At 35.0% G+C, this 72,089-nt stretch overlaps 1 long non-coding RNA gene across 1 annotated transcript; it reads left to right on the top strand.

Annotated features, from left to right (window-relative positions):
- Positions 1–23,930: 23,930 nt before the first annotated feature.
- LOC128555183 (uncharacterized) lies at positions 23,931–36,898 on the top strand. The gene is made up of 4 exons (XR_008369862.1): positions 23,931–24,089; positions 31,270–31,371; positions 32,183–32,253; positions 34,792–36,898. It is a non-coding gene; the product is annotated as an uncharacterized LOC128555183 (long non-coding RNA).
- The last annotated feature ends 35,191 nt before the right edge of the window (positions 36,899–72,089 follow it).

Raw genomic sequence — 72,089 nt, 5'->3', positions numbered from 1 at the left:
GAAAACGGCGTTAAACCCAAAACAAAATATATTAAACAATGATGATTGCTTTACTCACGAACATCAAGTCATATATATTTCAATTCATGGACTCGTACATTGCGATATATATTCGCTCTTGTGCCAGTACCAAATGTGCTACTGTCGCTTAGCGAAGATGTCTCATTCAAATGTGTTATATCAGGTCTGATGATATAACAATATTACATAAGAGGGGGGCGAATACATTTTAAAAGGTCTTTGAGATCATGTTGTTTTTCAGCATGCAACATATAAACTTTCCGCACCATTCTCACTATCTAATGATGCTGTAACAGTAATTTTCTATCTTACTTTTTCAAACCAACTTATTCCATTGTGCTACATGTATACCTATTTATCTCAGAAAATATAAATACAATGATAAGGAAAACAAGTTGTTTAAATTTCTGAAACGTGATTCATAAACATTTTACATTGGTTGAGCATACATTAACCAAAGAACAAATCGTACCTAGTATCTAATGAAAAAAACATTCTTGGTTTTCCCTCTTACTGCTCCTCAACAGATTAGCCCCGTTTACTCTGTTTGTTTCTTCGCATGAAGTGAAGTATACACGTTTATAATTTCTCTGCCTTCATTTGATACCTCTGAGGTCATTATCCATCATGGACAGACGGAATATTGCTACTAAAGGAGAAAGTATGTGGATTTTGTTGCTTAGATAAGACTAATTCATGCGTTGCATAAAAAATAACTTCATAAAATGTCTGTCTACTGCACTTTATATACGCAACCATTATTGCTGCTATTTTCGCGTTAACGTGTTATTGATAAATTCAACGTTTCGCACCTAATAAGTTGTAAAATATCACATATTTCTCAGTTTTTAGTGGTTTAATGGTTCGTGGTTTTAGAAGAGCCGTTTTTTTTCAAGTGTCTTGTTGAAAATAATAATTGACAATGTCAACTTGATTGGCAAAATAGAATGAACAATAATTTCTGAACGTTTTGTTTATTTCAAACATTTCTACCTGTGTGGACACGTAAAAAGCATATAGCTGTTCATTTTGTTAAAAGCATGTACTCATGTGTAGTTTGACAAGGAAATATATCATTACCTTTTCCTCTACATGATGCCTGCTATACAGGGGCTAAAGGCTCCGATGTTCGTGGTAATACTGGTTAAGTAACAATGGTACACAGAAACGGTGACCGCATATAAAATTCATGCAGTTCCATCTAAATCATACTTAATAATGGTCTCCTTTATTCTTTTTATATTTAAATCCAATATAGGGCAACATTCCTAACAGCCTCAAATGCTCCTAGAAACTATCTCTGGGAAAATCAAATGGATTAGTCTTAATTGTAATGACATTTTTGACACTGTTATCAAAACCAAATGACGTTGAGATGTGTTTCATGTTTTAGATAAAGTACATTTCTTGAAAATACAAAGCAATATTGACAAGCTTTGTCCCGAAGGTAGTGTTCCGAATGTGTGAAAATGAAACATTGTTAGCAAATTTATTGATAAGATAAGCATTGCAGAACTATTTCATTTTATATGAGGTATATTTGTAAAAGTATGTTAGTATACATATATTGCATTCCTGAGAGGGTAATTTAAAACATTTTCACCTCGAGATATATGAATATCGACCAAGGCGTCAGCCAATGCCGAAACCGACAGATTCGAAAACGGCGATAACTTTGTATGTGAGCACTCATTTTCTTATATCATTTTCTCACACTGGCCATAGCTTTATCAGATCAAGTGGTTCCAACGTTGTTTGAGCGGTGAATTTTACGCCGATCAGATTGAGAAATATGGCCGATACTACAAATTTCCGGAATTGTAAGTATGAGTTAAAGGAATTTCTACCCGTTAGATAACGAATCAAATGAAACCGATGGGTGCACCTGGAGCGCAAATGTGTCTATATTTTAGCACATGTGTCTATTTAGCTGAGATTTGTGCCGTTTATTTAAACACTTCTGTACAGTCCGGCGGGGGGAAGGAGATTTTTGACAGTTTTTTTTACAATATCGCCTCAAATTTAGTGTTTTTCGGGAGCAAGTACTGTTAAAACACTTTTTATGTAAAGGGCTACCTCTTAAAACAAAGCATGTGTATTTTCATAGAATTTTCAGGGTTGTTCTGAACAATCGGCTGAAAAACCTAATACAACGCCGTCTCGAGTGGGTCGCTATGCAACGCAATCAAGTGGATACCGGTCTGTGTCTTACTTGCGAAGTCTTATTCGTCTTAAAAACAGTCATTATTTTCAAAGCCTAACAATGAATAAATCAATTTGGAGAGTTTTATATCATTATAATGATCCCCGCCATTTCTAATATATTGTACTTTACAAATTTTATGCTCACTTAACATTTCACATATTTTTGCGGACATTGTCAAAAACATCAACACATTTATAAACATAAAGCAAGGATAAACATCGAACAATATCATTAAGTAAATAATAGTATTTAGTTCGTTAAAACAAGAACCAGTTCACAGATTTTTTCTCCTCCCCGAATGGCACTGAACAGCATGCCGAAATCGGGTTGACTCTTTAAATCAGTATAGTTACAGTTGGTCGCTTTTAATCCCTTAAAACCAATACATTGTGATTTCATTACTGATTTGTTGTGCATTTAAGCTGTTCATACAAAATAAATAAAGTTTGGTCCATGATAAAAGTATTGATCAGTTGTTTGTATATATTTTCATTCATATTCTGGTGAAACGTTCATTTATTTTCAGAGAGATAAATCACAGAGACCATTAAAATTGGCCAGGGGAAAAGGCAAGGTTTTATTTGTCCTCCATAAAACAGAAACGATGTATAAAACTCTATGGCCGCCGTTTAAAAGTGAAAATACAAATGAAATACAGACACCAATGAAAAAAAAAGTTTTGTTGGAGACAGTTAAATAGTACAACTGTAACACGTCTCTCTTAGTATTGCTAGTCCGTTTATTTTCTTTCATTGGTGTCTGTATTTCATTTGTACATTTATACATTGATACCACACCCATTAAATCCGTTCACTTTAGCTGTGTCTATCCCTCGCTAACATTGCCTACTCGTGTATACTAATACAAAAATGGTTGGAAGAAGGTCAGCGTATGCCGTTGAAATACGGTCCTATATTAAGAATCGTTGTACTCTTGGCATAGGGTGTAAAGACATTTTTGATGATATATGTTCTGTTTATGGGCATAATGAAATATCTTTTTCGACAGTTATCCGTTGGTTTAAGAAATTCAAATGTGGGTTAGTTTCAACAGAAGATGAACCACATGGCCGTCGGCCGTAAACAGCAACGTTTGCCAAGATGGTTGCTAGAGTGAGAGAAATAGTTGCTACTGATGCAAGATACTCCGCTAGGCAAATAGCTAGTATGATTGGCATCTCATAAGAGCAGCTCATACAATTCTGAAACGTAATTTGAAAATGAGAAAGATTCCCCATCTGTTGACAGATGAGCAGAAAAAGGCACGCGTGCAATGCGCAAACTTGTTGCTTAAATAGTTTCCAAATTACAATGCACGATCTTTCGCAAATGTCGTCACTGGTGACGAGACATGAGTTCACTTTTTCGAGCCCAAACGAAAGATTCAGAACAAAAAATATGGGCAACAAAGTCTGGCAAAAGACCATGCATTGCAAAGCGGACCATGAGTGTCAAGAATGTAGTGTATGCCATATTCTTCACAACTCTGGGTCCTGCCATTCAGGTTGCTGTTCCTAAAGGCAAATCCGTAAATTCGAAGTTTAACAAGACTAAAGTTTTTCGAAAACTGAAGAAATATTTCAAAACTCGAAGACCCGCAACTGGTTTGGCCAATGTCAGATTGCTACATGAAAATGCGTCATCGCACAAGGCGTCTATTGTACAAGACTTTTTGAAGCAGGAAAAGGTTGTTGTGCTCCCTTCATCACCCTCCTTATTCGCCTGACCTTGCCCCGTGTGGCTTTTTTTTGTTCCTTAGGCTCAAGAATACCTTTCTGGTCGAAACTTTGTGCAGCGCAAACACCTCGGTTCTGCAATATTCCAGTGTCTTCATAGTATACCTAGAAAATACTACGAGAAAGGCTTCAAGGATTGGATTAGAAGACTGAAATTTTGCAAATCTGTTGGAGGTGAATACTTCGAGGGGACCAAATAAAATTTTCATTTAAATCTATCAAGGATACATTTTTATGTGCTCAGATGCATTCATATTTGAACAATCCTCATAAAGAGTCAACCCGCTTTTGGCATGCTGTTCAGTATACCATTCGTGAAGGAGATAAATGTCCTTGAACTGGTTCTTGTTTTTACAAACTATTACTATCATTTACTTAATGATATTGTTCGATGTTCATCCTTGCTTTATGTTTTTGTGTTGATGTTTTTGACAATGTCCGCAAAAATATGTTAAATGTTAAGCGAGCATAAAATTGTATTATATATATTTAGTACAAGATATTAGAAATGGCGGGATCATTATAATGATATAAAACTCACTAAATTTATTCATTGTTAGGCTTTAATGACTGTTTTTAAGACGGATAAGACTTCACAAGTAAGACACAGACCGGTATCCACTTGATTGCGTTGCATAGCGACCCACTCGAGACGGCGTTTGCATTAGGTTTTCGGCCAATTGTTCAGAAACAACCCTGAAAAATTCTATGAAAATACACACGCTTTGTTTAAGAGGTAGCCCTTTACATAAAAAGTGTTTTAACAGTTACTTGCTCCGATAAACACTATATTTGAGGCGATATTGTCAAAAACTGTCAAAAATCTCCTTCCCCGCCGGACTGTACAGAAGTGTTTAAATAAACGGCACAAATCTCAGCTAAATAGACACATGTGCTAAAATATAGACACATTTGCGCTCCAGGTGCACCCATCGGTTTCATTTGATTCGTTATTTAACGTGAAGAAATTCGTTTAAATCATACTTACAATGCCGGAAATTTGTAGTATCGGCCATATTTCTCCATCTGATCGGCGTAAAATTCACCGCTCAAACAACGTTGGAACCACTTGATCTGATAAAGCTATGGCCAGTGTGTTTCTATCCGATAATCATAGCTTAGATTCAAAATTGGATAAAAAAATGTTTTCGAAATGTTTGGCTCGGAGAAGAAAAGAAACATCGGCAAGGGTTTACCGTGAATGAACATTAAAAAAAATAATTTAATCCTACAATACATGTATATAAGTGACTCGTCAAAATTGATCGTTGCAGTCTTTTAAGAAATGCGAAAGTATCATATGAGCCGTGCCATGGGAAAACCAACATAGTGGGTATGCGACCAGCATGGATCCAGACCAGCCTGCGCATCCGCGCAGTCTGGTCAGGCTCCATGCTGTTCGCTTTTAAAGCCTATTGGAATTGGAGAAACTGTTAGCGAACAGCATGGATCCTGACCAGACTGCGCGGATGCGCAGGCTGGTCTGGATCCATGCTGGTCGCATACCCACTATGTTGGTTTTCTCATGGCACGGCTCATATAACCTAACAGGAGATATGAAAAAAATAATATCACATGCACAGAAAACCGAAATGGAGCTCTTGTCCATGTGATATTAAATTACGGATAATATCACATGCGCAGAAAAAGAAAATAAAGATTTTGAAACTGCGCACGAGATATTAAATCGTTGGGCAATGTGATGTGTTATGGAATTTAAACTCATGGGAAAATTGCATTGAGCATTTATGTGAGGTGTAACAATATCCTGTTTGCCCCGAAATCTATGCAACGTTACAATCGGCAATGTGTCCAGTGTATGTCCAGGTTTCATCAAAGCTTTCTCACTTCTCTTTTATATATTTAGACATTATTTTTTGAAATTTTAATTAGTATATTTGCGTCATCTAACAACTATGGAAGCCCTGGAGGGACAATTGATTTCCGTACTTCCCACTTCTGACTTCTAACTTTTGCACTTCTCACTTCCAACTTCTTGACTTCCCACTTCCTACTTCTAACTTCCGCACTTCTGACTTCTAACTTCCACACTTCTGACTTCCAACTTCCTGACTTTCGACTTCTGATTTCCAACCATCACACTTCTTACTTCCGACTTCTTGACTTCTTACTTCCTTCTTTTAACTTCCGCAATTCTGACTTCTAACTTCCGCACTTCTGACTTCTAACTTCCGCACTTCTAACTTCCAACTTCCTGACTTACTTCCGATTTCCAGCTTCCACACTTCTTACTTCCGACTTCTTGACTTCTTACTTCCCTCTTCTAACTTCCGCACTTCTGACTTCTAACTTCCTGACTTTCGACTTCTGATTTCCAACTTCCACACTACTTACTTCCGACTTCTTACTTCCCTCTTCTAACTTCCGCACTTCTGACTGCTAGCTTCCACACTTCTCACTTCCAACTTCTTGACTTCCAACTTCCTACTTGTAACTTCCGCACTTCTGACTTCTAACTTCCACACTTCTGACTTCCAACTTTTGATTTCCAACTTCCACACTTCTTACTTCCGACTCCTTGACTTCTTACTTTTAACTTCCGCACTTCTGACTTCTAACTTCCGCACTTCTAACTTCCTGACTTTCGACTTCTGATTTCCAACTATCATACTTCTTACTTCCGACTTTTTGACTTCTTACTTCCCTCTTCTAACTTCTGCACTTCTGAGTTCTAACTTCCTGACTTTCGTCTTCTGATTTCCAGCTTCCACACTTCTTACTTCCGACTTCTTGACTTCTTACTTCCCTCTTCTAACTTCCGCACTTCTGACTTCTAACTTCCGACTTCCAACTTCCTGGATTTCGACTTCCAACTTCCGCACTTCTGACTTCCAACTTTCCCTCTTTGGAAGTCGGAAGTAAGAAGTGTGGAAGTTGGAAGTCGGAAGTAAGAAGTTGGAAGTCAGAAGTGCGGAAGTTAGAAGTCAGAAGTGCAGAAGTAAGAAGAAGAAAGTAAGAAGTCAAGAAGTCGGAAGTAAGAAGTGTGGAAGTTGGAGATCAGAAGTCGAAAGTCAGGAAGTTGGAAGTCAGAAGTGCGGAAGTAAGAAGTGCAGAAGTTAGAAGTAGGAAGTAGGAAGTCAAGAAGTTGGAAGTGAGAAGTGCAAAAGTTAGAAGTCAGAAGTGGGAAGTACGGAAATCAATTGTCCCTCCAGGGCTTCCATAAACAACCTTTTTCTCTCTCGGCTTGAAACACCTTTGAATTGTGTTAATTGTGTTCTAATGTAGTTTTTCACTATGTTGTTTAAAATTTCAAAATATTTATGTACAATTGAGACACTACCAATCCTTTATCTTTATAGCTATAGGAACATATTTATTTATTTATTTAGATCTCATCGGCATGACATAGATATGCACATTATAATAAAACACAATAAAATACATGTATATGCATGGCCGCCACTCTAGCAGAGATATAAGAGATCATTAATTGTTTATACATAATGCTACATAAAATCACTTATCTAAAATAATAATGTACAAATCTCTAGAACGAAAATTTGTCATACTGTTCTTTAGAATAACCAACGTTCTCAAATGTATTAAAGTACGAAGAGATGATATCCAAATAATCGTTAAACTTGTCAAGACAAACTCAATTAACCAGACAGGTAATGTGGATTTCCCCCTTTGTATTTCCATTGTAAAAATAGCTTACTTTCATGTTTTATCTATTAATCTTGTAAAATGCCCATCGGGGTTGATTATCAATTCTATGTATAAGAGATGATCAATATATAACGGAAAAATGCTTATAAATTTGTTTGTACTTATTATGTTCCACAAATATTTTATATAGGGGTAAATATATATTAGAAAAAATCACACGAAATAGTGTGCAAATATATTGAAAAATAAACAACTGACAACATTTTTGCCAACCTTGAAACCCATAGGCGGGGCAACGTCATTTACGCGCTTATCGACGTACAACTGAGTGCAACGTTTTTAACTTTACTGTAGTAAAAATCACACATTTTATAAAACTTTTACTCTCCTTTTACATTAATACATTTTTGCCAACGGGTTACCCAGGATAGAAGTGAATTACGATAGTCATCTTTGGGAATTTCGTTCAGCACTTTCAACACTTTCTTACGAAGTTCTGAAAATGAATTCATCTTTACTCCCCGCAATTCACGTGTCAGTGTCGGAAACAGGTAAAAGTCATTTGGCGACAAGTCCGGTAAATAAGGAGGATGATCTAGCAGATTAATTCCTAGATGTTCTATGTGACTTGTGGTGTTCGAGGTGTGTGGTGTCGCATTGTCATGATGCAGGATGAAATGGTCCAACTTTTCCGGGCATTTCCGACGCATGGCTCTGGGGAAGCGTCGACTAAGAACCTGAAAACGGAGAAGGCACTTTTAATATGTATCTGATTCTATGGAATTACATTTTAATCAATAAATAATATATATTTGATAAGATTAAACGTTCAAACTACTAACCTTTTAATAATAGGTTGAATTAATCGTCTGTCCAATGGGTACTGCGTGTGTCAGAACAACGCCTTCCACGTCGTAAAAGACGATAAATATTTGTTTCTTCTGCGACCGACAGACCTTGGCATTCTGTGGGGATGGAGAGGTTGGTGTCTTTCAAATGCATGAATCCTGTTTTGTTTCAGGGCTGTACAGCGGAATCCGTGTTTCATCTACTGTCACTATACTGTTGATAAAAAAGCTTCACATAGTGTGTGGTATTTGTGCAGAAAGTTCCTAGCAGCTTCAATGCGCATTTGCGTTTTGGAATCCAACGTGCTGCAACTTTTGCTCATATTTAACTTTTTCTTCAAGATTGTATGGACAGTTCCATATGTCAAGTTCAGTTTATTACACATTTCTCTGACAGTTAACCGCCTATCACTGTTTATGAGATCTTTCACCCTAGTAACGTTCTTACCGTGCGTCGACGTCACTTTCCGGCCACTCCGTGGTAAATCATACGCATTTTCCCAACCGTTGTTTAATTTGTCATACCATACATAAATTCGTATAAACTCATTATTAGTAATTTCATTCAACTTCTTTTCGCAGTGATGTATTTTTTCTTTTTTCTTCTTTTTTTTGTTGGATGTAGAGTCACTTCGACACAATTTTGATTCATATGGTGGCCTTTTATTTATGCACTGTTTCAAGTAATCTGCGGGCACCAAATACAAATACAAATACAAATACATTGCATTTATATAGCGCAAAAATGATAAAATATTCTATTGCGCTTTACAATTTCAGAACACACATTTAAAATATATACATTCAAAATTCACCTTGGTGGGACCACTGAAATTCTGTTAGCCATCTGGAATGGCATACTAACATGAAGTCTTCTACACCCCTACACCTCCACATCGGTGAGAGGGCAAGTGATTCGAAGCTAGCGGGTTCAACCACTCGGCCACAGTGTCCACTTAAGTGCTTTATGGGTTTTTTAATCAATATACTTCAACTAAATTGTTTTACCGGTTTATTCCGACCAGTCTCGGCGCAGATTCTTTTTTCTTGCTTTCTTTGCAGTAAGTTTTTTGTTTGTTTGTTTATACTGGGTTTAACACCGTTTTTCAACAGTATTTCAGTTACGTAAAGGCGTAACCGACAAGCTTAAAAGCAACCAGCCTGTCGCAGTAAGCCCTAAGATACCATTTCGAACTGAAAGCTGTTTGAAAACGATGCTGCGGCATATGTACTAGACTATATGTTTCGACATGGGTTATGATTATAAGTCATTATAAGTTAAAATTAGATTTGTCAGGGCAGGTCTGAGAGAAATATAGGAAAGATGCATCTTGAAGAAAATTATTAGAATAAAAACCAAGACTTTTGGCACGAAGGGGTATGATTATTGTGTAAATTAATTTGGCAATCTATATGTTCCGTGTCTTTGAAGTGAATACAGATACTTTCATAATGTTCTAGCGCCAGGGATCTTTCAGTCTCCGTTATGTTGAATATAAGCATATTTTGCACTTACTGATTGTGCTGCCAGTCAATAGTCAAAACTATGGCTCGAGGTCCGAGCTGTGATAGTTTTGAATATTAACAGGTCATTTAATAAGTGATTTATAACAGGACATCAGAAAATGAATTTCAGATAGAATTCTGTAGAATATGTCCTTATTGCTTGTCCATGTATTTCTACTATGGAAGCATTTATTAAATATAACCACATAGGCGGATCAAGAGCGTCTAATTTTGTTGTTTTCCTTCGTACCAAAATTATGTGTTTCTTTCAAAAAATTCCAGAAAAAAAGCTGTTTTGTGTATAATTTGTTTATCTTGAACAAGAATTGTCTACAAGCATGTCTGGACGGATGCCTTTATTGATATAAATGCATAATTGGCGACTTTTGTATTTGACGAATTTGAATAGATCTCAAGAAGCCGAGCTACGACTCCAGAAAGTATAGTTTAAATATTTGTTCTGGACAGCAAACCACAGTATATGTCGTTAGACAACCATTGAGTGTATCTGCAGTTCCTATTTTATGGTGCGATGATTACTCAAATGTGAGAATCCGTGTTGCTTTTTCTTTGAAATCCTGCAAGAACGGACGTAGGGAGTAGATGCGTAACTTGCAACTTGCCTAGACGTGTCCTTAAAATTTATACTGTTGGTGATGTGACTGCAGAAAAGTTATTGAGTACAGGTGTACTGTTATCTTGGATTGACCCTTTTCTGTTTTCCTCTTTTGTTATTCACTGTCTTGTCAAACTAGTTTGAGATAGGGTAAGTGATGAGAATAGCATGTTACAAATGCGTTTAAACACACAGTTTCCTTTGCGTAGATTACTGGTCGTTTAAAATCAGCGCATATATTTTCAACCTGTTTTTTTGTGGTTTTCGTTTTATATTTGTATGATGGTAATGTTACTTCCTTTCAGCACCACTCTCTTTTATGCCCTCTCCCTGTCCATTACCCCTTTCTACAGCAGTATATATATATTTATTAAGAGAGAGAGAGAGAGAGAGAGAGAGAGAGAGAGAGAGAGAGAGATTCTATATGAACCAAGCACCACCGCAAGATACCAGACCAATTACGGCAAAGTGCCTTCCAGTACACTAGCCAAAATGTAAACCTTTAGTACAGTCATGTATAAATTTATTGTGTGTAAGGTTTCATGTCAAATTCAACGTAAGTTTAAAACATCTGCATGTCAGATTAAGGTTTGGAAAACGACTGTTTGTTGTTTTTTATATTTTGTCAAACACTTTACAACAACAATGTTTGGTTTTTACCAGTATTTAAAATAATCACAAATAAAGAAAACTAATTCATATTTATCTATATGTCAGTTATCAAAGTATATCTGTAATAAATAATAATGTATTTTCAAATTTCATTCCATCGACCTGATGGAAGACAAATTCTGATTAGAATTATCAACTTAAGATTTTAAGAAAATATTCAAAGAACAGAAGTTCTTAGGATAAATATATTTGTTTGTTTTTCGTGACTTTTGAATATATCTCATAGAGAAGTTAGACTACTTTACAGATATATTTCATATTCACGAAAAAACAAACTTTTGTTTTTACTTCACGCTCATTAACGTTAAAACATGAATTTCGCAAAAAAGTCTCAGCGATGCAACAGGCACACGTAAAGGAAAATAATGGCAGTCGTCTGGCGACATGACAAAGCCGCTGGCGACATAAATTTCATCTGCTGCGTAACATTCTGAAAATAAACGTTCTTGTTAAATAACTTTATTTAAGTCGAAAAATATTCTACATAGAACAAAGCGCGACTAAATTTTCATCTCGTTTCACAAGAAAAAATAGAATTTAACATTCTCCTGAAATCACTGATAACTTAGTTGCTATACAGTATATACAGTATATAAGAAACAAACTTTAGAAAAATTCGCAGAGATAATTTAAAATGATATATCTGTCTTATGTATGATTTTGCCTTTTTCAAAATATTCCTAGTCAAACGATATGTTTGTAATCGATAGCACGTGTTTATATGTTATTTTCAATATGTAAATCTAGGTCAGGTGGCATTTCGATTTGTAAGTCTTTTTCATTGGCTGACGCCGGAAACCCTATGCAGTGACGTAGTCAAGTTGGAGGTCATGAGATTAACATGTTAAATTTTTGATTGGTTAAAATTGACTTTACATAGTTTTTGATACAATCGTAAGCGGCCATGTCCATTGACATTATATACATAAGCGGCCTAAAAACAGGAAGTGAAACTTGTAAACATTTTTTAAGCCACATTTTTTAAAATAGAAAGCTAAGCTACTATGAGATATACTTGATCGCAGGTAAATTTCTATTGTGTATCACTGTATTGATGGAATATGTAATAATTTTATATAGAAACAGTGACAGTGACAGTGATCACTATGAATTGTTGTTTAAAAATGTTTACTTTAAATTATCAAAGTTGATGACTAACAGTTGCTACATGCACCTATAAATGTTTCGTCTCTGTACAGTTAGGTTGATAAACTTTTGCCGCTGTTAACTTAGACTCCTCGAACAGAAACATGAAACATCTGTGGTATACCACTATATTGTTTGATATAAAATAGATTTACATAGAAACAGTGACAGTGATCACTAAGAATTGTGTTTTTGAAAGTGTTTTATTATATCAAAGTTTATGACTAACAGTCGCTGCATGTAACGACGAATTCCGTACTGTGTTATTCTGGCAAGTGTCTATTTTGGGCATCTATAAATATTACGAATCTGATTGTACAGTTAGGTTGATAAACTTCTGCCGCGGTTAACTTAGATTCCTCGGACAGAAACGTGAGACATTTGTTGTATATCACTATATTGTCTGAATATATAATAGATTTACATAGTAACAGTGACAGTGATCACTAAGAATTGTGTTTTTGAAAGTGTTTACTTTATCAAAGTTTATGACTAACAGTCGTTACATGTAACGACGTTCTATGTTTTTCTGGCAAGTATCAATCTTAGGCACCTATAAATGTTTCGTCACAGTTTGTACAGTTAGGTTGATAAACTTTTGCTGCTGTCAATTTAGATTCCTCAGATAGAAACGTGAGATATTTGTTGTATATTACTTTAGTGTCTGAATATAAAATAGACATACATAGAAATAGTGACAGTGATCACTAAGAATTGTGCTTTTGGAAGTGTTCACTTCATCAAAGTTTATGACTAACAGTCGCTACAGGTTACGAAAGAGGAATTCTGTACTATGTTTTTCGGCAAGTGTCAATTTTAGGCACCTATAAATGTTTCTCATCTGTTGGAAACAAATGATGCGGTTATAAGAAATAAATTTTTGCTTATTCTATAAATTGCCATTTCACGATAACATGTCACTTTAGAGGTTAAAATGCGTATTTTTACGACATAAAATGAGCTTGTGAATAGACACTTATTTGCGGTTTAATTATAGTTTTTTTTATATGAAGTGTTCTGAATATAAAAGGATTTATATATTATGTGACAGTATATGTGCGTGTTAAGTTTTTACCCTGACTGTTCAAGGAGGTTAATATATACTTTTGCTGCTGTAGCAGGATATATTATACTTTATGCAGAAAAAAAATATTGATTACGTACTTTACATATAATCATAGGTCACAGGTTCTTTGTGTTTTTTTTTTTGTTTTTTTTTTATGGGACATGTCTGTTTTGTATCTGTTTTTGTAACTTCATATTTAAATACAAGTCTTATTAAGATTAAAATATATTTAATAAATTCGAAGGTACAGATCTTTAACGGTAGATACTATATATATAATGCACATGTAAAACGATAAACTTGTTATCAAGTTCTAGGTTAGTTAAGATAATTGAGATTCAGCTTCTAAATTTAGTGATGGACCTGGACTGGTATTTTTCTTTTTATCTTTTTTTAACGAGAATAATGTTCTCAATACTAAGAGAGTATTAACAGCTTTCAGTTTTGACAAAACATTGATGCTTATACTTCGTCTTTTTTTTCTGGAACGATTGTGCAGTCTCTATGGAGTTTCGAATCCTTGTCCTACACTGTTTGACTCACAGTACTTTGTGTGGGTGGTTTTAGTTACCTATTTTAATTACTCAGGCGACAATGACTGAGTGTTTGACTTTTGTTTCTATGAATGTACAAGGTCTAGGAGATGGTAGGAAAAGAAAAGATGTGTTAAATTATCTGAAAGGGAAGAAATTCAATATGTACTTTTTACAAGATACTCACTTTACTGATAAAGAGATTAATTATATTCGTAGCCAGTGGGGTTTTGAGTGTTACCTTAGCAACTTCAGTAGCCAGTCAAGAGGGGTAGCAATTTTTATTAATAACAATTTTGAATTTAAATTCAAAAGTTTAGAAAAAGATGAAAATGGTAATTTACTTATTTTAGACGCTCTTATTGAAAATGTTGTTTTTACAGTTATATGCCTATATGGTCCAAACAGAGATGAACCTGCCTTTTTTACTTCATTACGAGATAAATTATCAAAAATTGAAAATAACTGTTTAATAGTAGGAGACTATAACTTGGTTCTTGATCCTGACATGGATTGTTACAATTATTTGAATATTAATAATCCTAAGTCACGTGATGTTGTTTTACAAATGTTACATGAATTCGACTTGATTGACTGTTGGAGAGAACAGAATATGGAAAAAAAACAATACACTTGGTTTAAGAAAAATCCAATAAAAAAAGCAAGACTTGATTTTTTCCTGATTTCAAGTAACTTATATACAGATCTAAAAGAAGCCGCAATCCAACCTGGGAACAGAACGGACCATTCTTTAATATATTTAAGTATTGAATTAGGTAAATTTGAAAAAGGCCGATCATATTGGAAATTTAATAACTCTCTTCTAACAGATAAACAATATGTAGAGCAAATAAAAAATGTTATCAAACAGGTAAAAACTCAATATGCTGTAAATGTAAATCTGATAGAAAACGGAAGTAATGAAAATCTAGAATTTAGTATAAATGATAAATTATTTTTTGAAACTTTATTAATGGAAATCAGAGGTAAAACCATTTCTTATTCCTCATATAAAAAGAAACAAGAAGACAAAAGACAATTAAACTTAGAAAAAGATATTAAGTCTCTTGAAGGACAAGAACCTATTGACTATAATCTGTTAGAAAGGAAGAAAAATGAATTAGGGGAACTAAGAGACAAAAAAATGCAAGGAGTTTTTATAAGATCAAGGGCCAAATGGGTATCTGAAGGGGAAAAACCAACAATTACTTCTGTAACTTGGAAAATAGGAATTATACTTCAAAAATAATGAACTCACTCTATTCAAAATCTGGAACTCTGCTAAGGAATCAAAAAGAAATCATAAGTGAAGTAGAAAACCATTATAAAAAGTTATATTCTTATAAACAGACAGAAATATAGAATTAGAGAATATTCTAAATGTTGAAGGCATACCTAAACTTAATGAAGAAGAAAAAAATTCATTAGAAGGGCATTTGAGTTATGGTGAGATGTTGGCAAGTCTTAAAAAAATGTCCAATAACTCATCACCTGGTAGCAGTGGTTTTACAACAGAATTCTTTAAGTTTTTCTGGATAGATATTGGTCATTTTCTTGTTAGGTCAGTTAACCATGCTTTTGGTACAGGTGAACTATCAGTCACTTTAAAACAAGGGGTCATCACTTGTATTCCAAAAGGAAATAGAGACAAACAATATATAAAAAATTGGCGTCCAATATCACTATTAAATGTATTGTCCAACGTTTAAAACTAGTGTTACATAAATTGATTAGCGAAGACCAGACAGGCTTTTTACCAGGCAGGTATATAGGAGACAACATAAGGTTAATCTATGACATAATGTACTTTACAGAAAAAAATAATATACCTGGCATGCTTTTACTACTGGATTTTGCTACCGCTTTTGACTCTCTGTCATTGTCATACATGTATAAAACTTTAAAATTATTTAATTTTGGTGAAAATTTCATCATTTGAAAAACTATCTGATCATGTGTACGGTCTTTTCACTGTTAATATATTACCAGTTTATCTTTTTAGAATGGTTTCCATATGAATACAAGATGATATTACTTGAAGATAATGAACAATGTTTATTTGCTTAGACATGTACACTTACACACTTTCAAATAATACTGGTTTATATAGGTAAATTTACTTCTTTTTTGAATAGACATGTACACTTTCAAAAAATCTTGTTTATGTAGGTAGAATTATTTTTCCAGCTACGCGTGATATTCTATGTAAATATCTTTTTTGGCGCATAAAATTAATGTTTGTGATGAATGTATGATACTTTGGATGTGGAAATGGAAATAAAATTTAAAAAAAACATTCTCCTGAAATATTTTCTAATGTGCACTTGGAACAGGTTTGCTCTGACTCCTCGAAATAAAATAAAAAAATATACAAACTTCTGAAGATTTTGTTTACCTCTAAAGTGTTGCATATTTTTGCAGCTCCTTTTCGTAAAGCTTTTCTAAATTATCGTGTAAGCGTTTAAGTTTAAAATTGCGCCATCTTATTTTCAAACAACAAACACTTTCGAGAAATAAATGTGCCTTTCAAAAAGCTTTCAATTAATTACGCAACAAATGTTGTTTGCATTACGTTTATGTAATTAAACTGGTTTATGCTAGAATTATTTAACATTCTAATTTTGGAACCTAACACTTTGCTATGCACTTAAAGTCTTTAAATTATTTAAAAAGATATATAAGTGAAGGTTTTAAAAAGAAGTAGAAAAGCCTTGTGAATAATTTAGTTGAACCAATGAATATAACACCCTTATCCAATCTTGTGGAAATTCTAGTTTCCCATAACTTTCCTAAACTGAATTAACCTTAAAATAGACCGTTCTTGAGTTTTGAGAAAGTTTACTTCCAACGCCACCAAAACACAAAAAAAAGTAAAGCGAACATGTGTCTTTGCGCCATATTGTTAGGCTGCACTTTTTGAGCTCTGATTTGATTTAATTTTGTTGTCGTTAATAGTGGGAGTAGAGACTGAGTTTGGAGTGTAGTTTTGTGAATGCGTGCTTGATGTGTTTGTGTCATTATATTTTGGATTGCTGTATGTGTTGATCCAGAATCAGCATCAGAAACAAGCACATATATAAACTTGAAATATTTATTGTTGATAAACACTTTGTGAATTTTCGTTCACCATTGTAGTTTTCAATCATGGATTTTATTATGTATGACAGCAATTTCTTACACAAAATTGGACAATCAACAAGGTGTAGACTTAATCCTATTGTGTTATCAAGGTTAAAAGATTTGAGAATATTGAAACAGTACAGAGGAAAAAGAGCTGGTCGCCTGAAGGCACAATCCTTGAACAATAGCAAAAGTGGTTACGGTAAACCAGTGGTTTTCAGAGGTGTAAACTTGAGCAACCCTATATACCCTAAAGAAAATGGAAATAAACTGAATAGACAAAATGAACAGCTTACATGTTTGACGCTAAATTGTCGCTCGGCAGTAAACAAGGCTGTTCTTATTGGTCAATTATTACGCGAGGAAAAGATAGATTTTGCTCTTTTTACAGAGGCTTGGTTTTCGGACGATAAACAACACAAATATGAAACATCTGATCTCAATCAAAATGGCTACAAACTGAGTGTTACGAACAGGCAAAAAAGGGTGGGTGGTGGTGTTGCACTGACATGTAGATCTGCTGTAAACATGCGCAAACTTTCGGCAGGAAATGCTCACAGTTTTGAATATGGTGTTTGGCAGTTGATTTTCAAGAATATTACTATGCATGTAGTTGGGATTTACAGACCTCCATCTTTATCCACTTATTCCCAGTTCGTCATAGACTTCTTTCAATATATGGAGGGAGTACTATCACAGTACTCAAATGTAATGGTCATGGGTGACTTTAATCTTCACATCTACGATGACACAAATGCAGTAACAGAATTCAATAATTCTTTGTACGCCATGGGTTTGTCACAGCATGTACAATTTAGTACACACACTGGTGGTAACATTTTTGATTTGGTCCTTACGGTAGTCGTGAATGGTGTTGAAGTAGTTTCTGTGAACAGGGTCCATATATTTCTGATCACTGTCCAGTCAAAATTGTGACAAATGTTAGAAAGGAAAATATAACCAGTGAGGTGGTGCTCTTTAGAAATTTCAAAGACATGGATACGAACACATTTTCAAGTGATCTGAGAAAAATTACCATCGAAAGTGATAATGTCGACCTTTTTGTTGGAGAATTTCAGACAGCAGTAGAAAAGATTATGAACTCACACGCACCATTTATAGAAAAAACAATCATCCGTCGCGCTCAAAAACCCTGGTTCACAGAAAAACTTTTTCACCTTAAAAGAGTGGCTCGCAAATCTGACTTTTGTGGAAGAAACATAGACAATCACATCTGCATGAAGCCTACAAAACAGCATGTAAAAACTACGAAAAAGAACTCAAACATGAGAAAAAAATCATCTCTGAGTGAAAAAGTTCTAAATGCAAAAGGTGACTCGAAGAAGCTTTATAGATACGTATCTGAGACAACAGGCACTAGGTCTGAGAACCCTATGCCAACTGGACATGATAGCACACTGGCTGAGAAATTTGCAGATCATTTCATGAATAAAATCGAAAAAAAATCGAGAATCGTTGAAACATTTCGATAATTTTCAACCATGCGAAAAAAATATTCCTTGTTTTGACAGTTTTAAAAATCTGAGCGAGGAAGAAGTTAGAAAACTTATAAACCAACTACAGACGAAATCATGTGAACTTGATATTCTACCAACAAAAGTACTAAAATCGTACTTAGATGAGCTGTTGCCTGTTATTACCAAATTGGTTAATTTGTCGTTGCGCGACGGCATCTTTCCAACAAAATGGAAATAGGCAATTGTAAGACCTTTGTTGAAGAAAATGGGACTGGAACTTGAATTTGCAAACTACAGGCATGTTAGTAACCTATCGTCTCTGTCAAATTTAATTGAAAAAACAGCTCTGTTCAGGCTCAGTGATCATGTAAACAAACACAATCTTCTACCAAAAAACCAATCTGCTTACAGGAAAAACAATTCTTGCGAATCAGCATTGTTACGTCTTGTAAATGATTTACTGGATGCTATGGAGAGAAAGAAGTAACGGCGCTAATTGCCATCGATCTCAGTGCCGCCTTCGTTACTGTAGATCATGACATTCTTGTTGATGTGTTAAACAAGCAGTATGGTGTTCGTGGAACAGCACTGAGCTGGGTTGATTCCTATCTGCGCCCCAGAAGTTGCCGTGTAAATGTCAATTCAGCCATGTCATTTCCACGCCAATTAAATTGTAGCGTTCCACAAGGGAGCTGCTTAGGACCTTGGCTATATTTGACATATGCGGGGACATTGTTTGATGTTATTCCGCCGTCGATTTCAGTTTACGGCTTTGCGGATGACCACATTGCTAATAAACGCTTTAAACCATCATCTCCAACAGTAGAATCCCAGGCAATACAAGAACTTGAACAATGTGCTAAAACAACCAACAACTGGATGAAAGAAAATAAGCTCAAAATGAACACTTCCAGAACCGAGTTAATCATGTTTGGTAGTAGGCAACAGCTCTCTAAGTGTTCAACTGACAAAATATGCATTGTAGGTGATGAAGTGAAATCAGTGAACCTTATTCGATATCTAGGTGTATTCCTGGATGAAAACTTGAATCTAAAAGAGCATGTAAAACGAATGTGTAGAACAGCAGTGCTCAACTACTTCAGAGTAAAATGTATCCGGATGTATCTTACCAAAGAGGCTACCGAAACCCTTGTCCTGTCATTGGTGATATCCCATTTAGATTATTGTAATGTCATTCTGTATGGTATTGCTCAAAGCGAAGAAAACAAAATGTAACGAATTCAGAACATGTGTGCAAAACTTGTCCTGAAAATATGACAGTTCCAAGCAAGCCCTGTATGATCTTCAGTGGCTACCAATCAAGGCCAAAATCACATTCAAAATGCTCACCTACATGTATAATTGTTCAGTTGGAAACTCCCAAGAATATCTTTCTGAACTTCTCATAAAACAAACACAGATAAGGAACTTGCGTTCTTCAAATTCCTTTACTGGTTGTTTCGTTGTTCCTTTCAACAAGCGCACAACGTTCAGCGACAGAAGTTTTGGTACTGATGGACCTAAACTCTGGAATGAATTGCCTCTCGAAATAAGGAACTCAGACACAATGGATGTTTTCAAAATGAAGTTGAAAACTCATTATTTTGGAAATTACTTTGCACTCTTTTAGAGACTGTGATTGTAATTTTTAAGAGATTGAAGTAACGTGAACTGGATGATTTTATTGTGTAAATACATTCGAATATGAATTATTTTATAACAAATACAAAATACAGTTGTTTGTAATAACTTCTAGACATGCCGCAATAACCCACTTATTCTTACTTAATAACAAACAGTACTGTATCTTAATGTTCTAATGTTTTATTAATCTTATCTAATGCCTCATCTTTTGTTTAATGCTTACTAAATAGTTTATTCACAATGATATTTATGCTTATTTATGTCATATGCCATTTAACATATCTTAACTTTTGTCGTATTTTTTATGTATTTGTAAAACGCCGTTGAATATGTTTTGCGTAAAAATAGGCGTTTAATCAAATAAAACAGTTTCAGTTTCAGTTTTCAGTTTTTCATGGAATTACACACTAGTGTAGCATTGAAGGTTCCATGTGCACCGCCGTATGAACACATCTGCGGATGTCTCTAAATTGTTTTTTTTGTACTTTTAGCATGTGTAAATGTTGAGTTCTGCTCAACCCGGGGCTAGAGGGCGTGGACGGCAGCATGCATTTCCACTACCGTTCTTGAACAGGCTCAATCAAACCGAGCCTGCAACATTTTCGTTTTTGTTGTGTTTAGCGACCTGTGGAGTTTCCAATTTTTCTATTGTTTATGCGATTTATGAGCAAGTTTACTTCCAAAGTAAGTGTAGTGAATATGTGTCTTTTATCTCTATGCAGTTCTTTATGTATCTTCCTACATTGCGTTGGAGGTTTATTCTGACTAGTACAAAATTGAAAGATACGATAAACTCGCTAGCAGCACTGGGCACAGCAAACACAGCAAGAGTCACACATTACAAAGTAGGCAGCTACAGTGAAAATTTCTAACAGGCCGGTTGATTTAAATATATTTTCTGAAGGATAAAACATATCACAAAATGCAAGCACATTGCTTACATACGTGCGTGCGTGTGCGTGTGTCTTATTCGAATAGACTATTCAGTATCATATCTTCAAAGGTGTCGAAGATATGTTTTGAGGTAGAAATAAGTAAATGGATAAAAGTATATAAAAATGAGATTGCAATAAATTTTCAAAAAGTACGACATGGTAAAACAATAATAGTAATTTACGTGCACTTGAAGTATTGGACGCCATAAGTTATCCTCTAAACAATGGAGCAGAATGGTTTTCTTGCATGAAAGTCTTACTGCAGGGCAGTACAAGTCATTCTGAGGTTTTTAAATACAGTTTTATGAAACTATTCTAATATTAGTATCCATATTTAATCTGTATGCACCACTCACATTTCGGTATAATGATGGTATATTGTGTTCTGTCTGATTCGGGCAATATAGGAATATTGCATCAGGTCAGTAGATAATTGCGGGGATCAGTAGGTCAAATATCAAGATAGAAGCGGACTAAAAACGGTTTTCGCTCAATACGTGAAGACCGCTTTTGACCTACAGTTGTCAAACTTTATAGGATGATTTTCTGTGTTCAGTAGATGGCCCTTATTGTTTACTGCTGACACCGAGACTGGAATCGAGCAAAGAATGTTTTGGCCTGCAGTTGTCAAATTGCATGTCAGTAAATGGCCCTATGGCCTCGGAGGTCAGAGGTCAAGTCCACTGACCTCAAGCAGAAACTGGTTTCCGCCCAGTAACTGAAGACAGTTTCTGCCTTCAATTGTTTTGGTATAAGAAGGTCAAAGGATAAGGTCATAGTGATTTAGGGACTGAAAGTGTCAGTTCAGTAACTAGACTGCTTTAGCCTACTTTCCACAAACATCATATGATGATTGCTTCTTCCCTTTTATTTTGAGAAAAGTTGGTTTAACGTCAGGGTCATGGTAAGTCTCGGGATGATAATGGACATGCTCTCTTGGGAACATTATGTGTTTTACCAAAAGCTCATATGTAGTATTCATTTTACGCATGTTATAGAACCTGCCTACTCTCAAGGAAGTTGAAGGAAAACATAAATTGCATTTGAGAAAACAAACATGTTATAAACCATGTCAGGAATTTAACGTAAGGATTATTTAAAAATGCAATAACCATTAACCCAGAAAACGTAGACCGTATATGTAAATATCTGTAAATGTAAGTCGGATAAAGGCTTCATGTAATAACATCTAAAGATTTTCGTCTTAGATTGTACTTGTCCCACAATTTTGTTGTCATTATTTTGGCTTACATACGGTATAGTTTACTTGTGCTAAAAGGTATGATGCTCAGTAATGTGATGGTTCTTGGCAAACGTAGTTGGTAGCATTCAAATGGTCTATCGATTCGATCCACAATTTATCTTAGAGCCTCCAGTCACGGATGACAATGCAAAGTTTAAAATAAGTTCTGCTGACTTAAGATATCAATCATGTCAATTTTATACGCCTAGATGTAAATCAATGTAAAATGGAAGATAGATGACTTTTCAGAAATTGCGCATATTTAAATGTTACCCATTTTCTTGGCGTGGAAGCGTTTGATGAATTTCTTAAATTTAGTCAAAGACTTTGAAATTTTATATTTCCAAATGCTCTATCTTTGTTATATGACATTTTTCATCCTCAAAACATCGATTAAAATTAATTCCTACCAGTACAGCAAGGTCTGCATATTTCGGAAATACTGATGTATTAAACAAAAGTAAAAACCGATATTAAGCAGCACTTCTGAAACTTTCATCCATAAAAAACTATTAATTCATTTTTATGTAAATAACACCAATCAGTCACAGTTAAGAACTTGAGAGAATATGCAAGTTTTTAACAACATTATTCTTTCCTAGTTAAGATTAGCGTCACATATCGAGACAAATTTGCAGCTATGCATTTATGGAACAATCCGTTTTGACACATTGCCAAGATGCGTACTTTTATTTATGTTATGTATTAGATACCCACGCAGTGTCTCAGTATCTGATATACCGCGTGGTCGAGCACAGTGCAGATTCATGTGTAAAAAAGACGAAGGCTATGGGTATGCCAGATATGTTTGATACAGAATGGCCAACGGCGTTTGTTGCATGCAGGAGTGAAACATGTTTGAATGTCATAGTTTGATTACGAACAACATTACTATGATGTGCAGGCTCGTTAATTTTTACAAACTTTATGAACGCAGTGCAACTTCAGTCGCTTAAACAACAGTCCAACCGGTTTGTGTTCTCCTTGATTGCTTGTATTTGACAGAAGACTGTTGTATATAATTGTTCTTAAAAGGTGAACTTTTGCTTCAAATAATCAGCCTGTGGCCATCTTCGAAACATGGATTAGTTAAATTGATTGGATAAAATAGAAAAAGTGGAAACTACACAAGTCGCTCAACACAAAAAAAAAAATGAAATTCTTGCAGGCTTGGTTTGATTGAGCCTGATCATAGACGGTAGTAAAATAATGCTACCGCCCACGCCCTCTAGCCACGGTTTGAGCAGGTATTACAAGTACCAAACACAATTTAGATACATCCGCAGATGTGTTCATACGGCGGTGCACATAAAAACTTCAATGATGCACTAGTGTTTAATTCCATGAAAAGCGGCAAATGTTCCCTAGCTAAAAAATGGCTTGCTCGAAACGAGAAAACAATCGGCAGAACTAAACATACTGGAATTAAGAAATGGTATCTTAGCTTACGGAGCCTTAAAGCAGCATTACTCAAAAGTTTTATACTAAATGATTATTAATTTTTTTTTCTTAGATAGATGTTCCCTTATATAAGCTTTTGTGAAAAGAATGAATGTTCAATGGTACAGCATGTGGTGATCGGTGGTCTGATGGTTAAGGTGTCGGCCGCTCAATCCGGAGTTCGAGGACTCGAGCCCAACTAGGGTCACGACAAGGCCTTTTCAAATAACACCTGTACTGATTGTTCCAGGTAAAACCATAAGATACAAAAAATCTACCCTTTGTTGTAGGTCCAGATGGGAATTTCCGGCTGTCGGGTAACTGCAGAGCCTCGTTACCGACCGAACCAGATATTCCTAGAATAGAAACAGTTCCATAATGTAGATTTTAATGAAACTTTCCCTTAGCTAGTTATAAATGCACCTATTTTCAATCATATGGCCAAATAAATTACATAGGTTTTTGTGATTCATTTTTTCGCAATTCAACAAAAGTCAGTCGGATTCCTTATGTAGCTATTTATTTTATATTATTTGTTTTAATAATTTTACGATAAAATCTATCTATTGTCAAAACTAAGTAGCGCTGACTGTTTAACATTTAATACACGGTACATAACAAATTCCTAGCAACAAATTAAGCTACCCGTATAACGGTTGCCAGGCATTATTTCATGTTTTCCGGATAAATGACGTAAGACCATCACTTCCGGTAAATATAAGGTTTAGATACTCCATTTAGAACCTCCTGTTTGATATTCTTCTGTTGACTCCGTAGCACAGAGCGTTCATGTTTGGACTGAATGTTATTCAGTTTGAACCCCACATGAGTATTGTTTTCCTCTCTAATTTTTTTCACCCTTTAAATAAACATTTTTGCAATGCTTGTTTTAAACAGCAAATTTATGAAAAAGGCAGCTTATTTTTAAACTTGTAAGGACATTGAACAGGGATGAAAAATATACGACTAATTTTAATCTTATTCTTTCCAAATTTAGACGGTAAACGTTTTTTTTTCTTTGATGAATTGCATAGAGCCTAATATGTTTTCTGATATAATGTTTTACTTTTAGTGAAATACTGAAATATACCATTGAAATGAAATTGCTACTTTCACTACTTTTTTTATTTTTTTTTCAGTGGTACTGAATTTGTCTACATTTGAATAAAATAATATAAATTATAGATAACTTTAACTAAGATTTTCATGCTTTATGTTGAAGAGACATGCCAATATAAAAACATATTAATTATTAAAGTAAAGCTTTGATAGTTCTACAATATGTATAGAATTAAGGTTTACATGATAATATGGTGGGCGTATTTTATCTTCTGGGTGGTTAATTAAGATGTGCAGTTATGTCTTTATAGAAGTGCACTTTCGAACCTCCACGTTTAAGTGTGTTTCCGTGGATGCAAGTAATATTTCACGTATAAAGTTTGAAACAGGTCAATCTTCAAATCAAACTAGTCGTCATATTTAAATAATCCGTTAAAGAGCCTAAATCAAATAGTATATTTTACAACGATGGAGAGACGCCGCACCATCGACGTATAACTGTTTCCTAATCAGTACTTGCTTAGGGAAAATAAATAGGCCAAACTGCAGGCGTCATTTTCTATTTTAGATATCAAATCCCTTTGTATTAAAGTTTAAGACAACACGTTCACATCAAATGTCTGAAGACAGGGAATAAATCATGTGGAAAAGCTGTAATTCCGTTCATAAAAGTAAATATCTATTCTAGATATCAAAACCCTTTGTCTACACATACACATCAAAAGTCTGAAGACAACAATGATAAATCATTTTAGAAAGCTATAATTCCGTTAATAAAAGTATATAATATTTGATATTTATGAATTAGTATATGGAGCTAAAACATTACCAATACAGCCACAGCCATACCGAACATAAAATGCCACTTTCATACAAATTTTACCCTCGGAACAGCCAGTCAGATAAATTGAATTCGTAGACTCTGCTAAATTAACATTCGCTCTTGAACGAGTCCCAAATGACAATGTGGCATGTGTTAGTGTTGCACCGCGTGCCCTAGTTGTCCGTAATCTCCTGCATGAAAATTTTATTGTACCAATGTCTGACTATTATTTTAATCAGATTTGATGATTTAACGAAAACATATAAAAGGAGAAAATATGTTTTCGTATTAATTGAGGTCTTTAAGTTTAATTATTTTAACGATGTACTGTAAATCAGCATTCGTTATCATGATATCATTCATCAGTTCAGGCAGTTGCAAGAGAAATCATATCTTTGTACAAACATATTCATCTGGAAATAATAAATCATATAAAAACAAGTCAGGACTTGTATGAGCGTATAGTACTCGTATGTTGATGTACACTGTTTGTCATTAACACGTTTACATTTGTTACAACCTTTAGGCAAATCTGAATCTGTATCTAGGTTTGTAGCATGCGTAAATGTTGAGTTCAGATCAACCCGGGGTAGAGGGCGTGGTCGGTAGCATGCAGTTTCACTACCGTCCATGAACAGGCTCAATAAAACCGAGCCTGCAACAGTTTCCTTTTTTTTGTTGAGTTGCGCGACCTGTAGAGTTTTCACTTTATCTATTTTATTATCACAGCAGCGTTGTTTGTGCCGTGTGGCGGCTGTAAATGGTCTCCCCGTACACTCCCCTGTTAAATTTCGGTCTTCTCAGATCGTTCAGCACGACTTTTGTGTCGTGTTATTAGTACTGTTAAGTTGTTTCAGCTTGAACATTTCGGCCTGGGTGGTTCCAATACTCTCGTTTTCATGGCTTTGGGTATTGTATAATCACCCCTTGGATATGGTGCCTGCTTTTTACTTCAAGTTCCTGCCACGTTTAGCCATTAACTTTCGGATAATATCACATGCGCAAAAAAGAATACATGATTTTGCGCATGAGATATTAAATCGTTGGGGATGTGATGTATTATTCAATTTAAACTAATGGGAAATTTGCATTGAGCATTTATGTGAGGTTTAACAATATCTTCTAATATTCTATTTGCCCCGAAGTATTTACAACGCCACAATTGGCAACGTGTCCAGTGAATACCGGCATGTTCTAATCTCTTGCCTGGCCTGGCCTGGCCTGGCCTGGCCCGATGAGCCCAATTTTCGACTGGGCCAGGCCAGGCCAGGCCAGGCCAGGCCAGATTTTATTGTACATAGAGAAATGAATGCCATAAAATCTAAATATACAATTACAGTAGCAGGCAGTATTAACCTGTATTGTTTACTTGCTGCAGGTCAAACAAAATGAGAAACCAATCCTCTGGAGAATACAGATTTGCACTGAAGAAAATGGTGTAACTAAATGATAACTACCCATTTCTTCTGTGATTAAATTATTTAAAGTCAACTTTAACACTTGGTTTTAAATCTAATGGCTAATTTCATTGATAAGTTTACCTGCTGCAATATAACTGAATATTTGCATGCAGTGAATGCATCTCTTTGGGAATTGTAATTACAGGTTGTGTCCCTACTATCATTAGCTGACCTCTTAACTGTTCAGTTGAACTTTTAATGTGTGTTTGGTTTAATTAAGCTGATGTTCAATTTATGGAAGAGTATTGAATATAATATTCATTGTGGGACCTCTAACTCATTGCCAGAGTGTTGGCATTTTAGATTGTTGATATTTTTCTTGCACAAAAAATAATGGTGCATTGTGTTTATGTTATTTTTAAGTGGTATATTTAACGCTAAAAGATGCTCTTGAGCCTGTTTTACAAAAGTGTAGGATTTTTTTTCACATACTTAGATCAATATAAAAACAGTCTTACAAAAATATTCAGTATTTGTATAACCTAAACTCCAAAATTTATTTATCGCTTCCTTGCATCATACTATCCCAGATCCTAGAACGGAGACAGCATTATTTTATAAATTGAAAGTTGTTGTCCGTTAGTATTGACAGGTGCCACTCATTAATCTTCGCCAATATTTTCGGGCGTTTTCTTTATTTTACACCATATTTGTAACCTGAAAATATCTAAATTGACCAAAATAACATGCATAGTTTACCAATGGCACAGTGGCGTAGTGATAAGTTCTCCGACTTTCACGCATGTTACCGTGGGTTCGATTTCAATACAGATTGTTTTCATTAAATCAATATAATGTCATTTTATTGATACTGTTTTTATTCTTACAACATTTTATGGTAATAACTTGTATGTAGAAGAATGTCAAATACTTGTGTATTTCTTTCAATAAATGAACAATAAATCACGACAAGTGACAGTTTTCCTGCATGCTAAGTTTACAGATGAAATTAAAAAAAAAATGATAATGAAAATGGTCCAACAGGTGTCTCGAACTCACAGTCCCGAGATTGGTAACCGAACGTTTTGTCAGCACAACTATATCTGCATGTACGACCTGGCGGTAAAGAAATGTTTATATTTTATTTGGTTTTCAATATTTGTATTTTTATTTATGTTTGGGCACCGAAAATTTATTTACGGAAGCATACGGAATATTCTTCAGTGGTAGTTCAATAATTTCGGACAATACTGAATAATCCTCAATACTATTATAGACAAAATAATAATAATTAGTTAGGTTATTCAATTGGGGGAAAACCAAGCCACCAGTCAAGAGTCAATTGAGGTGGAGATCCCCTGATAATAGTCATAACAATTAACCAGGCATCGCCTTTAAATTAGAGTTATGTTAGCTACAGGCTTATTCCCAGGTGTATAATTTTACAGAGTGGGAATTCAAAATGTATTAATATAATGTCTGAAATATCCAAACTTATTCCTCAATTAATAAGTTCCAAAAGTCAGATTTTAAAGATGCTATAGAAATCCTTTTCACCTTTTACAAAATTGAAATCTATGGCCTGGCCTGGCCTGGCCCGGCCCAGTCGAAAAATGGGCTCATCGGACCAGGCCAGGCCGGGCCAGGCCAGGCCAGAGATTAGAACATGCCGTGAATACCTAGGTTTTCTCAAAGCTTTTTTGAAACAAACTTTAACCAACAACATTTGCGATTAACGTTGTCATCAAACAACCACTTTTCTTTCGGCTTGACACACCTTCAAATTTAGTTCTGATAAAGTATTTCACTATGATGTGGCATATTTCAAGATATTTATGTACGATTGGGACACCCGATTTTTTATATTTATAGCTATAAGAACATATTTACCAGAAAGGTAATGTGTATTCCTCCTTGGTTGTTTCATCTATTTATCTTGTAAAATAATTGCCTTAACGCACACTGGGGCTGATCAGCATTTTTATGTATATAAATTCATTATTAGTAACTTCATTCAGCTTGCCCCCATCGTGCCAATTTCTAAGTGCTGTATGTTGTTTTATTGTTGGTGTTGTTGTTGGGTTTAGAGGCACAGCGATATAATGTTGGGACATATATTGGCCTTTTATTGTTGAAGGAAGTCCCCAAGCGTTCCTTCATATATTGTTTCAGGTAATCTGAGGGCACCTAGGTAGGACCTCTGACCTTCTGTTAGCCAGCTGGATGGCATACTAACATGAAGTATTCTACACTCCGCTAAGACGTTATTATATGCTTACGTGACTATTGACCTAGTACTTTTACTTTTAGGCACGCATAATTTCTACACTCTGAAAAGAAAGCTATGTAAAGATCAAGTCAATTATAGCAGACGCAACTTGACACCGATGGTTGACCTTTGTATCATAATACATAATGTGGCACAACCTATTATTGAAAAGGAGTGTACGAAAACCGCTTCATCTCTCTGCATTCATAAATTTAAAATTGACGTAGATTTATCGTGATATATATTTACTGCAGTGGTGTAAGCGCTTGAATTCAAATACTTGTTTTGGTTAAGTTATACTGTAAGTTATACTTTGGTCAAAATGGCAATTTCGTGGGGATATGAATTCGTGGATTACAACTTTTGAACATAAAGTAAATGGGAATTTTACTTGTTCGTTGGGATTAAATTTCGTGGATTGACTCAACATCGAAATCCACGAAAATTAGTCCCCCACGAATATTAATGATTACACAGTATACAGAGTATAAGGTTCGATCCCTGTGATGGATTTTTTAAAATTATTTTATCTCTTTCAGCTTATTTCGGTTTTTAGTCGTTTGCTATTTCTTTTTTATTATATTTTGTGTTTTTTATTTTTTTTTATTTTATTTAGTTTTCATACTTTTTTATTGAAAGACGTTGGTTTAATCATACCTTTTAGTAAAAGCTGGATTTGAAGTATCTTTTTCAAAATATTTAGTAACATTTGAAATGATTTTTCGGGCATCTAAGGAAAAAGCCATTTTCAAATGACAGTAATGTATGGTAACGCTACTAATTCCATATAAATATACACGGCTACCCTAAGCACCCCTTATTTCTACAATGAGATATGAATAATCGGCCTAAGATCAACCATCGCGGTCAAGTTGCGACTACTATACTGCCATTCCATTATGACATTTTTTGTGTATGAATAAACAGACGAATTTTTTTTTAAAAGTTAAGACCCACAGGATTTCACAAAGTAAAAATGTTGAAAAAGTTATTGCTGGAAAGAACAGTCTCTGTTACCATATACAGTCATCCAATCAGTTCCGGTATTCAATCAGTTCCGACACACTTTTCTGAAATAAAGCTTGGTGCAGTGTGAGTATGTTCTGAAACTCTATTTTTTTCTATTGGGTCATGTAAAGTAAACATTTCCTCGCTAAACGAACGCATTTTACAATACTTGTGTGAAATCTGGGCCAATAAGAACTTGCAGTTTCAAAACGAGGTTTTGGATGCTGCGTTTTTTGGATGGCGGTTTCGAGGAGCTTGAAAGTTGGAGAGAGATTTGTTTTATTCTAAGAATATAAATAGCAAAAGGGGTTGGTATTTTTTGTGTATTTATGTTCATTATGACTTGGCATTTCATTTAAGCGAGTAAAACAGCATCATTTAAAGGCCGCTCGCTAATCATTTCTGTTACACATGCTATATAAGTTGGGGCCGTATAGACATTATCTTAACTTGTCACACACTAGATTTAATGCTATTTTGCAGCATGCTCTGTTGTTCAATGGATACCTTTGGTATTTAAACTTGGTCCACATGCAAAGTATTCATTATAACTTGATATATCATCATGAAAATTCTGTTTTAATTGTAAAGAAGTACTGTATTGTAGTCTTGTAATTTACTGTTGAGTACACATGCTGTCTCATGAATAGAACAGAACAGAATGGAATTTATTTCTAATCATTGGACATATATCTTGATCTTCTATGTTGTGTAGCATGGTTTTAATGACAACAATTAGCATATTACACACAGTATAAATGCACAGTAGACTAACATTATGCATAAAAAACTGAAAAAGGAAACAAAATACAATGCATCTCCCTAGTCGGACATATTCCATAAACTCTTGGTATTTTATTTATATTTGCAGATACAATAGCCAACCAGATGCACCATGGGTAAAACACGGAAAAACCCAGTGAAATCTGCACAGTGCAGTCCTGCAGTCAAGACTGCAAAGTCTTTGAAGGGGGTAATTAATGCAATTCATTTTTTTATAATAATATAAATAAGTGTATACTAATTTGTTTCAGGTACATTGTAAATCAAGTTTTACAGCTTATGTTAATAATGTTCAACACATAATTCTTGATATTCCATTACCACTACTGTACATTATGAGAAAAATGTAAAATGAAGCCAGTTTCGCATTGAATACAGAGCACAAGGCTAGGGAAATACTCACGGTTTCATCTGTGGCCATGGATTTGAACCCTAACTAATGCAATATAAACAGAGTAGGATATCATGGCTATTACTAGGAAATCATACTTCTATTTTAATGTAATGTATAAATAAATAAACATAAAATATAATGCAACTCCATATAGTATGTAATCAGCAACATCTAGATATAGCCTTTATAGCTCACCTGATCACCCTATGCCCGTCATCCATCATTCAAATGAACCTTTCATTCAAATGACATTATCTATTTTATATGAATGGTGCTTAACCGTCCCTCAGTAACAAAATCATATCTGCTAAGTATCTTTTGAACCCCTTGACAGATTTCAATGAAGCTTACACAAAATGTGTAACTCACTGAAATGACATGCTGAACTCACATTGCAACCATTCTGACGCAAGGTCACAGTTCCAGGTTAGAGCCTTTGATTTCGTGTCAAATGTCAAGATTAAGTTATCTCTGTACCAAGGAAATATAGCTGTCTTCTGACTGACTTTCCATTAATATTGTGTAATCAGGTGAGCACTCCTGGGCCCAAGTGCTATCTTGTCTAGCCATTTAGATTCTGGCATGTATTGTTTTCTCAACATTTCAGAAATATGATACAGGAAGCCTGTCTCCAGGAAAATGGGCAAGAAAACCTCGATCAGACAAGCAGCTGTTTCTGTAAGTTATTTAAGAAGACGCCTGTCTGGTGAAGTAGCTTTGGACAGCAGAAATAGCCGACAACCTGTCTTCGGTAAGCATGAGGAAGAGGCTACGGCAAAATGGCTCAAAGAAATGGCCCAGAAGGGAATGGGGCTAAAGCCAGGCGAAATTTTTGACTTTATTCAAAGTGTTGTAAAGAGGTAGAAAAGAAATACTCCATTTGTAAATGACAAGCCATTATATACTTGGTATCAGAAATTCATGGACAGGAATGGACACATAGTTGTAATTAGGAATAAAACTCCCTTAGAGTCAAGCCGGGCCAAACTTACAAGAGAAGCAATGGATGTGAGGGTACAGCAAATTCAGGGACTTCTTGATTGGAAATGGGTTGCTGCATAAGTCCAAGTGTATTTATTATGCAGCTGAAACTAATTTCATCATGGCTACTAAAGCTGGAAAGGTCTTCGGTCCTGCTAGAAATAAAAATACACCAGTACCACATGTTTCAGGGGCAAGCAAGCAAAGATTAACAGTAATGTTTCGTGGTTGTGCAGATGGAACCATGATACCACCATTCATGGTTTATCCGGAGGAGCCCAAGCCCCGTGGCTACAATGTATTGACTTGGGGCATAGTTGGTAGTGATGTGGCATTCACAAAAACGGGTTGGATGGATAGTTTAACCTATGAGGTGTTTTTAAATCACTTTAGCAAACATGCGTCAAAAGACAGACCAGTGGTATTGTTAATTGACAGTGTGAGCAGCCACATAAGTATGACTGCTTTTGAAAGTGCCAAAAGAGATGGAATCCTCCTATACTGAATAATACAGAATGTTACGCACCGAATGCACCCCTTGGATAATGGTATCTTTGGGCTCTTGAAACAGAAATGGCATGCTGTTGCTAGAGCTCATTCCAGAGAATATCCTGGTGTTCCAATAGGCAAGGACTCATTTGCTGAAAAGTTGAAGGAAGCCTATCTATTATTTTACAAACCTTTAATACTTATCAACAGCTTCAGATCATCTGGGATATATCCAGATAATAGCACAGTTATTCAGGATTCGGACCTTAAACCTGGGTTAACCTACTCACACAGTGATGAAGAAACGGAAGACAGCCAAAAAGCAAAAGTGAAAATGTGTTCTAAGGAGCAGCTAGAAGCACAAGGTGCTCTGGGTGCATTATAAACAGTACTTACAACACCTACAAGCCAGAAATACCAAAAACGTATCGATGAAGGGTACAATGTTGTTGGACAATCTCCATGTTTTGATGCGCAAAAAAGCTTAGAACAGCTAGTGAGGGTCTGGCTATGCCATTAGCACCAGAAATAGAAGTTACTGAAGCAAGCAGTTGTCAAACTGAAGTCCACCCTTCATCTGGATTGGACATGTTAGCCAGTGTTGCCATACAACAAGATGACAAACAACACCATCGGCCGTATTCATAAAGCATCTTAAGTATAAGTTTTGACTTAAGTTTAAGATTTTACTTAAGTTTTTGGTGATTTTAACTTAAGTCTAAGTAAAAACTTAAGTTCTAGTCATAAAACAGCTAAAACTTAAGATACATAAGAAATGATTTAAGTCAGAAAATACAATAGCGTGGTGAGTACGATTAAAGTGTTGTTTTCAGATAAAAATACTTTAAACATAATTGTGCATGTTGTATCTGTCTGAAATTAAGGTTGTTTTTTAATGTTTTCGTCCACAATATATAAAAAACAAGAATTACTTATTAAGTCGTTTTATGAATAACAAATATACTTAAGTAAAAAAAAAATTCTACCCAATATATAGTAAGTAATACTTAAGTAAATAATCATTTTTTTATACTTATACTTATACTTAAGATGCTTTATGAATACGGCCCCAGATAGTGTCTGATGATATTCAAGCAGACTCATCTTCGGTATCAGTCAACGGAGTTGTCTAAATCTGATAAACCCAAACAATTCAACCGAAGCGTCTCGTACATACCCTTCCACGTCATCTTACCTCCGCTGAAAGTATTAGAACAATGGTTTTACGTGAACTCTCAAAAATAAAAAACCCTTGCCGAGAAGGAAAAGAAAGCAAAACATAAATTTATGACTGCCACTCAAGAAAAATCATCAAAAGGTCAGAGGAAAAAGAAAAATCAAATTGTAAAGCAGAGTAGGTCTGATAGAACACTGTGTACTGAACCTAATGAAGAGGATGGTGAAGAAAATGTTACATGCCTAGGTTGTGGAGAGTCAAGGAAAGAGGACCAAGAGTTGGGACTTGGAAAAGCATGGGTGAATTGTGACTACTGCCAGAAGTGGCTGCACACTGACTGTTGTTCACAGGAAATAATTATTGAAAGTGAAGAGCCTTTCTGCTGTCCAGAATGTACATATTTACATATTCTATATAAATTTTTTCTATTGATATTTTCTCTGTCCTTGCTGTAGTTTCATTAAGATTTCTTAATCTAAAAATCACAATCTCTAATATTAGTTTACCTACTGAAAAATAGAGATTTGTTTACTGTAATTATGTACAAAATTCTCATTCAAACATTCCAGGCCTTGCATGGACAGTCGCCGCCGGTGTATATGAGAGACCTACTAGAGGTGTACGTGCCAACTAGAAATCTAAGGTCAGCAAGTTCAGCAACAACCACAAAAAAGTCGACTGGTTACCTACGGGGATAGAAGTTTCAGAGTTGCTGCCGCAAAACTATGGAACTCTCTCCCTGACAATCTCAGAAAAGATTCATCACTTTATTCATTCAAAAGAGCTCTCAAAACACACCTTTTCAAAATTTTCTACAATACATAGATACCAACTGTGACTGTTCTACCCATAATAAATATGCCATCGTTATTTTTGTGATACAGAACTACGGCAAGTCATTCGTCACTGACGAAGGTCTCTTAACTGTACAATTCATCATGTAATTAACTAAATTGACAATTCATCTTTTATTTCATCATGTCACATTTTAAGTGTTATGACGTTCTATGTGTGTGTTTTTTGCAAGACTTGAGTTTCACTTGAAGTGTGTGGTATTTCTATCTAATACAGTATATGATTGCACCATTAACCGGGGGATTGAACCTCTATATGCAGCCCGTCTGGGCGTACCAGGTGCTTAAAACACTGTTATTGGCAATAGGGGTAAATCGCCTTCAAGGGCAGGGATGCGGTTATGGCTGTTTGTTACAGTAAGGCTGTAAATATTATCATTGTTCATTGATGATATTGTTGTAATGACTATTATTTTTATTATGTACATCGCCTTATGAAAAAGGCGTTTAATCAAATTGTTCAGTTTCAGTTTTATGATTGCATATGTCATGTTTTGTTATTTTCCTACATATCTGCGATATGTCACATGTTTAGTTGTAAAGCGCCTTTGAACGTATATTCCATATGAAAAGGGCGCTCAACAAATCTGGTATAATAATAATAATAATAATAATAATAATAATAATGTCATTTACATACATGTAGATTATTTCACTTAAGATTAATAAAAATATAACTATATTTTATTTCAACTTTTCTTCAAGTAAAAATGTTGTACACATTAGAAATATATAAAGTCTTCTTTACTCTTTACAAAATAATGTTGTTGTTTTTTCATGTAACAACTGAACAAGAACCAACCATCTATAACAGAGCAGAAAGTGTTTGTAAATCATGCAGTAATTAAAGGCTACCATGTCTTCAAAATAAAACATCCACAAGTAAATGAGCCTTTACTTACTGTTGATAGAGAATATGGAAACATTCATGATCAGTTAGTTTGATTAGTTTGGCTTCCAAATTTAGATTGTTATCCACAAGAACTTCATGAAATGCAGACTGATGAAGCACGTCACCTGAAGTTAAGTAATGTAGCAGGGCTTCCCATAGGACATGTACCAAGAGGTTTGGGTGGATGTTTTTGTAAAATTCTTGATCAAAATGACCACCTCTTTGCGAAAATAACAGCAGAACCAACACAAAGTTTCCCTTCTTGACCGGCATCCAGTAGAAAGGTGGCGATGCAGTAATACCTTGTACATATGTGATCAAAACAAAACGTGTTGATGAAACTGTTTCAGTTCTGAAAACTGCTATACAGAACATGAAAGAACGTTCAGTTCTGACTGTAACAGTTGGTTACTGAACAAGTCATTTACAGTGCCCTCGACATCATATTTTCAAAAGGTGATATTATATAGTAATTATTGAAATGCTATATAGAATACATGTATGTGCCATTGTTTTGATATTATTCTTTCCCTTGATAGTCAGTATTCACATTTTTATCAAGTTTCAGTTATTGAATTATATTAAAAAGTTACTGGGGGAAATGTTCATTTTTTTTAATTGTCCCCAGAACTTTTGGAGAGCACTGTATCTATTTCTGTCAGTATTTAGAGATTGTTCACTTTAGTATCTTTCAAATAATGTGTTTATAATTCCAGTATGGTTGAACAAATCAGGATTAGTATGTCATGTGCTGATATTTTTATTTTTATACATTTTATTCATATGCTGATCGAGGTACTGCTGTTTTTGTACATAAAGTTTTACATTTTATCTCATATTATGATCTCTTTTTCATAATGCCATAATATGCCATAATATATTTTTCTTCTTAATATATGTGATTAATATTTAATAAACAAGATATATGTCTTTGTTGTACTGTTTTTCTTGTTTTTTTTTTTTTGTGTGTTTATTTTAAGTCAACATGCAGTTGATACGTTAAATATAAAAGTTATAAAATTATTAGTTTTACCATGTTGTTTAGTTTCACCCCAGACCTTTTGAAATTATGTTATGAATCGCATAGGACTGATTAAACAGGAAGTGGCTACTCACTGTTACATTTGAAGTAGTCCAAAATGTAGTTCCATGCTGTTGATGAAATCTGGTATAATTAATGAGTCATATGAGGATGTGACAGTTATATTTTTGCTTAGATTTATTGCTTATTGTATTGAGAAAAGATCTAGACCATTTTCATTGTGAAGTTCCTGAATAAGTTTTATTCCTTAAGAAAATGTCTACATACGCGTAACTGCTAAACGCCTATTTTCATGAGGCATTTTTAAAGGATGATGTTTCTCAGAACAGATTATTTTTCTTATATGTAACATAACATGAAAATATTTTTCTATTTTGATAAGAAAACATGTCACACTGAATGACCATACCTATATGCGTCAAAGTACGGGAAAAATATCTAGAAATATGAGAAAATCATAGATGCATGAATGTGTTATCCTGCTTAACATTTAACATAGTTTACTTTCCCATTGCATTGATAACATAGACAAACGGTGTTCACTCAACAATTACTCTGTAAACAGATTGTTTCCCTTGTATAAAGAGGGCTTAGGGTAAGTCTCTACTATATGTTCCGTGTCAGATACTTTCAAAATGTTATAGCCAGAGATCTTTCAGTCTCCGCAATGTTGAATATAAGCATAATAAACACAGACTGAATGTGCTGCCAGTCAATAGTCAAAACTATTGCTCGAGGTACAAAGAACCGAGCTGTAATAGTTTTGACTATTGACTGACAAGTCATTCAGTACGTGATTTATTACATGACATCAGAAAATGAATTTCATCATAATTCAGTAGAATATGACCTTACTGATAGTCTGACACTATGTATTTCTAAGCATTTAGTAAATAAAACCACACAGGCGGGCCAATAGCGTCTAATTTTGTTGTTTTCCTTCGTACCAAAATTATGTGTTTTACAAATTCCAGAAAAAATTATGTTTTGTGTATAATTTGTTTATCTTGAACAAGAATTGTCTACACGCATGTCTGGACTGATGCCTTTATTGATATAAATGCATAATTGGCGGCTTTTGTATTTAACGAATTTGAATAGATCTCAAGAAGTCGAGCTACGACTCCAGAAAGTATAGTTTAAATATTTGTTCTGGAAAGCAAATCAGATTCTAACACGATCCGCAGCAGTTGCTATATAAACATATAGCGAAATCGCCTATACATGAATCTACGATAAAATATAGCTCTTCCATTCCACCCTACGATTGTAACACGACTGTGAGATTCTACTCTGCTTCTGTTATATACCGACTAAATTCTCGACTTTTTCAGTGATATGTAGTAGTAATAAAAAATACATCAAATTTTCTGAAACAAACAATTTCTAACTGATGAATTTATTTGTTTATAATTTTACCGTAAGAAAATGTTTCAGCCCGGTAAGTTTCAACTTCAACACCAGTGCATCTATGTCTGGTTGTGTGTGTAGTTTACAATTTCTGCGCTGTAGGCACCACAAATGTCAACTAGATTCTACTTTGACAGTAAATAAATTATAATTCATGTTCCAATCTTCCAGACTCAAGTGTTTACGTGTTTATATGCCGCCGCAATGTTCTGGCGTGTATGTTTCAGTGTCATCATGTAGGTGACGTGCACTATTTTTAGAAACTGCATATATAAACTTTGAACGAAGTATTTACTTCTGATTTCTATATCCGACCATAGATGTTATTAAAAATAACATTTTTACAGCAGTAACTACTTAATACTTTAATTACAATTTGTTGAATATCGGAAAATTCCGTTTTATGCAACGCTTTCCATTCGTGGGGAGGTTTTTATAATAGCATATGGCCAGCCGAATGACATATCGAGCTAAAATGTAGTGCTGTAAAATGCGAAGAATTTTGCGTGGTTAGAATCGAAATAATAAATATGTTCCAATAATTTTATCAGTTAATAAAATATGGGCAGTCATTCGGATGCGAATATTAAATCACTCGTGCTACGCACTCGTGATTTAATTATTACGCATCCGAACTCCTGCCCATATTTTATTAACTGATAAAATATAGGCACATATTTATTATTTCTTAAGTATATGTTGATAGACAGCCAATCATTGTACTGCAAAACATAAACTGAGTGTATCTTCAGTTAGTCGCTACACTTTCCTATTTTATGGCGATAGTATCCGTGGTGCTTTTACAAGAACGGACGTAGGGAGTAGATGCTTGTCTTGTAACTTATCTAGTCGTGTCCTTAAATTCATACTTTTGTTGCTGTGACTTCAGATAAGTTAATGAGTACAGGTGTACTGTTATCTCAGATTGACCTTTTTTCTTCTTTTTTTTATACACTGTCTTGTCTGACTAGACTAAGTGATGAGAATGGCCTGTTACAAACGCGTTTAAACACACAATTTCCTTTGCGTAGATTACTGACCGTTTAAAATCAGCTAACATATTTTCAACCTGCTTTTTGTGGTTTTCGTTTCATATTTGTATGATTGTAATATTACTTCCTTTCAGCCCCGCTTCCATTTATGCCCTCTCCCTGTCAATTACCCCTCTTTTACTCCCCCTTTCTCCAGTATATATACTCGGTAAAAAAAGTTCTGCACACACGGATGTTTTGGGTGACTATATTTTTATTATATGACACATAACAAACATGAATATACCAGATTAAACTAATATCAAAGCTTAACACAGAACGGAAAACGAAAATAAAATCCAAGTATCCGTTCTTGAGTAATCCATAAAAGAAGTCCCCAAGGGTCCTCTGTCAAAAATGGTTAAATCACTGTTTTACTACCAAACACTAATAATGCGTATATCCTCCACGCTGAATGTTTCTGCTTGAAACCGCTGATAAAGACGAACAACAGTACTCCAGTGAATTCCAAATATCGCTGCTACATCCTGGGGTCGCATACCAGCTTGTATATGTCCCAGGGCACGAGTCCGATCTTCATTAGTTAGTCGTCTTAACGGACTGTACATTAGCCATTACTGTGACAGTGGCCAAACTTTGAACACGGGTCGCAAGTTTATTTTCTTTTAAAAAATTTATTTTACAAACAAAGTAATTAAGTAATTACTTACTAGGTGTTTGATTGATCAACAAAAGAATAAATTACTCATATTCAAGACTTTGTCTGTGTGTATGGTCAGTGTGTGAGGAAAGAATGCAAGCAAGACTATTCTGAGCACTTTTCAAATTTACTGCTAATTTTGCCATTTTTGAAGGCTTACCCCCAGTGCATATAAGCTGTTATAACTTGATCATTTATGCATCGATTTTCATTCTGTTTCGACCAGTGTCCTTGTAACAGATATCTGTTGTCTATGGTAAATCCAAAAATGCATGCAATTTTTTAACTTGCGCTATAATGAAGAAAACATCCAGTTGTGCAGGACTTTTTTTACCGAGTATATATATAGGTAGAGAGATGCGAACCAATTACCAACGCAAGATACCAGACCAATTACGACAAAGTGCCTACCAGTACAAACGAGCGTGTATTTTACACAGCAAGTCCACTTACCCAAATAAAACTAGCCACAATGTAAACATGTGCAAGGTTTCATATCAAATTCAACTTAAGTTTAAACATCTGCATGTCAAAATGTTTCTTATATTTTGACAAACACTTTGCAACTACAATGTTTGGTTTTACCAGTGTTTAAAATGATCACAAATAAAGAAAACTAATTCATTTTTATTTATATGCCAGTTATCAATGTATATCTGTAATAAATGATAATGCGTTTTCATATTTCTTTCTATCGACATCATTGATAAAATGAAAGAATGACTGACGAAAAAGCGCTTGGAACAGATTTGCTCTGATTCCTCAGAATATAATAAAAAAGATACAAACTTCTGAAGATTTTGTTCATCTCTCAAGTGCTGTAACTTTTTGCAGTTCCTTTTCGTAAAGCTTTCCTGAATTATCGAGTATGCGTTTAAGTTTAAAATTGCGCCATTTAATTTTAAACAACAAACACTTTCGAGAAATAAATGTGCCTTTCAAAAAGCTTTCAATTAATTAGGCAACAAATGTTGTTTGCATTGCGTTCATGTAATTAAACTGGTTTATGCTCGAATTATTTAACATTCTAATTTTGGAATCTTACACTTTGCTATGCACTTAAAGTCTTTAAATTATTTAAAAAGATATATAAGTGAAGGTTTCATTTGAAGAAAAAGTAGAAAAGCCTTGTGAATAATTTCGTTGAACCAATGAATATAACATCGTAATCCAATCTTGTGGAAATTCTAGTTTCCCATAACTTTCCTAAACTGAATTAACCTTTAAATAGACTGTTCTTGAGTTTTGAGAAAGTTTACTTCCAACGCCACCAAAACACAAAAATAAGTAAAGCGAACATGTGTCTTTTAAATGGGCCGTTTATGCGATTTATGAGCAAGTTTACTTCCAAAGTTAGTGTAGTGAATATGTGTCTTTCATCTCCATGCAGTTCTTTGTGTATTTCTACATTGCCTTGGAGGTTATATATCGACTATACTACTCAGTACGATATCTTCAAAGATATCGGAGATATGTTTTGTGATAGAAGTAAGTGAACGGATAAAAGTAAATGATTCAACGATGCAGCCACAAAGGAAGCAAACTATGTCTGAGATAATCGGTTTGACTGAGTCTGTTCATGAGAGGTAACGAAATTTGCTTCCTTCCAGCACCGGCTATACCCTTCATTCCATAAACATCATAGGATGATTGCTTGTTGCATAAATTGTCAGTAGATGATCCCTGTTATTTTGAGGAAAGTAGGTTTTAATTAAGGTCACGGTCATGATAAGTTTCGGGACTGATAATGGACATGCCATCTTGGGGGACATTATGTGTTTTACCAAAACCTCATATAAATATCTATTTTACGCATGATATAGAACCTGCCGACTTTCAAGTTGCAGGTAAACTTACGATGCATTTGAAAAAAAAAACATGTTATAAAAGATAAAAGGTAAGGGTAGATGTCAGGGATTTAAAGTAAGGATTTTTCCAAAATACAAAATAAACATTTATCCAGAAAAAGGACATATTCATGTATATTTTATAAATGTAAGTCGGATAAAGGCTACATGTAGTAACATGTAATGTTTTCCGTCTTAGACTGTACTTGCCACACATTTTTGTTGTCATTTTTTGGCTTACATACGGTTTAGTTTACTTGTGCTAAAAGGTATGATACTCAGTATTGTGATGGTTCTTGGCAAACGTAGTTGGTTGCATTCAAATGGTGTATCGATTTGGCCCACAGTTTAACTTACAGCCTTCAGTTACGGATGACAATGCAAAATGTAATAAAAGTTCTGCTGATTTAAGTTGCTTGAGATCAATCGCGTCCTCTTTATACGTAAAGTTAAGAACTGTTGATGTACGACAATTAAAAAATGGAAGATAGATAACTATTCACAAACTGCACATATTTAAATGTTATCCATTATGTTGGCGTGGAAGCGTTTGTTGAATTTCTTAAAGTTAGACAAAGACTGAAATTCTATATTTCCGAATGCTCTATCTTGGTTATATGACATTTTTTATTCTCAAAACATCGATCAAAATTAATTCCTACCAGTACAGCAAGATCTGCATATTTCGTAAATACTGATGTATCAAAAATAAGGGAACAGCAATGCTAAATTATAGATAATTAAAGTCTGAATCTAATATAAATTCATACTAACAGCGTTAATGAATACAGGACCTGTGATGACAACAAAAACAATAACCGAAATTAAGCAGCACTTCTGAAACTTTCATCCATAAAAACTATTAATTCATTTTTATGTAAATAACACCAATCAGTCAGAGTTAAGAACTTGAGAGAATATGCAAATTTTTAACAGCATTATCCTTTCCTAGTTAAGATTAGCGTCACATACCGAGACAATTTTGCAGCTATACATTTATGGAACAATTCGTTTTGACTCGCTGCCAAGAAGCCTGTAAATAGTGATGCGTATTTTATTGTGTTATGTAATAGATACCAACATAGAGGCACGGTATATGATTTACTGCATGGTCGAATACCTTACAGATTCATGTGTAAAAGGGTATGCCAGAAAGGCCGACGGCGTTTGTTATGCAGGAGTAAAACAGGTTTGAATATCATCATTTACAATTATCAGCTTGATAACGAACAACATTTCTATTGATGTACATGCTAGTTAAAGCTCATTTTTAATTTTTTCTTGTAAAGTTCGTTTCCATTTCAAACTTTATGAAGCAATTCAACCTCAATCGCTAAACAACCGTCCACCGATTTTCCAAGTAAATTGACCACAATGCTTTGAATACAGATATGCGAGTTCGGTATGGGGCGAGGCTTGTGTTCTCCTTGATTTCTTGTATTTGGCTGAAAACAATTGTATATAATTGTTCTTAAAAAGAGACTATTTGCTTCAAATAATCAGCCTGTTACTATCTTGGAAACGTACATGTAGATTAGCTTTGTCGATTGGACTATATGTTGCAGAGCTCGGTTTGATTGAGCCTGTTCATGGACGGTAGTGGAAATGCATATGCTATCGCCTACGTCCTCTAGCCCCGGGTTGAGCAGATGTTGCCGGGCGCTCAATCCGGAGGTCAAGAATTCGAGCCCAACTAGGGTCAGACAAGGCCCTCTCATATGACACCTGTACCGATTTTCCTAGGAAGCAAACATGAGAGTGATTCAAATAAACTTTTGGCTTTCGTCACAATCCAGCTAAAACCAATAAACATAAACTCAGTACATAGAGTAAAAGACTGAAAAAATGAAGGTCGTGTGCTCGATGCCCGTGCGCATTGAGTACTTTTTTTTTGCAAAATAAAGCGAGTTCAAATATGTACTTTCTAAAGTATACTCGAGAAAACGGAACATTAATTAAAGGCAGAGACCTCCAGATTTGGCTAAACAATCTTTCTTTCAAATTGAAGTTTGGTCATATTATGAACATTAGAATATGAGTTTTTGTTTCTACATTAGAATATGAGTTTTTGTTTCTAAAATATTTTAAAAATTCCAAATAAATAAAAAGATGACCGCGTCGAGAATCGAACCCCGGACCGCCGCGGCAATAAAGACATTTGTCGTAACCTATAGCGGTATAGCGGAATTAGTGATTTATGTCTTCAAAATATAGATATTTATAATCGAGACAGTTTACCTAGAGTAAAGCGTTACAAGTGCTTTTCGATTTTCATCGTTAAAAGTAGTAAAAACAGCAAATTGTTTCCGTAACATATAGATTGTCAGTAATAAAGTTTTAAAATAGAAAAAGTGGAAACTCCACAGGTCGCTCAACACAACAAAAACGAAAATGTTGCAGGCCCGGTTTGATTGAGCCTGTTCATGGACGGTAGTTAAAATGTATGCTACTGTCCACGCCCTCTAGGCCCGGGTTGAGCAGAACTCAACATTTACACATGCTAAAAGTACAAAAAAACAATTTAGAGACATCCGCAGATGTGTTCATACGGCATAAAGCCCTCTTAAGATTATAGTATTTATTTCCAAATATCTCAAAAACTAATTTTTTTTTGTCGAACGCTCTGGAGGCCAGCCCTTTAAATTTACATAAAATGTTTGTTAGATTGTTTGGCTACATTTTAAGTACAACGGTTGTCAGTTAACCTATCTGTTGTTTGCAGATTCTGCATCAGTACTGACTTGCTCTCCGCAAGTATTTAAGTATGGAACTTCTGTTGCCGAATGATTAAGGTAGCATATTTCGAATCAGTTGGCCCTTCCCTCGGTGAGTTCCGAACCTCGCAAGAATTCTTTCATTTGAGGAAGCCATCCATCTTCGCCATTAAAGTCGCAATACCGGTATGACCTATAAATATGTTGGCGTAACGTTAAACACAACAAAAAAGAATTTGTTCGAAAGTTTTACAAATGATCATTTACTCTTAACTGTGTTCATTGAATGCTTGATACATGTAAGAATTTCACAGAAGTTATTCTTAAACTGTATTTTTCGTATCCTGAGTGCCCAACCAAGATAGAATAGATAAAGCGAAAAACAACACGTCGCCCAACACGAAATAAATGAAAATGTTGCAGGCTCGATTTGATTGATGCAAGCTACCGTTCACGCCCTCTCTAGCCCCTGGTTGAGCAGAAGTCAACATTTACACATATTACAAGTACCGAAGTAAAATTAAGATAAGATAACCGCAGGTGTATTTATTTTGTTTTGTTTTTATCATATTTTATTGTATATATAAATACATATTCTATACACACACATACAACAAGCATACATAAATACATCAATGTAAATTTACAAAAGGGTTGGGCCAGAAGTTATAACAACATTATCGGGGCCCCTCCCCTGATAAAGCAGACTATATATGTTATTTAAAAATACTGATGTTACGTGATATATGTGAACAATCGCTTAAAAATAGATACACTTGCCGCTGATCTGTTACAGACGCCAACTCCGTTGTCCGATGTATTGGTGTATTTATACGGCGGAGCATATAGAACCTTACATGATGAATTAATTGGTCCCCAACTAAAAAGTGGTTTTGCCAATAATGGATCTAGTACCTTAAAAGTGCATATCTCTGGAAGGAAATTGTTAAAGGTCGTGAAATTTGAACGTTTTAAAGAATTAAAACAAGAGGGCTATGATGGCCCTATATCACTCACCTGAGTACCATTGCTCTTAATGATCAGAACAAGTATTTAAATAGATCAAATAGGCATACACATTAAATATCATCAGGATAAATATTTTCTTGTAACAGTCCCTTTTGACCTATGGGTCACATACTAGTCAGGGCCAATCTCCATACCAAGTTTGAGGATCCTAGGCTCAAATGCTGCATTCTTGTTCTAGCATGACTATTCCTTACCCTGGAAGACTTAAATAACATTTAAAACAAATCTCATTAGGAGCTGCTAACGTATATTCATTTACATAAAAAAGGGAGGTAATTTGTCATAAAATCAGTCAATATGTATCTAAACTGATTGTCCAAGTCCATGTGATGGCATAAATGAAATTTCAGATCAGTATCTTCATTAGTTACGGAGATATACCCATTTTAATTTGAAACAAAGGGAGGTAATTTGACATAAAATCAGGCCATAGTCGTCTACCCTGATTGTCTCAGTCAAACTAATGACAATAATCAAATTTCAAACGAGTCCTTAGATACTTACCGAGATAAATCCATTTTGATTAAAATCAGGAGAGGTAATCATGCATAGGTATATGCATGTAGAAGGTACAGAGTACACGCCTTTACAACAATATATTAAAAAAGTAAGAAAAAGTAGATATTTCTTACCATGGAAGACATAAATAACGTTTCAAACCAATCTCATTAGAAGCCGCTAGGTAAATTCATTTACATAAAAAAATAAAGGGAGGTAATTTGTCATAAATTCAGTCAATATGTATCTAAACTGATTGTCCAAGTCCATCTGATGGTATAAATAAAATTTCAGATCAGTATCTTCATTAGTTACTGAGATATACCCATAATAATTTAAAATAAAGGGAGGTAATTTGACATATAATCGGTCCTTAGTTATCTACCCTGATTGTCTCAGTCCAACTAATGACAATAATGAAATTTCAAATGAGTCCTATAAGTACTTACTGATATAAATCCATTTTGATTAAAATCAGGGGAGGTAATCAGATATAAAATAACTCCAGAACTTATGATTGAATCTGACAGATTCATCATGGAATCCAAATGTTTTATTGTTGTTGAAGATATTTTGCAAGTTTGTATCAAATTAAACCATAAATGAAGTCTCTATATGGCGGCAAATGCCAAAAATAGCAAATTTTGAAGTTTTAAGGGGCCATAACTCTTGAACCCATGATGGGATCTGGCCAGTTTTCGAAAAGAACCGAGATATTATGCCAATACAAGTTGTGTGCAAGTTTGCTTAAAGGTGATTGCAAGATGTTGTCTCTATCGTGTTAACAAGCAAAAAATAGCAAATTTTGGCCCTTTAAGGAGCCATAACTCTTGAACCCATGATGGGATCTGGCCAGTTTTCGAAAAGAACCAGATATTATGCCAGTACAAGTTGTGTGCAAGTTTGATTAAAGGTGATTGCAAGATGTTGTCTCTATCGTGTTCACAAGCATAAAATAGTAAAGTTTGGCCCTTTAAGGGGCCATAACTCTGGAACCCAAGATGGGATCTGGCCAGTTTTCGAAAGGATCCAAGATATTATGCCAATACAAGTTTTGTACAAATTTGATTAAAGTTGATTGCAAAATATTGTATCTATCGTGTTCACAAGCCAAAAATAGCAAATTTTGGCCATTTAAGGGGCCATAACTCTGGAACCCATTAAGAGATCTGGCCAGTTTTTGAAAGGAACCAAGATATTATGCCATTTTAAGTTGTGTGCAAGTTTGATCAAATGTGATTACAAAATGTGGTCTCTATCATGTTCACAAGCCAAAAATGGCAAATTTTGACCTTTAAAGGGGCCATAACTCTAGAACCCATGATGAGATCTGGCAAGTTTTCGAAAGGAACCGAGATATTTTACCAATACAACTTGTGTGCAAGTTTGATTAAGGTTGATTGCAAAATGTAGTCTCTAACGTGTTCACAAGCCAAAAATAGTTAATTTTGACCCTTTAAGCACAATACAAGTTGTGTGCAAGTTTGATTAAAATTGATTGCAAACTGTGACCTCTATCGTGTTCACAAACGAACCATCTCTTTACACACGCCGAGAAAAACTTTCACTGCAATATGCTTTAAGAGTGGCTGCCAACAAATCCAATCCTGCTCATGAAATTATTTTTAAACCAAAGTACTCGGATTCAAATGAGGAAAAACCAAAACAAATCAAACCGTTTGGATTTCGCATACAATCTTCTATGAATGAAACTGACTTTGAATTCGATGGTATTAAAGAAAATTCAATTCCAGATACACCACCATGGACCCTTCATACCCCTACAGTTCTTTTCGATTTGAAAACTGCCTTTAGAAAGTCTGAAACAAACCCTAAAATATTCAAGTCCAAATATCATGAAATCAAACCAACTTACAAGGACTATTTTGCAATTTACACAGACGGTTCAAAAGATGAATCGAAGGTTGGCTGTTCTGCTGTCAGCCTCCTTCATCAATCAAAATTACGTTTGCCAAATAATGCAACAATATTTTCAGCCGAGGCCAAACCTATTGATTTAGCCCTAAATTTTATATCAAGAAATAGTGCAGACAAATTTATTATCTTTTCCGACTCGCTTTCTGATTTACAGTCTATTCATAACCGGAATATGGAAAATCCATTCATTCAAAATATTCTTCTCAGGTATTATGACTATCTTTAAAAAAGTTTATCATATTTTGTTGGATTCCTAGTCATGTTGGTATTCATGGAAACGAGGATGCTGATATTGCAGCAAAGAAATCCCTTTTATTATCACAATCTAATTTGAAATTACCACATACCGATTTTAGGCCCAATATAAACAAATACATTTTATCTAAATGGCAATCGTCATGGAACCGTGCTTCATTCAATAAACTTCATGTTTTCAAACCTACTCTAGGGGAATGGCACCAAGGGAACAGATCTGTTTGCAGAGAGGAAGTTGTTTTTTCTCGCTGTCGAATAGGTCATACCCGTTTGACTCACTCTTACCTTTTGAATAAAGAAGATCAACCCGAATGTGTACCATGTCAAACACCGCTAACTATTAAACACATTTTAATCGACTCTATGGACTTTGCTACACAACGCAGTACATATTATGACGTTCAATCTTTGAGAGAATTATTTGACAACGTTTCAGTCGGAAATATTTTATCGTTTTTTTAAAGCAGATAGGAATATATCAAAAGATCTAACACTTCTAATTTTTTTTATTTACATCTTGCAATATTATTATGTTTGCAGCTGATATTTGAACACACACGTACATACAATTTTACATTAATGTTTTTAGATATGCTTTACATTTTTACATGGATGCTTTTAGATATGTTTTACATTATTCATAGTGTTCTTTACATTTTTACATGGATGTTTTTAGGTATACTTTACATTTTTACATCAGTGTTTAGGCTTTACAGTTGGCGTTTGCAATATGACTTCTTCTCGGCGATATATGACCATTTTGTGTCGATTCGCCGTAAAACCCAACTCACTCACTCACTCACAACAAATTGTGAACGGACGACGGACGGACGACGGACGAAGGACGATCACAAAAGCTTACCTTTTCGCTACGTGACAGGTGAACTAAGAAAAACCGATGTGAATACGCGTGGGATCGGAACATCTTGTTCCATGCAGAAAATAGAGATTGTATAGCAAACAAAAGATATTTCAGAATGTGAACATCAGCTGCAACACGAGTGGAGAGTTCACTTCAAATAAATTTTAGTGACGAAAGTCCGATTGTTGCTGTTTTAACACACAGAATGGAGATGCCTGTACCTGTTTTAATACAACAACAATAACAACATTTACGTTTATTACTGTCAGGCTCATATACTAAGGAACAACATGACAGAAAAAGTTCAAGTAAATACAATCATCTGGTAATGTACATGGGAGACAGTGTATACTTCCATATAGATGCGAAATCTTATAAATGTTCAGAAAATCGATATATCAAAAATGGTAAAAGTTATAAATTTGTGCAATAAAATCAACAAACTTTTAAACGTATGAGTTAACTTTATCAGGTTATCAGGTCACACAATAAAGAGTCTTAACACAGGAACGATTAAGATAAATTCGACTATGATTTTCATGCTTTATGTTGAAGAGACATGTCAATATAAAAAGCACATTGCTTATTAATGCTTTGATAGTTCTACGATATGTATAGACTTCTCTTTTACATGATAATACGGTGGACGTATTATATTTTCTGGGTGGGTAATTTAGCTGTACAGTTATGTCCTAATAGAAATGCACTTTCGAATTTCAGTGTTTAAGTGTAGTTCCATGAATGCAAGTGGTATTTCGCGTATTAAGTTTGAAAGAGTTCCAAATCTCCAAATCAAATTCATCGTACTGTTTACATAATCAATTAAAGAATCGTTATGCGTGCCGGGTGAATCCAAGATACTCATCTTTAATGTATTTGTTTAAATAATATCAATTTTCCATATAGGGTTTTGTAGTCATTATAATTGCTTTATCAGAATTCGCGATTGAATCCTGCTAAACCATTAAAGGTAAACGGTGTATTTTACGTTCAGAATCAAACCCAGATGCAGTTATCCAGATGTCTTTTTTTACTGAAACTTCTGACTCTGTTTACGATTTTGAATCAGAAACTGTAGAACATCTTCATTTGATCATGATTTAATTCATTTTAACAGAAGTGCAGCCAATTCAGTATATTAACTGTTTTGAAATTGCTAACTGATTGGGCCTCAGAAACAAATCGCAAACATTTTTTCTCTTACCATCTTGTACTGAAAAACTAAACTTTTACACTCCTTTTAAAAGTTGTGTTGATAATGAAAAAACTTCATTATTTAGATAATATTAATGAAGATAGGTATACAACTTATATTATTCACTCTCAGCACCTTTTTTTCTGAAGGAATCCATCACCGCGTGAGAAGAGAAACCGGTTTCCCTTTTTAGTTTAAATGATATTTATTTTGAAACAACATACATATAACATGTGCAACAAATGTTTAAAGTTCAAATACATGGATTGAAAAACAAGCAAGTAGCTTATGTTTCCCTTTTTAATGCTGAATGCCAAGAAAGGGAGTTTCTGGTACCATTTTTCACGTCTTTGGTATGACGACGCGGTGATGGATCGAAGCCACGACCTCCTGCACTCAAAGCTCTTCCACAAGGCTATGACTTCGTTAAAACCTAGATACAGATTCAGATTTGCCCAAAGTTTGTAGGAAATGTAAATATGTTAATGACTAACACTATCAGTGGATGTCACCATACTATGCGCTCATACCAGACCTGACCTGTTTTATATGATTGATTTTTCGATGTGAATATGTTTGCACAAAGATATGATATGTCTTGTAACTGCCTGAGTTGAGGAATGGGCAGAATTACACCAAACTTCACAGGAAAGATCCTTGAGTGACCCCTTTCAAAATTGTTTGAAAATTGAATGGTTTCTATGGTTTCCATGGTAACCGAAAGGAAAAACTTTAAAAACCTTCTTGTCCAAAACCGCAATGTGTAGAGCCTTGATATTTGGCACGTGACATCATCTACTGGTCCTCTATGAAGATTGTTTAAATTGTACCCCATGGGTGAAAAGAGGCCCCGCCCCGGGGATCACAAGTTTTACATAGACTTAAATAGGAAAAAACTTTAAAAATGTTCTTGTCTAAACCTACAACACCTAGGCCTTTGATATTTTGTATGTAGCATTGCCTTGTGGTCCTCTACCAAAATTGTTCAAATTATAACCCTGGGGTGAAAAGAGGCCGTGCCCCAGGGGGGTCTCAAGTTTTACATAGACTTATATAGGAAAAAAAACTTTAAAAATCTTCTTGCCTGAAAATGCAAGTCCTAGGCTTTTAATATTTGGTATGTTGAATTGCCTTGTAGTCCTCTACCAAAATTATTCAAATTATACCCCTGGGGTGAAAAGATGTCCTTACCTGGGGGTCCCAAATTTAACATAGACTTATATAGGGGAAAAAAACTTCTTGTTTGAAAGTTCAAGGCCTAGTCCTTTGATATTTGGTATGTAGCATTGCCTAGTGGATCTCTAACAATATTCTTCAAATCATGCCCCTGGGGTGAAAAGAGTTCCCGCCCAGGGAGTCACTTCTAATATGATTTATATAGGAATAAATACTTCAAAAATATCAGATCATATTTCCTAGACTGTTTAATTATAATTACCTGTTGACCCCAAGCGATTAGGGGTCACTTCACTGTGACATTGACCTACTGACTTACTTTCTTGTTTTTTAAGATACAGCCTTGAAATTAGAATGACAGGTACAGTTTTGCACACCGATCTTAAAACAAACTTTCAGTGACCATGAATGTGACCTACTGACCTACATTCTAATATTTTAGCATCAGCTTGCTATTTTAAACATGTGGCTCATATTACCCATGTGAGCGATTCAGGGTCATCATGACCCTCTTGTTATAAGGTAGTGATTTCTTTTCATACATCCTGCAGATCTCAACAACCCTTTCTATGGCTAAATATACATGTATCCAAATACCATTATCGACATTAGTTCTCTTAACTTTGCAACTTAAACGTTTTAAATTTTCAGAAAAGCCAAGAACTATTGTCAGTTCCGGAGCAATATCGCTAGCTTAGCTGCCTTGGAATTGACTGGATCATGTGAAACAGAAGCTTGTAAAGTACTTGCCGTATAAGCGTGCAATGCCCACATAGATAAAGTCAAATCAATTTTGGAAGTTTTGTTTGATGCTAGTCTTTTTCTTTTATTTTGTAAAATCTACTAATGAAAATAATAAAATTGAATTGTCATTTTGTGCCTCATTGAAGAATGTGGTGATGGTAAAAGGCTTGTTTCTAGACCAATTGTACAGTATCCGTTGTTTGATCATATCTTCTTTCCCAAATGTTCAGATAAAAAATCCCTAATGTGCCTTTCAAAAACAAAAATGACATTACTGAAAAAATCTCATGGCTTCTGAAAATGATGATTTTAAGCTATACAGGCATATCAAATTTAAACAAAACATTAACACAATGATCTTTTAAGGCAAGGGCTTGAATCATCCGAAAGAATTCAGTTTTGGTTAGTGTAAAAACGACAGTTTAGGCCAATAGCATGAACCAATAATGCTATTTTATAAACAACAACCAAATACACTTTTTGTGTTGAATTTGAATACCTCGCTACATCTTCGCTAGACCCTACAAAGTAGATATGAAGAGATATCATACTCTCTCCTGCGATGGCGTCCGCGTCCAGATTCCTTGATAAAAGTAATGTTGCTGTGACGGGTGTATATTGTGACAATTCGCCGCTCTTGTGAGTGTCTGTTCTTTGATAGGTCATTGTCTATTTATAAACTACGTTTTGCGTTATCAATTCAAATACATAGTGACTAATATATTCTGTACCTTGGTGATAATTCAAAATGAAATAACACAGCATTTGGGATATACACTATTTATTTACATATATTGAAAACCTTTTTATTATGAACTATTTTCACAACAAGGTTAACACAAATTGCAAACAATATTAGCATTTTTTTCAAGTTCTGTAACAAGTTAAGAATAATAATCACAAGCGTTTAGTAATTCAAAACATCAAATATGTTATGAAATAAGTAAAGCCTCTGAAATTCACCAATCTACGCATGATTTAACAAGGGTTGATACTGATTTTCACTTTTATTTGTCAATGTCCGACAAACATTTTATAAGGAGGGTATGTCTTGCAAAACAATTTATTATCTTACAAATCAATTTTTGGATCATAAATACAAATAAATTATGAGCTCCTTTAAAGTAGTCTCTTTGCTTTTACTTGAAAGATATTCTATTTCCTTGTTTATTATTATTATTCCTTATTTCAATAGCCTACTTAATTATAAGTATAAATGTTGCATTGTTCTATTAACATTTACTTTCAGCCCATTATAAGTATCTAAGTGCACTTAGATGTAATTGTACTATACTTGTAAACTTAACGCTGATTCCGGCTACTAATTATTAGAATCGAGCATCTTCAAAGTGGCCTATGTGTTAAATATCTAACAGTATGTAGATCGTACATGTACCAACACACAACATCTTTTTCATTTCAGTAAACTCTCCCTTTCTATTCATCACAGTTTCATGTATCTGATTTTACACGAAATGTCTGTTAGCAAATGCATAAAGTAACTTGGGTATAAGACAATTTGCGGCGTTGTTTCTTGCACGGATATTCAGAGATGATATGTAGCAACGCAGAGCATCATTATGTCGGTTCTCCTGTTCCATGCATTGACCCAGTAAATTTAGAGCCGTTTCCCTATGGTAAAGGTTAGGCTCCGTTTCAATGGTAGTCACTAGATTTGTGAGTGCCTGCTGCTGGTCGGCTGCTCTCTGAAGGTGGCCATACGTTTTGTACTGTAGGAAGTAGAGGTAAGGCATAGAATCTACTACTGCCAAGTCCATCCAACAGTCCATGACGTCATGCCTTTCAATCATTTCTTCTTGACGTGTAGATCTAAAAAATTCATATTTTAGTTCTTGTGGTACACAGTTTATTTCATACCTTGTGAATCTAACACAAAATGCTGTGATTTGTCTTATGAGTTCTTCATTGCCAGTGGTCGATTTATCTCTGAACCCATGTCTGGGGAGAGATCCTCTTAGCGTATAACAATTACATACAGGTTCCACGATGTTCAGATCATACAGATCTTCAGTATTTCTCAGAACACACTCGGTTCTGATCATATCTCCTAGAGAATACATAGCTGAGGCAAGCTTCAGTCTGCCAGACGATACGTCGGAATTCAAACCAATAGAAAAACATAGAAATGCTTTTCGAGATATCACGTTGTGAGCGTAAATTTCACTAGATGCCTGCACAGACCCTAGGGAAGAATATAATAGAGGTATTAAAAGCTTTATTGCAGATTTTTTAAAACGGTTACAACCTATTTCTCTGTATGTGTTAACTAATTCAAATGATAAGTCTGAAAATCTCTCCTGTATATCATCATTTTCATCATGTATTCTTTCTTTAATTAAGAACAGGTGATTCGCACTTACAGTATGGCTTATATCAAGAAGAAGACGTTCTGAAATTGCGGCATAGATTTTGTCTGAGGTGTTGTAGTACTGAAAAGCTCCATACATGTTCATTTTTACCTGCAGTCTTGTGCCAAGGTTGTCAATGGGAATCTCCAGTAGTGCACGACCTTCACTTCGTATAATATTTTGTAAGATTTCTAGAATTTTATGTTTGTTACGAGGAGAAATTCTCCCGGCCATCAGATTGTTTTCAGGTATTATAAAATGTGGACAATTTATTTGTCTAACAAAGTTCTCCAGTAATATTATGCAGCAAGTTAAACACGCAAGTAAATTGGGAGGCCGCCATTTATTTGGATGTGTATTCTGCATACAATGGAATAAGACAGTCTTGCACATAAAACTTGACAGGACATTACACTGAGGATTTATGAATGCTTTAATAATCATCTTCATAAGGATGTAACATCTCATTTGTGTGATGTTTAAACTGAACATTAGACATCTTTCAGCCATGGAAGTAGATATTCTCCATTCGAGTTCCTCATATTGGCCATTCTTACTGCTCACTGGCACAACAAAACATCCAGTATTCTCACAATATCTTTTCATTTCTTCTGTTGGCCACATTCCTATCCCTTGTCTTATTAACCAGGGATGGGCTTCTACAGGCCATGATTTACAAAAGACAGCAAAAACTTTATCTTGATCACAAAACCCTGGCTGTCTTTGCATTGATATTGCTGGGCCATTTATTAAATCGCCTGGTTGAGATAAAATATTGATAAATGTATTCTTCATCAATACTCTACCTTCCCTATCTGTAAAATACATTCTACCTTTAAAAAACCTATCTGACACATGTTCAGGTAAATTATAGAGAGGAAGAGGCTCATCTGTCCTTAGTACTTGTAAGAGGCAGTAGCCAGGCGAAGTGGTCTCATTCTGGATTATTAGTCGATTCAACATATCATGTTTCCACTCACGCCAGTCCGTTATCACATTACAAACATTGATGCAGTCGAGTGTATCAGTGTCTGAATGGAGTCCTATTGTTGTTGATCCTTCAGATTGGCTACCGAACATATAGGTAGATGAAGGAAAGCCGAGCAGTCTGTTCTCAGTGCTACACATAGCTTCCATCAACAAGATCATTCTCCTCCTCTTCAATACTGTTCTCTCATTTACTCCAATATCACCGAGTACCTCAGACAGTTTCAATGATATTGTCCGGATATAATCAGGATCTCGAGACATTCTAGAATTATAAAACAAAACAAAAAAAGTCTATAAAAACGGCAAAGTACTCAGACATATAAATGATGTATATGTTAACGAGGGGTGTTCGAAAAGAATTGCTTAATTTGATCTTGACGGTTCAAAATGTAAGTAATCACATATTTCTTTATTTCATGCCCTCAAAGTACTCCCCATAACTAGAAATGCATCATTTCAGTCGATGAATCCACACGGTGCGCTGATTTAGATATACTAGTATGTAAGGTACTGGTATACGGCAGATCCAAGCGCCTGTCTGGTACGATATTTCCGTCCAGCGAGGAAGGTTTTCAATTTCGGAAAAGGGAAAAAGTCGCAAGGGGCAAGGTCTGGGAAATATGGAGGGTGTGATGTTACATTCTCTTTTTTGAAAAAAACAATTATGTAACAGTGGTAGACGTATGGGCTAGGTCATTATCATATAGAAGTCGGACATGTTTGAAACCTGTGACTGCATGGGCGCCGTTTCTGATAGTATTTTTTCAATATCTTCAATACAACATCTTTGTAGTATTTTCCAGTAACGCTATTGCCCCTTTTCACTGGCATTTGTATTGCAACGCCTTTACCAGAGAATATTGCATACGCATACAAAACCTTCTTTGCACTTAACGTGCGTTTAGCAATTACTGGTCTTTAGCTGTTTTGGGTGGCCCTGGAATTTTTGCTAACCTTCCTAACAGGACCAAAATAATTTTCCTTTAATTTTATTTAACACTTAAATACAATACAGTAGAATGGATTAAAGGTTAATGAATGTCCATTACTTTTTCCAAGTTAAACATTTAACCATTAAAGATTTACATTAAAAATCCACTCACCTTGTAAATATCTTCAATAAAATACGATTGTATTGATCTCTATTACGTTTTAAAAACAATAACTTAAAATCGAAAGAAAACCTAACACTGCATTGAAACCTACTTTTTTCTAGTGTTATCTGGAAATTCATTCAGTCATATATTTCCTCTTTCGAATTGCTTAACCAATAGGGATAATACTTTCATATGGTAAGAAAAGAACAACAGTTTTTTTCTTCCCTTTGCAGTAATTAAGCAGTAGTACAGTATTCATTTTTGAAATCGATGAATACAACAGGTTTAACCATTTTAAAAGAGATTTTTTTGTCCAAAAGAAATAATTCAAAACATTAATGAAAATTCGCCGGGAAACAATTGAGTTTGAACACGGGGCCTCTGGATACGTTTCCTATAAATGTAAACAAATTTTAAACAAATACATCAGGCTGATCACCTTAAAAGCTAGGACTTGACTTTGTTTTGGATATTTAACTAAATTGAATTCTTGCCTCGTATTAGCTTTATGAATTATGATTTTTTCTAATTTCTCCTATAAATATCTAATCCCTGTATCAATAAATGTTTCAGTTTGCTTACAGAAGGTTCAAAGTGACACTTTCTCGGTACGAAATTTATGAAATAGGATATCCTCATGCAAGTATTCATTGAAAGTTTGAATTTTTCTTCAAACATGTTGAAATGGTAAATTTCTCATAAATGAATTTACAACAAACATTCTAACAATTCTTTATTTAAATCGGGCAAAACATTAACTATTTGACCTTGTGATCTAAATTTTGACTCCGGTTGATCAAATTTTGAAATTCACCCAGATTTAACAAAGACGTACATACTGAAAACATTTCAGGAAGATCAGAGGTAAAATTTGACATAGAGTATCTAAACAAGATGTATTAATTAATTGACCCAGTGGCCTAAGGTTTGACCTCAGGTATCCAAGATTGAAATCTGACAAATATATTTATAGTCACACACTTTCTAGCACACTGTTATCAGGATCAAGTAAAATATTTCCATAACAAGTATTTACCTCTGGTAAAGTCAGATTCAAACTTCACCTAGTTTTCTTTAAGACAAATAGCCTAATTTTATGACCTCGATATACCCTATTTCGATCCTGACCTAGATATCATACACTCTGACAAAGCTTAATGAAAGTCCGGCGGAAAATAATGCCTCTACAGTGTTAGCATTATACATTTATTATTTCACCTAGTGACCTAGTTTTCGACCCAAGATTATCCAGTTTCGAACTAGGAATATATTTCATTAAGACAGACATAAAAGTTTAATGAAAATCAAGCAGAAAATTAGGCTTCAAGTGTTAATAAGGTTATACTACGATTCAACCTAGTGACCTACTTTCGCTTTTAAAGTAACTCAGTTTTAGTAAGCATCTGGCACAGGCAGAAAACAAACGTGACATCTAGTGTTGGAAACGTTTTTATAAACATTTTGGTGAGGGACCATGTAGAAAATATGTCCGCCAGATTGTTGACAAAGTTTTTCAATCATTCGGCCTAATTATTTAACCCAGATAACCAATTTCCTTAGTTATCCAAGATTTTATCGAGTAAAACATTCTGATCAGTCGTTCAAGTTTCATTTAGATTGAACCAAACGTTTTTATCTCTAGAGTGTTAACAGTAAAAATGTTAACGATGATGGTGGACATAAGGCAAAAATAATAGCTCATCAATCATAATAGCTCATTATGAACACTTTCTGCTCAGACGAGCTAAACATACTGCAAAATTTTAGTTTTATGCACATGTGTAATTGGGACGAATTTAATAACTCTGGACACCACAGCAGAATAGTGTTCTTATTTATTCCATTGGCCAGTCAGTACAGTTCTTTCAAGACTATTCTAAAATCCTAGAACAATTTTCTAGGATGGAAATTTAGATAAGAAGATCTGGAAGCAAGAATGCAACCAGGCAAAGTAAAATACAGCAGACTCGGCTTTGACCGAGTCTATTTGTGAGAAGTAACGAAAAGTACCCCTAGCACCAGTCTAGGTATTCTATTAAAGAAATATTGAATGGACTTCACGATTCAAAAGGACCAGAGAATATAACAAGATGCCCACAGGAAACTTGTTAAGCCCGCCAACTGTCAAAAGGACTGGGAGTTCAAAAAAAGTTCCAAGTCCACATAAAAATCCTTACCAGTAAAGATAGGTTATAAATACACCTTAAAATTGGATGTAACATGCATGTTGTACTACAGAAAATTGGTCTTGATTTTTCCATACGACTAGTAATAAAAATTTACAGTTTAAGCTATTTATAATTACAACAAAGGGAAGTAATTCTACGTTCTTGTGCACGAAACTCCGTCTCATGATGGTGAACAATTGTCCCAAAATCCCTGTATGCATGAAAAAGAAATGATGCGGACAAAGTCATTCTTTTATCTGACATTTGACCTCTAAGTATGACCTTGACCTCAGACATAGGGACCTGGTTCTTGCGCATGATACTCCGTCTTATAATGGTAAACATTCATGTCGAGTTACATCAAAATCCCATCATGCATTAAGAAGAAATGCTCCGGACAAACTCATTCTTCAATTTGTCCTTTGACCTCCAACTGTGACCTTGACCTTTGAGGTAGGAACATGGGTTTAGCGCATGACACACCTTCATAGGAAGGTTAACATTAACAAAATTGCTCCATGCATGTCAAAGTTAAAATCAGACGCACGCACGGACGTACGCACGGACATACACCAAACCGCCGAAAGTGGCGGCAAAGTCGAGCTCACCGAAAGCGGGGTCGATAATATAATGATTTCCAAGTATATATAAGGTAAGACTTTTTTACAACCGCCAATGTAGGGATAATACACGTTTTTTGTGTATTAACATCTGCAGAAGCCCGCGGGATTGTTCGGTCGAGGTCACAAACATATCCCAAGTGCTTCTGCAGACGTTAATACACAAAACAAACGTGTATTGTCGCTATTCTTGCATAAAACATTTCACGACGACTAAATGTATTGTTTTTATACGTGATGACTTTACGATTCCGGTACATTTTCTAATTACCATTCTGGTTGTTCTTGGAAATGGTAAACATGTTTTAAATATCCGTATCCAGGGCCCAGAAATAAACAACACCATCAGAAGTACATCCGGAAGGTTTTTAAACGATTTTTTAATCTCTAGTAATTACAAACATGAAATTACCAATAATTGTACATGTAAATTAACAGTTTCGTGAACAGGAGCACAATTTCAAGAAGAATAACTTTACATTCGAGTTAAATTGTGTACGGACACATTTAGAGTACGTACGAGTACGAACGTAGTGTCAAGGTTTCAAACTGTTTATATAAATTCTTCGAGAAATTAGATAAAACATACCGATTGATACTTACCAAAACCATATTTTTGGTTCCTAAAAACAGACAATCGTTCTAGTCACACGCGATTCTTAAACATTCATGGTTATCTACAAAAACTGAAACGACGTTGAGTTCTAAAGTGGAAGTAAACAAGGGAAGAAGCGAGTACGAACATTGTTGGGGGCAGCGCAGTTGGCGTTGGTAACTGATACGGCAAAACATTCTATGGTTTAGATTGCATCTTTTATGGTACAAGAAGAGTTTTTGTGAAAGGAACAAGACGCAGATACCAGATGTCAATCTGCGCAGAAATACATTTACGACCCTGGGAAAGCATTTCAAAAATAAAAATCGGGTATTAACAGCACGTGAATTGCCTTGTTTGCACACGATTTTTCTCCCGTTAATACATGGGCGGATCCAGTGAAAAAAGTGTTTTTTATGCAAGAAACAACGTTTTGAAACTGCTGTTGTTATACTTTATAAAATTTATAAGAAAATCCTTAGCATTCGATAGTATCACTTTGTGTCTATTTAACACAACATGCCCGTGAAATTACCCCTAAATTTCAAAACAGATGACAAATGTAACTAGAGCTGCCTTTGAGAAAAGCGCATGGCTCCCACAACTGCCTAATAATCTGAATAGTTGTATATGAGTTAACCAGGCATCAAGACCTCAACTGCCTATCATCTGACATGATCTCAGCCGAGGATTAATTGGCAAACACATTTGATTCAAGTTTGGTTAAGATCGGATGAGAAATGTTCGAGTGTAAACCCTACTCCCTATATGTTATTAATTCCCAATCCGACTTTAAATGCTTTGATTATAAAAAAACAACCCAGTCAGACTTTCAGTGCTTTGATACAACTCAATTACACTTTCAATGCTTTGATTATCAAAACAATGTTTCAAGGGTCATAATTCCGAAGTGCCTACGCTGATTTTGCTTGTTATCGGCCTTGGCCGAGGACTTATTGGCAAACACATTTGTTCAAGTTTGGTAAAGATCGGATGATAAATGTTCAACTTAGAGTTCGGGCAAAATTTGTGACAGACGGACGGACGGACACACTGACGGAAGGGTTAAATCAATATGTCTCCTACCACACAGTGGTGCGGGAGACATAATAAATTACAATTTAAACTTGAAACTCATTTACATTCCATCCTGTAAAACCAAAGTCCGAACCAGTCTCAGATCTCGAGCATCTCATTGGCTGTTGTTACTAGGCACTATCTTGAAATTAACCAATGACAAACTTGTGTTAAAGAACTGGTCTAAAAATCTCTGGTCTTATGAAAGTATATTCTATGAATAACTTCACCCTAGTTCTTATGGTAGGTTCATTTCAAAATCACAAATAAGTACTGTTCTATAAAATGTATCCCCCAGAAAGTTGTACATTCTGTACATAGTGTTAAATAACTTAAAAATACTAATAACCACGAGCAGTTCTAGTCTTTAGTCTGTAAGAAAAATACAGATTGATACATTTTTTCCCTAACAAAGACTAATCGGCTGCCATACTGAAAATGCTGTTTTCTTTCCTGACGGCCGTATCAAGGTACTTGCAGCAGCTGACCATACGGACTTTATCGTTTGCAAGCAATGTGATAATTAATATGTCATATTTTGGTTATTTATATTTTTGATATATCCCGACAGGCAAATATCAGAGACATTCGACGACTGAGAGGTGTTGACAATAATAAATGATCTTAGATCGCGCGAGTTTTTGAATGAAGGCAACCTTAAGGATCGCATAACTAATGACAATTTCTTTCATTATAGCTGAAAAAAGTAGAAAAATTACTTTACAGAAATAAGTAAACAAAGTTCAAATGTGTATTTAAACATTTATAAAAGTTGTGTAGAAATGCTTAGATACTGTTAAAATGGTAAGTATGAACGTTATCATCATGAAATAACCGTCTTCTGAGAAACTTTGGAAAATCCGATTGAAATTATGTCCAGTTTTGTTGTTGTTGTTGTTTTTTTTTGCTTGGAAAACGGGCACCCGGAAAATTTTCCGATCGGACTTTTTTCCAGTCAGACATTTTTCCAGTAATTAAAACTGGAAAAAATCCGATTGGAAATTTTATTCCTGTTTTCTTATTTGTAAATAAACATGACTGTTATCGAAAATATTTTGTACGCTTTAAGTGAGTATGCAATATATCTCACAGGGAAGTGAGATAATTTAAAATCTTTCACTTGCACACATAGTGCGAGTGACAATGAGACAATTGCCTTCTTTTGAGTTGAGATGTATTTCATATTCATACAAGAAAGACAATTAATTTATTTTAGTTAAGGCTTATCTTCCCTGAAAATCTCATTTTTTTACACACTTTGATCTAAGCGCGGGGACTAGAAGAGCGTATATGAAAATGAAATCAGATGCCTTTTAACATAACAAAGACACAAGCGTCATTTGATTCTGCTGTTAGCAGCATCCCGCTTTATATTTACCGTTTGAATCTAGCATAAATTACATTAAATGTACTAACAGGTTTTACAATTTTACATAGACTTTAATTTCTTATTTTAATTTTTAACCTTATAGATTGTTCAATATAGCCTAAAATATATAGTAGAAAACTGTCACATTTTGCAAACATAAACTACCGTTTTCAGAGATCCAGGAATCTTGGGTCTTATGTCTTTGTCATCTGTGCTTTATTAATAATATGAGCCGTACAATGGGAAAACCAACATAGTGGGTTTGCGACCAGCATGGATCCAGACCAGCCTGCGCATCCGCGCAGTCTGGTCAGGATCCATGCTGTTCGCTAAGTTTCTCCTATTCCAATAAGCTTTAAAAGCGAACAACATGGATCCTGACCAGACTGCGCGGATGCGCAGGCTGGTCTGGATCCATGCAGGTCGCAAACCCACTATGTTGGTTTTCTCATGGCACGGCTCAATTATGCTTTTCGGCTAGTCAACGTTAATTTGGCGCGTTATAGTTTATTTTACGCTATGGTAACGTAACGTCATTTCCGTAGTACTGTTATTGTTATTGAGAAAGCAATGAACATGGTCGAAATGTGATGTGATCATCTCAGAACATTTATACTTGATAAAGGCGAATAAAGCCGAAACGTTGTATAAAACAGAGTTGTTTATTATTAATTGATATCATCAATCCCTTTGGATTTTGCACTTACTGATTTACTATTGTTATCACGGAACATAAGTAACTTCCAAGCTTTTATCTACATGAAAACAAAATGAAAACTTCAGCAGTTTTCGCCAAATAATCGTTACAGTTTGAGTACAGCTGTACAAATGCAGCAATGGAAATCGTTTATTACATTTTTCTTAATATCTGCGATGTTTTTAGCTTAGGTTTTTACATATACATTCAATTTTTATCCAAAGAAACAGTAAAAGCAAAGAAACCATTTTAAAAATCAATTTCTACTCTTAAAATCACAATTTCATCAAAATATAAAGCACCTATATTATTTTTTATGTATAACACTGAACTGAGGCACCTCCGTTGTTTTCCAAAACTTTAATGTAATATTTAATAGCTATATGTAACTATATTTTTAATCGTTGGTTTAACAGTCACTTTGACATAAATCCACGAGTATATATATGGGACGTTTCTTTGAGCATAGTATTAGAGAGGGACTAGACCCCTATTCTCAGTAACAAACTGCATGCTCGCATAAAGATTAAGATCGGTAACGCAACGAGAACCAACGACCCTTCAGTTTTGTGATTAGCGATCTTACCTTCAAGACTACACCACCAAAGTGGACGTAATATTCTTTTGTAAGTTAACCCTGATCCAAACCTTCTTGGCCTTGTGAACAGATTTGGTCCAGTTCAGACGCCGAGTAGCTCCTTTGTCAATACTTCTGTCAAATTTGATTAAATTTGATGAAGTTTAAGAAAGAGCAGACGACACTTTTAGCAGACAACAATGTTCATAGCATGGTAAGTGTTAACGCACGTGGTCCTTATCATTTATTACGAAAATTATGTTCCGCAGGTATTAGATCTAACTTCCTAACATGGATGAAATTTATAGTGGTGTTTATTGTAGGGATAATACACGTTTTTTTGTGTGTAATAACACAAAACAAACGTGTATTGTCGCTATTCTTGCATAAAAAAACATTACACGACGACCAAATGCATTGTTTTCATATGTGATGACTTTACGATTCCGGTACATTTTTAGTTACCATTCGGTTGTTCTTGGAAACGGTAAACATGTTTTAAATATCCATAACCGGGGCACACATAACAACAACACTACTAAAATCGTGATTTGAAGGTTTTTGAGCATCTTATTTTTATTTTTAGTTATTACAAACGTTACATTACATATGATTTTGCATATAACTTAAAAATTTGATAAACAGGAACACAATTTTAAGAATAACAACTTTACATTCGAATTATTTTGAGTACGAACACACTTAGAGTACGGATTAGTACGAAGTTAGTGACTAGCTTTCGAGGTTTATTATAAGAATTCTGCGAAAAATCAGGTAAAAATCATTAATATAATACCTAAAAACGGACAATAGCACAAGTTACACGCGATACTTATTTATTCACAGTTATTTACAATAACTGAACAGACGCTAGGTAAAGGGAGTAAACTCTAAGAGAAGCTAGTGCGTACATCGATGGTGTCAGTACGTTTGGGGTTGGAAACTGATACAGCTAAACATACTATGGGTTACATTGTGTCTATAACGCTACAAGAAGAGGTTATTATGGAAGAAACAAGATGCAGATGCCAAATATCAGTCTGCGCAGAAATACATACATACGTCCCTGGCAAAGCATTTAAAAAATAAAAATCAAATATTAACAGCACGTGAATTGCCTTGTTTGCACACGATTTTTCTCCCGTTTATACATGGGCGGATCCAGTGAAAAAAGTAGTTTTTATGCAAGAATTGCAGGGATAATACTGCCCCTTGCCGGCGGGGGGATAGAAAATGCTGGCTGTATCTCCATGCAGAGGGGTACGACTCCCCCGAAAATGGAGCCACCTGTTTGCCGTGGGTGGCGGCCCGTAAGCCGGAGAGGAGGGTCCTGGATGTTGAGGTGCCCCATGGCATCCCGGGGAGATGATGCGTACTTGTTTGCATGTGCGCATCTTCTTCCCGGGATGTGGGTGCCAATACACATCTTTGGCCTCTAATTCGGTGTAGACGTTCTGGCGGTCGTATTGGCCCGATACGATCAATCGGCTAGTCATGCCAAGCCCTAGGAAATCTCACCTTTACGTTTACATTTTCTATTGCTTATTTCAAACTACATCTTTATGTGATAATTTTATATTTTCACAAACACAACTTTGGAACAAAATACGTTACACAAAACCTGTCTTTACTCTGCTGTATTGTCACATTTACTGCGCTCAATAAACTTCATATTACGTTCCACAAATGTATTTAACAATATATTTCATATGTACTTCAATCTATGTTTCCTAGAAAGCGGTGGCTTAGGGCCAATCGGTTGGGTAGAGTAACAATCCCTCGAATCCCATGTTTGCTTTTCTGCATTCAACTGGTGATATGAACAAGATTGAAAATACCTGGCCAAGTATATCACTACAGTATCCCTAACATGTATGAGCTGGATATCCGCTCTGTTTTCATGTTCCCTTGTTGGACTCCGCGGCGGGTGGGGGCTGCGAGTGACGAATTTGAAACATTTAATATGGAAAACCAAAATAAAAAACGACCGCATACCGAAACAGATTCTGACGGCACGGAAGGTGAGAATCCTCACCGACCATACACTTCCAACATGGCATTTCCGCGATTTCTTTTGATCCAGTCAACAGACGAAACATTCAAAATGTCAAGCCTTTCGCCATTTATAATTGAAAAAAACCATCGAAGGCATTGCTGGTGTACCGAAATCAGTCAAAAAACTGCGAACTGGTGATCTGCTTGTTGAAGTTGAGAAAGCCTCACATTCACGAAATTTACTTTCCGTAACTTCATTTTACAACCGGCCATGTAAGTGCATTGCACACCGTACTTTGAACACCTCAAGGGGGGTCATTCGTTGTCCTGACCTTGCAGGGGTTTCGGAGACGGAGATTGTGCAAGGCCTTTCAGATCAACATGTCACTGCTGCTAGACGTATAAAAATCAAGCGATTAGGAAAAGAAATTCACACAAATACTATTATTCTTACATTTGGCACTCCGTTTCTTCCTTCATTCGTAAAAGTTGGATACCTCATCACAAAAGTTACAACATATATTCCTAATCCTCTTCAATGCTATTATTGCTTTAAGTTTGGGCACAATGAGAAAAACTGCAAAGGCGATTACACTTGCCCAAAATGCGGACAGGATGGACATTCTCATGACCACGACACTTGTAGTCGTCCATTGCGTTGTGTGAACTGCAACGAGCCACATTCAGCCAAGTCTCGTGATTGCAAGACATGGAAAATCGAAAAGGAGGTTCTTCATGTCAAATTCACACAGGGCATTGGATTTCCAGAAGCAAGACAAATTGCCAATGCCAAATTTACATCTCCAACACTCGTACAAACTTATTCATCAATAACTAAATCTGTCTCTAGCAAATCAACACAGTGCATTGATGCCTGTACTCAAACAGATTCAGTGACTGCTCAACAAAATCCAACTCAAACTTCTGTACCAAATGAAAAGCCTAAAGTACCAGCAAAACCTTCAGAGGCATCTCAACTTCAAAGGGCAGCTGCTAAACCAACACTGCCACCAGCTATACAAAATGTTCCTAAGTATTCAGGTACGCCGTCGTCACGACAAAACGTTTCATCAAACACTAATCAACATGGGGTGAGTCAAACACCCAACAAAAAATTGACTTGAGAACTGATGGGTTTGGAAAGGGATCAAATGATCCCATACAAACCCATAACAGGTTCCCTCATGATATGAACCGGTTAACAGGGGAAGATGATGACGATCCGCCATTATCTGCCCCGCCCAGTTTAACCAGCACAAAGGAGGGGAAAATCAAAAGGTTCCCTCCTGAGTCAATGCAACACTAATAATTTAATTTTCCAGTCGTTTAATTTTATTTGCCATTGTAAATGGAAAGTAAAATTATCCAGTGGAATTGCCGTGGACTTAAAGCAAATTATAATGAAATTCTCCTTCTCTTATCAAAATATAATCCTTCACTTATGTGCCTTAGTGGAACATTTTAAAGGAAACGGACAAAATAGCTTTCAAAAAATTATTCAGTGTATAACTTCATAAACACTAACACTGATAGGGCGTCTGGTGGTACATCTATTATTATTAATAATGCATGTCCGCACAGACAAATTGTTCTAAATACAAGTATCCAATCGTTGCAATAAACGTAACATTACATCGACCGATTACTATCTGTTCGATTTACATACCTCCCAATATAAACTAAATCTTGAAGAACTTGATGATCTTATAAAACAATTACCACAACCATTTTTGCTTATGGGAGATTTTAATGGTCATCATGAATTCTGGGGCTGTTCTGACAGCAACACTAGAGGTCAAATTATTGAAACTTTTATTGAAAGAAATGCCCTCTGTTTATTAAATGATCAATCCAAAACGTATCTTCATCCTGCAACAGGTAACTTTTCTTCGCTTGATTTGACAATTTGTCAACCGAACATTTTTCTTGATTTTGAATGGAAAGTACTGGATGATTTGCATGGTAGTGACCATTTTCCAATTATTATTTCAAATACTTCTAATCTGCCATCAGACCACCCTTCATATTTCAAATTTAATAAAGCTGATTGGAAGCAATTTGAAACGCTATGTAAAAATGATTTGACTTTGGAGAATTTTACTAATTTTTATGATCCTATTGATCGGTTTTCAGTTCTTCTGTCCGATATTGCTGACAAGTCCATTCCTAAAACTTCAAGAAATGGTAAACATAAAAATAAGCCTTGGTATAATGATGATTGTAAGACTGCTGTTCGAAAACGTAGAGCGGCAATTAAAAAGTTCATATACGGCCGACGAAAGAAAACTTACAATCAGTTAGGATTCTGAGAGCAAAAGCTCGCAGAACTATAAACAAGCAAAGAAAAAATCATGGCATTCATACGTTTCAAACTTAATTCTAGGTCATCGGTTAAAAAAGTCTGGGAAATGATTCGCAAATAAGTGGAAAAGGAAAATCTTCAAATGTTTCCCATCTTACAAAGACAGACCAGTCTATTGCATCTAGCAAGGAGGACATTGCCAATACACTTGGTAAAACTTTTTCAAAAAACTCTTCATCAAACAATTATGATAAAAGGTTTCAAAACATAAAATCGACTAAAGAAAGCAAACCTTTAAATTTTGATTCAAATAATGATGAAGATTATAATAAATCTTTTTCACTCCAGAATTGCTTGACGCTTTAGATAAATGTCACGATACCGCAGCTGGTCCGGACCAAATTCATTATCAACTTTTAAAACATTTACCACAAGAATCATTAGACTCTACCTACTTGAAATTTATAATATTACATGGAAAACTGGCATTTTTCCAGATTCCTGGAGAAGCTATAGTTATTCCGATACCAAAACCCGGAAAGATAGCACTAACCCCAGTAATTATAGACCGATTGCACTTACCAGTTGTTTATGTAAAACGCTTAGAACGTATGATCAACTCTAGACTAGTTTGGTATCTTGAATCTCAAGGCCTAATTACAAACTTTCAAAGCGGTTTTCGCAAGCAGCGCAGCACAACTGATCATCTTGTTCGACTGGAAAATTTTATTCGTGATGCATTTGTTAAAAAAGAGCATTTAGTGTCTGTATTTTTCGATTTAGAAAAGCCTATGACACTACATGGAAATATGGTATTATGAATGATCTTAACGACTTAGGTTTAAAAGGTCGTCTTCCAACATTTATATCGCAATTTTTATCAGATCGCAATTTTAAAGTACGTGTTGGTTCTACCCTTTCTGACTCTTTGAGCAAGAACAGGGAGTTCCACAAGGTTCTATTTTATCTGTCACACTTTTTAGCATCAAAATTATAATATTGTGAAATGTTTGTCACCAGGGATAGATTGTTCATTATATGTTGATGACTTTTCTAATATGTTATCGTTCAAAAAATATGCGTACGATTGAACGCCAATTACAGCAGTGTTTGAACAAAGTTCAAACTTGGGCCATGGAAAATGGTTTTAAATTTTCCCAATCAAAAACTCAGTGTGTCCACTTTTGTCAATTACGGAAACAACATTGTGACCCTGAGCTGTTTCTAAATGGTACAAAAATACCCGTTGTTGACGAAGCAAATTTCTTGGTGTTATTTTTGATAAAAAGCTTTCTTTTATACCACACATAAAATACCTGAAAGCCAAATGTTTGAAATCGTTGAATCTTTTAAAGGTAATTTCAAATACTGATTTGGGAGCAGATCGCAAGGTTTTGTTAAGACTGTATAGAGCTTGATTCGATCCAAGCTAGATTACGGTTGTGTTGTTTATGGTCAGCCAGAAAATCGTATTTACAGATGCTGGATACTATTCATAATCAAGGTCTTCGTATTGCTCTTGGCGCATTTAGAACATCGCCTGTTGAAAGCTTGTATGTTGAAGCAACGAACCCTCCCTTTATACGAGACGTGAAAAACTGTCATTGCAATATGCTCTGAGGGTAGCTGCCAACAAATCCAACCCTGCTCATAAAATCATATTTAAACCCAATACCACGATTCGTATGACAGAAAACCAAAACAAATAAACCTTTTGGATTTCGCATTGATAATTCTATGAAGGAAACAGATTTTGAATTTCATGATGTAAAAGATAATTTAGTTCTGAATACACCACCATGGATTCTTAATTCTCCAACAGTTCTTTTTGATATGAAAACCGCATTGAAAAAGGCTGAAACAAACCCTGAAATATTCAAGTCCAAATATAACGAAATCAAATCAGCTTACAAAGATCATTTTCTATTTATACAGATGGTTCAAAAGATGATTCAAAGGTTGGATGTGCCGCCGTTAGCCATCTGCATCAATCAAAATTACGTTTACCAAATAACGCTACAATTTTTTTCAGCAGAAGCAAAAGCAATTGATTTGGCCCTTAATTTTATTTCAGAATATAATGAAGAAAAGTTTATCATCTTTTCCGACTCACTTCTGTATTACAATCAATACACAACCGTAATACAGAAAATCCTCTCATTCAAAACATTCTTCTCAGGGTTCATGAACTATCTTTTAAAAAGTCCATCATATTCTGTTGGATTCCTAGTCATGTTGGTATTTATGGAAATGAAGATGCTGTACTGCAGCAAAGAAATCACTTTCATTAAATCAATCTAAATTGAAATTACCATATACTGATTTTAGGTCAAATATCAACAAATACATTTTAACTAAATGGCGAGTCCTCCTCGTGGGAACAATGCTTCGTTCAATAAACTTCGTGAAATTAAACCTACTTTAGGTGAATGGCACCAAGGAAATAGATCTGTTCGCAGGGAGGAAGTTGTTCTTTCTCGTTGTCGGATAGGTCATACTCGGTTGACTCATTCGTATTTGCTGAACAATGAAGATCAACCTGAATGTATACCATGTCAAACACCACTTACTATTAAACATATTTTTAATCGACTGTATAGACTTCGATCCACAGCGCAACTCATACTACAATGTTGAATCTCTAAAAGAGCTGTACGAGCAAATTTCAGCCGACAAAATTTTGCAGTTTTTGAAAGAAATAGGTATATATCATAAATCTGAACCTTATTTGATATTAATCACCGCTTTTATACTTTTTAATGTTTGCATTTGATTTTTTACACTATTATGTATTTACGCTTTTACTTCAATGGTTTTATTTATGCTTTGCAATTAACGTAATCCATTTAACATTTTCTCGGCGATATATGACCTTTTTGTGTCGGTTCGCCGTAAAACCCAACTCATTCATTCATTTGTAGGGATAATACACGTTTTTCGTGTATTAACGTCTGTAGAAGCCCGCGGGATTGTTTGTGACCGAGACCGAAGGTCGAGGTCACAAACATATCCAAAGGGCTTCTGCAGACGTTAATACACAAAACAAACGTGTATTGTCGCTATTCTTGCATAAAAAACATTACACGACGACTTTATGTATCGTTTTCATATGTGATGACTTGACGATTCCGGTACATTTTTATTTACCATTCCTGTTGTTCTTGGAAACGGTAAACATGTTTTGAATATCTGTATCCAGGGCCCAGAAATAAACAACACTATCAAAAGCACATCCTGAAGGTTTTTAAGCGATTTTTTTATCTCTCGTTATTACAAACATAAAATTACCAATAATTGTTCATACCATTTCACAATTTGATGGACTCGATCACAATTTCAAGAATAATAACTTTACATTCGAGTTATATTGGGTACGGACACAGTTGGAGTACGAATGAGTATGAACGTAGTGTCAAGCTTCCAAGCTGTTTACATAAATTCTCCGAGAAATTAGATAATTGTTTGTTTGTTTGTTTTGAGTTTAACGCCGTTTTTCAACAGTAGTTCAGTCATGTAACGGCGTAGTCCTATCAATAAGACCTGACATAACATATTTTAACATTTTGACGTCTATCGGTTATGTCAGGTCTTATCGGATCGCCATGTATAACATGTAGTGAGAAGCGAACACACTTCATGTCGCCTCTAATCTTCAAATTATGAACAACATAACCCAATCCGAAGTGAAAGAACACTACTTACACCGAAAATAATCCTTTTTTCAACTGCACATGTGAATAATTATAAAATAAAAGTTACTTTTCATATATAAATATCGAGTTGTTTCTTTTCACTGTATGTATTGCCGTGTATCTGTTTTATGGTGTGCAACATTGCCGGTCTATTCCGAATGTTGTGTAAAC

Source organism: Mercenaria mercenaria, chromosome 2 (genome assembly GCF_021730395.1).
Source record: "Mercenaria mercenaria strain notata chromosome 2, MADL_Memer_1, whole genome shotgun sequence".
Taxonomy (NCBI): domain Eukaryota; kingdom Metazoa; phylum Mollusca; class Bivalvia; order Venerida; family Veneridae; genus Mercenaria; species Mercenaria mercenaria.
This window is presented reverse-complemented; position numbering and strand designations above follow the sequence as displayed.